Genomic DNA, 72,089 nt, shown 5'->3' on the forward strand with positions numbered 1-72,089 from the left:
AGTTCTCACTGCTGTGTTCTCACTGCTGAGTTCTCACTGCTGTGTTCTCAATGCTGTGTTCTCATTGCTGTGTTCTCATTGCTGTGTTCTCACTGCTGTGTTCTCAATGCTGTGTTCTCATTGCTGGGGTCTCATTGCTGTGTTCTCACTGCTGTGTTCTCACTGCTGTGTTCTCATTGCTGTGTTCTCATTGCTGTGTTCTCACTGCTGAGTTCTCAATGCTGTGTTCTCATTGCTGTGTTCTCATTGCTGTGTTCTCACTGCTGTGTTCTCACTGCTGTGTTCTCATTGCTGTGTTCTCATTGCTGTGTTCTCATTGCTGGGGTCTCACTGCTGTGTTCTCATTGCTGTGTTCTCACTGCTGAGTTCTCACTGCTGTGTTCTCATTGCTGTGTTCTCACTGCTGAGTTCTCACTGCTGTGTTCTCATTGCTGGGGTCTCACTGCTGTGTTCTCATTGCTGTGTTCTCATTGCTGGGGTCTCACTGCTGTGTTCTCATTGCTGTGTTCTCATTGCTGGGGTCTCACTGCTGGGGTCTCACTGCTGTGTTCTCATTGCTGTGTTCTCACTGCTGTGTTCTCACTGCTGTGTTCTCACTGCTGTGTTCTCACTGCTGTGTTCTCATTGCTGGGGTCTCACTGCTGTGTTCTCATTGCTGTGTTCTCACTGCTGAGTTCTCACTGCTGTGTTCTCATTGCTGTGTTCTCACTGCTGAGTTCTCATTGCTGTGTTCTCACTGCTGAGTTCTCATTGCTGTGTTCTCATTGCTGGGGTCTCACTGCTGTGTTCTCATTGCTGTGTTCTCACTGCTGTGTTCTCATTGCTGTGTTCTCATTGCTGTGTTCTCATTGCTGGGGTCTCACTGCTGGGGTCTCACTGCTGTGTTCTCATTGCTGTGTTCTCACTGCTGTGTTCTCACTGCTGTGTTCCCACTGCTGTGTTCTCACTGCTGTGTTCTCATTGCTGGGGTCTCACTGCTGTGTTCTCATTGCTGTGTTCTCACTGCTGAGTTCTCACTGCTGTGTTCTCATTACTGTGTTCTCACTGCTGAGTTCTCATTGCTGTGTTCTCACTGCTGAGTTCTCACTGCTGTGTTCTCATTGCTGTGTTCTCACTGCTGTGTTCTCATTGCTGGGGTCTCACTGCTGTGTTCTCACTGCTGTGTTCTCATTGCTGTGTTCTCATTGCTGTGTTCTCACTGCTGAGTTCTCACTGCTGTGTTCTCATTGCTGGGGTCTCACTGCTGTGTTCTCACTGCTGAGTTCTCATTGCTGTGTTCTCATTGCTGTGTTCTCACTGCTGAGTTCTCACTGCTGTGTTCTCATTGCTGTGTTCTCACTGCTGTGTTCTCATTGCTGGGGTCTCACTGCTGTGTTCTCACTGCTGAGTTCTCATTGCTGTGTTCTCATTGCTGTGTTCTCACTGCTGAGTTCTCACTGCTGTGTTCTCATTGCTGTGTTCTCATTGCTGTGTTCTCACTGCTGTGTTCTCATTGCTGTGTTCTCACTGCTGTGTTCTCATTGCTGTGTTCTCATTGCTGTGTTCTCATTGCTGTGTTCTCACTGCTGAGTTCTCACTGCTGTGTTCTCATTGCTGTGTTCTCATCGCTGTGTTCTCACTGCTGAGTTCTCACTGCTGTGTTCTCATTGCTGTGTTCTCACTGCTGAGTTCTCACTGCTGTGTTCTCATTGCTGTGTTCTCATTGCTGGGGTCTCATTGCTGTGTTCTCATTGCTGTGTTCTCACTGCTGTGTTCTCATTGCTGTGTTCTCATTGCTGTGTTCTCACTGCTGTGTTCTCATTGCTGTGTTCTCATTGCTGTGTTCTCACTGCTGTGTTCTCACTGCTGTGTTCTCATTGCTGGGGTCTCATTGCTGTGTTCTCATTGCTGTGTTCTCACTGCTGTGTTCTCATTGCTGTGTTCTCATTGCTGGGGTCTCATTGCTGTGTTCTCACTGCTGTGTTCTCATTGCTGTGTTCTCACAGCTGGGGTCTCACTGCTGTGTTCTCATTGCTGTGTTCTCATTGCTGTGTTCTCATTGCTGTGTTCTCATTGCTGTGTTCTCACTGCTGTGTTCTCACAGCTGGGGTCTCATTGCTGTGTTCTCATTGCTGTGTTCTCATTGCTGTGTTCTCATTGCTGTGTTCTCACTGCTGTGTTCTCACTGCTGTGTTCTCATTGCTGTGTTCTCATTGCTGTGTTCTCATTGCTGTGTTCTCACTGCTGTGTTCTCACAGCTGGGGTCTCACTGCTGTGTTCTCATTGCTGTGTTCTCATTGCTGTGTTCTCACTGCTGGGGTCTCATTGCTGTGTTCTCACAGCTGGGGTCTCATTGCTGTGTTCTCACAGCTGGGGTCTCATTGCTGTGTTCTCACTGCTGTGTTCTCATTGCTGTGTTCTCACAGCTGGGGTCTCATTGCTGTGTTCTCATTGCTGTGTTCTCATTGCTGTGTTCTCATTGCTGTGTTCTCACTGCTGTGTTCTCACAGCTGGGGTCTCACTGCTGGGGTCTCACTGCTGGGGTCTCACTGCTGGGGTCTCACTGCTGTGTTCTCATTGCTGTGTTCTCACTGCTGTGTTCTCATTGCTGTGTTCTCACTGCTGTGTTCTCATTGCTGTGTTCTCACAGCTGGGGTCTCACTGCTGGGGTCTCACTGCTGGGGTCTCATTGCTGTGTTCTCACTGCTGTGTTCTCATTGCTGTGTTCTCATTGCTGTGTTCTCATTGCTGTGTTCTCATTGCTGTGTTCTCACTGCTGTGTTCTCATTGCTGTGTTCTCATTGCTGTGTTCTCATTGCTGTGTTCTCACAGCTGGGGTCTCATTGCTGTGTTCTCACAGCTGGGGTCTCATTGCTGTGTTCTCATTGCTGTGTTCTCATTGCTGTGTTCTCATTGCTGTGTTCTCACTGCTGTGTTCTCATTGCTGTGTTCTCATTGCTGTGTTCTCATTGCTGTGTTCTCATTGCTGTGTTCTCATTGCTGTGTTCTCACTGCTGTGTTCTCACAGCTGGGGTCTCACTGCTGTGTTCTCATTGCTGTGTTCTCACTGCTGGGGTCTCATTGCTGTGTTCTCATTGCTGTGTTCTCATTGCTGTGTTCTCACTGCTGTGTTCTCACAGCTGGGGTCTCACTGCTGTGTTCTCATTGCTGTGTTCTCACAGCTGGGGTCTCATTGCTGTGTTCTCATTGCTGTGTTCTCATTGCTGTGTTCTCATTGCTGTGTTCTCACTGCTGTGTTCTCATTGCTGTGTTCTCATTGCTGTGTTCTCATTGCTGTGTTCTCATTGCTGTGTTCTCATTTCTGTGTTCTCACTGCTGTGTTCTCATTGCTGTGTTTTCATTGCTGTGTTCTCATTGCTGTGTTCTCATTGCTGTGTTCTCATTGCTGTGTTCTCACTGCTGTGTTCTCATTTCTGTGTTCTCACTGCTGTGTTCTCATTGCTGTGTTCTCACTGCTGTGTTCTCACTGCTGGGGTCTCATTGCTGTGTTCTCATTGCTGTGTTCTCATTTCTGTGTTCTCACTGCTGTGTTCTCATTGCTGTGTTCTCATTGCTGTGTTCTCACTGCTGTGTTCTCATTGCTGTGTTCTCATTGCTGTGTTCTCATTGCTGTGTTCTCACTGCTGTGTTCTCACTGCTGTGTTTTCATTGCTGTGTTCTCACTGCTGTGTTCTCACTGCTGGGGTCTCATTGCTGTGTTCTCATTGCTGTGTTCTCACTGCTGTGTTCTCACTGCTGGGGTCTCATTGCTGTGTTCTCATTGCTGTGTTCTCACTGCTGGGTTCCGCTTTTGGGGTCTCTTTGCTGAGGTCTCTGTACAGAGATCTCACTGCTGTGGTCTTCGTTTTCGCACGCAACACGTGCACTGCAATCTTGATTTGAAGCTTTCGTGACTGCACTGCACTTTGAGTCGAGAGAGGAGCATTCTGAATGCCATTCCCTTTCGGCGACAAACACACGGTTGTTTACACAGTCACCACCTGGGTTTATTTCATTTCCTGCTGAACCGTTTTGAAACGTTTACATCACAGTCAGTCGACATGCATTTGCACAAAATAACAGCATCGGCCGTGTAGTGCTGTTGCGCACGAAACGAGTGTCAGCCTTCGCTCGTGGCCACATCCAGCACAAAGACAGCGACAAACAACAGCCGCAACAACAGCAACAATGACAGCAACAACAACAACAACAGCAACAAGATGATGTTTGAGCGGACCCACAGACACGGAATTCCGTGCACTTTTCTGCCTTAACCTGCTGTGCCCATGTCTACGAGTACGCCAGCTCTGTGTGTCTGCTGCGTCTCTTCATCTAGGCACGGATTTCCCCTCCACATTTAGAAACATGCGTTTAGATGCGTATTTTGCTGTTATACATTTCCACATGATAAGCCACTTTGTTTAGATATCTTTTGTGGCCAGGTCGCTTATGAAGAAGAAGTGAATAGCCAAGTGGGCCTTGCCTGGTAATAGCACAAATATAGTTTACTTTATTGGTATATATTTTTAAAAATGATGTGTTTACCTTCCCTATACTTCACTCCTATCGTGTGATTGTACTGTTTGTTGTTGTAACGTTCTGACCTGCCTCGATTGGACATCTGTGAAAAAGAGCTTTATATTGTTCATCGGATTCATCCATTATAAATATTATGGTTCTGATTAAAACGAATCTGCAAAATGTAACTATTGATCATCTCCTTATTCGTATAAAGGTGTGTGTGTCTGTGTGTATGTAAAACTAAGCACCTACCCGGGTATTTTGTACCATCGGACACTCCACCCCCACAACTCCCAATTGGTGATAGGGCAGTTGTGGATAGAGTGGAGAGTTTCCCATACCTGGACAGTGTGCTCATGACCTGCTCCGGTTTAACAGCAGAGGTCTCACTCCGAATCAGTCGAGCGGCATTATATTTTCCTCGGTTGCGTAACGCTGTGTGGAAGCTACCTGGTCTGTCGCTCCACACGAAGCTTCAGGTCTTCTCGGCCACAGTCATTCCCTCCCTTCTCTACGTTTGCAAAACGTGGCTCCCCTAATGGAACATCTTCGCCGGTTATAAACATTTAGGCTGGCCTGCCTACGATCAATCATGGATTTAACCAGGCTGGAATGTGTGAGGAGCTCACAAATCCTTGAAATATCTGGACAAAGTCTCATCGGTGAGCTCCTCCGGCAGGCAAGGCTGCCTTGGCTGGGCCATGTAGTTCGCATGCCCAGCCACCGCATGCCTAAACAGCTTTTGTTCGGCCGGATCGAGGGGGCAAAACAGGCGCGGCACGAGCTAGAGAAGAGATGGAGTGATGTGGTACAGGAGGATGTGGAGCTGAGTGGACTTGCCGATGACTGGTACCAGCGGTGTCAAGAGCGGCCTCTGTGGAGGAGGCTCGTGAAGGACGCTACTGGGCAGTTGGAGGCAGTCGCCCTCCAACAACAATGGAGGGCGGAGGAGCGACGCTCACAACAACGAGCGGATCGCCGGGTGGCTAAAGCACAGCAAGTTGGCACAGTAGGGGGCACAGGTGGTGCATCAGCCAGTCGTCTCAATCAGTCGACCCGTGGCTTCTGGGTCTGCCCCGTGACCTCCTGCCAGCGGGCGTTCGACACTTCACGTGGCCTCAAGGTGCACATAGCCTTGCACAAGCGTCGTGGTGACGTCACCGCCACTTAGTGGCGAATGGTGGTTGTTGTTGTAAGTGTGGAGGGCTAATGCAATGGGAAATGCGCCGCGCTACGAAGCCGGCGACCCGAGTTCGATTCCAGCTCACGACCAACACCAGCGACGATTATCTGAACCAGTCCTGGGCCCTGCCCTAGGTCGACTCGGCCTAAAATGAATACCTGGTGCGGTGTGTAAACATCAACTCTGCGAATACAAAGGCGGCCCGGCGTGGTGCTGGCCATCCATCCCTCGCGCGCCGTGCCGGCCTTCATAGGTGCTACTCGCTTACAACACTTTCCCCAATAGTCTGTTAGGCTATCGGGGTATCTTCGTACTTTTACGTTTGTGTAATGTGCATTTGTTCATGTTTTTCGTTCATCTCAAGTCATTACATTCGAAAAAGAATCTGTATTTTCTGTCAAAATATTTGTGTTTTATTTTCCAAACGTAAATTTATGAGCGAGAGGTTATTCAAAGTGGAGATGGAGCAATGAAATGAGTCCGTCTGCCGCTACTGGGTGGATCATTACATCGCACGGCCAGGGAAGGCCGTTATCCAGCAGTGGACTGACCATGGCTGATGGTGATGCTGAATACGAATGGGCGGCTGCAAAGTAATCGTTTTTCGTGAAATATTTGAGTCATTGATTTTATTTTGCTCATGTCCGGATTTTTCCTTTCTTTTCAATTATAAACAAATTTCAGTAATTAAAACATTTCACCTGGAAAACCCCTTGAGATGGGACATGTCTCCCTTGCAGCTGACACACGCATAGCAAAGACAAAGATCCCCCGTGTTGCCTTAACATACTCTTGGGGCAAGTGCTGCTAGCGAGTACCGATGAAGGCCGGATTGGCAAACGCGGGGGTGCGTGGCCACCCACACGCACGGCTGTCTTTGTCTCCCTAATGGCGATAACCACATACAGACACACACATGCACACGTTAATGTATAGCTTATGCAGTTTGCATTGATATGAATTTATCCGAGTAAATAACCCAGCTTAATTACTGGTTAATTTGCATAGCCGTGAATTATTAATGTTGTTTTGATTATGAGAATCTCATTATTTTTTTACAAACCGGCGGAGGTGACGAGTGCGTTGCTTCTAGGAAGAAACCAGTCGAGCGAGAGAGAGAGCGATGTGGACCTTGGGTGAAGGATGCACAGAGTCACAGAGACAGAGGCGCTCTGTGGGGATGTCTTGAGCGTGAGTCGATTCCGTGAATATTCGCTGAAAATGTACGAACCCGCGTTCACATTGTTTCACTTTGTCGATAATAGCCAAGCATGTTTTCCAATTCAATATCACGTGGAAATGCCGTGGTATTGTTTAGCGATGCGTTTTTTACTGGATTTTCTCACGACATTGATGTAATTGTTTTATTTTAATTTTTAACTCCACATTTTTTTTGTAATGGCATTGAAGTTGCATTTCCCTTCCCCACTCAACGTTCAAGGCTGAACGTGTTCAGTTTTTAAACAAAAATCCCGGTCGGTAAATATCGCCTTAAATGTTGATGTTTATTAGCGTACACTTTCCGATCAGACAAGTTTGCACCCATAACCATTGTCTGCTTCTTTCATGAAGCAATCCATCACCGTGAAAGTCCCATCTCGAGTGCGTGGCATCATCACGCACGCCCGATGCACCACAGATGCCTTGCGTTAGACTCCGCGTCACGCGGTGGAGCCAAGGTGGTGAGGCTTAATGACACTGGGGGACAGGGATGCACGGATGCGTCGTGTATCGATGAACACTCACAACACATCCAATTCTATCGCGTGGGTGAGAATCGATCATTTTAATGTCTGCAAAGCGTATGCTAATTATATTCGAAAAGTTACGTTCCGGTTTAAAGTGTGGGAAAAATAAAATAACGGAACCAGAAATGCTGTTAAGCAGAGGTGTGGACTCGAGTCATGTGACTTGGACTCGAGTCAGACTCGAGTCATGAATTTGATGACTTGCGACTCGACTTGGACTTGCATAACAATGACTTTGTCCCACCTCTGCTGTTAAGCGAGACAACAAAGAATCGATTCTTAAATCTAATCGAGACATTGCATCGTGATAATTAATCAAATCGCCGGGAGGGTGAATTAAACTTTTTTTTTTTTACCAAGTAAGACCCACTGAACGATACACCTCTTTTTCAGAAGCGACCTGGCCACAAATGACAGCTCGACGAAGTGGCTCGTCACGTGGATATTTAGAGCAGCCAAACACTTGAAGTGCATGTTTCTAAACGTGGAGGCAAAAACACAGAGGAGCCGGAAAAAAATCCACGCGACCACGGGAAGATCGACATGCACATTCCAAATACACAGGCGCAAGGCTCGGGATCGATCCCCACGACCTCCTGTAGACCAGGGGAAGTAGTTCACATCTCGTCACCATGGCGCCCTAATTATTACTCCGTCACCAATTCACCGCATCGCCTGCACCGTCTCCATCCAATACGGCGGTCCAGGGTTCATTGTGACATCTGCGGCGTCGCCTCCATGCCCCCCCCTCCACCCCCCTCCCCTCCCCCGCCCCCCAACACCATTAGCCACCCGACTGGGATGTTGGTGACGGGTCCCATGCATTCCGACTGGTGTCACCTGCCTGCGGGTGTGGGGGGTAGTGCTCGCTGCCTCTCGCTGCAGGCGGCTCGTTCCTGCTGCTACTGCTGCAGATGGTGTCGCCTCCTGCCGGATGGTGTTGGCTGCTGCTGTCTGCATTGTGTCAGTTGGTGCCAGGCTGGGTCCATGTGCAGCAGTTTGTGGCAGTCGCTGGGATCATCTCGGTTCCAGCATGATGTTGTGAAGGATAGAATGACACAAACCGTGACCCTAACCCTGACCATAACCCTGACCCTAATCCTGACCCTGACCCCTTGTTAGTTTCGCCTCAATGAGGCTCGTGTGAGTATTTCTGACAATGATTGAGTATCAGGTATGCAAAACGCCTTTGCTTGAGAAGGCCTTAAACCAGCAGTGGATGAGAGGTATGCATTTTTGACACTTTATTGTTTAAATTAGCGTTCACAATGAGTGCAATGCGTGACTAATGCACGGATGTGCACACATCGGATTGGACAAAGCGCTTTGAAAAAAATCACCGCAAAAAAAAACGTAAAGTTTACAAGATGCAAAGCACAATCAGTTAAGTGAGACGATGTTGAGACATTCCCCATGACTATATATGGGTACAGGAAGGCGTTGGCTGCATCGAGCAACGCGTGCACAGAAATCCACAAGCGCGCGTACAGACAGACTCGCACCAAGACGACAATTCACGGCATAGCCTTGAACAGACTGCTGGGGCGAGTGCTGTTAGCAAGCACCTGTGGAGGCCGGGGTCAGAGCCACGGGGTCAGAGCCACGGGGTCAGCGCCACGGGGTCAGAGCCACGGGGTCAGCGCCACGGGGTCAGCGCCACGGGGTCAGCGTCACGGGGTCAGCGTCACGGGGTCAGCGTCACGGGGACACGCGGCGCGCGGCGCGCGCCACGCGGATCGCGAGGGCGTCAGCTGCGGACGGCGCCTCTCCCTCCGCGTACCCCGTGTGCACGCGCGCGTTCTCGATCCTGAATATAAAAAACTATAATTTAAAATATTCCGATTTCTTTTTGTCCAGAAAAGTGGGAAATGATTGACATTGGTCACTGTGTGTCTGTGTTTGTGTCTGGTGGTACCAGTGCCGGCCCGAGCCTCTTGGGGGCCCTAAGCAGAATTTGATTTGGGGGCCCCCCTCCCACCACGCAGACTCATCTGTGCTAGAAGATTACTCGCTCTTTTTTCTCCTCCTCGGTCCTTTTCTTTTTTCTTTTTTCGGCACCAGAGGGATACGTCCTTTTTTGTGACATGGCTTAGGCGTATTTATTATCGTGACGTACAATTGCGCGCACCTGCCCGCGCCCGCGCCCGCGCCCACGCGAATTGTCAATGAGCCGTGACATCCGTGAGCCGTGACAAAGCAGCAGTTGTCGACAGAATTTTCTTGTCTTGAATCATTTATTCATTCATTCATTAATTCATTTATATCACTTGTTTAAGTTATTTAATTGTAAAAAAAAAACGATTCGGGGGCCCCCTGGTGGCCAGGGGGCCCCAAGCAGCCGCTTAGTTCGCTTATGCCTCGGGCCGGCCCTGGGTGGTACCGTGTGGTTGTTTTACTAAACGAGAAATATTTAACCACGGCGGGGTTTTGTTGTTGTTGTTGTTGGTCAAACCTTTGTGTGGGTGTGGTTTTTTTCTCTCCCCCCCCCCCCCGCTTTTCTTTTTTTGCTAGAGCAGTGGGGGGAGGATGCGTTGTGGTAGAGAGAGAGATGGTGGGAGCCGGAAGATGGGAGGGTGTGAGTTCGTGGTGGGAGCCGGGAAAAGAGGGGGGGGGGCGTCGGTGGCGAGGGGAGGAGCGAAGGGGGAGTGGCGCGGGGGAGGGGGAGGTGGGAGCCGCCGAGATGAGAGGGAGCGGCGGCTCCGGCGCTCTGAGCGCAGACTCGGCGCACAAAGCGGCCGGTGACAATGTCCGTAATTAGCGTTAACTTTCCGCGAGCCCGCCGGGCCCCGCCTTTTAGCTGAAGGTCAAAATAATAAATGTGTTCCCTAATGGGAGCGTGGAGGAGCAACAAAGCGCTGAGAACACTTTGACACGGCGCCGAAGGGGGGCGGGGCGCCCTGGACCAGAATGAAAAGGCGCCTCCTCCGGCGTGACGAAAGCGCGGCCCCGGCCAGAGCGCCTCATCTCGCCGCTCGGCTCCCAAGAAAGGAGGGAAGGAGAGGCAGGAGGGAACAGGGCGGGAGAGGAGGAAGGAGCAGAGGCAGGAGGGAGCAGGGAAGGGGGAGCGGAGAAGGGGGGGGTAGCTGCATGCCCCGTAATGAATGCACGGCGTTCTTTGAGCCCGGAATGCGATTAAGTGTCCGCGCGCTCATTACGCGATTTGTCGCTCCGAGACTCAGCCCGGAGGGACCACTGTGTGCTCCTCCGCATCATCATCAGCAGCTTCACCTTCATCTCTGCATCCTCTCCATACGCCTCTTCACCTCCCCCACCACCCTCCGTCCTCTCTTCAGTGATCCTCCAATTGCCCTCCCCTCCTCCCCCTCCCGTGGCGCCGCTCGCCTCTCCCGGACGCTCCTGAACCCGCATCGTGAGAACCTGCAGATTCTGCCTCGGGTTTTATTATCTCATTGGGGGGAGGTGGGTATGGGGAGGGTGGCAAGGAGGGGGTTTGCGGGAGGGAGCGAGCGTGCGGGAGTCAGCAGGGGTGTGGAGGGGGGGGGAGCCGTGCGGAGTAAATGTTTCATTAGACTCGTGGACGCCGAGCGGCGCTGCTCCCCGGCGCGCAGAAACTTTATTAAAACAACGTCCCCCGCGCAACACGCGGCGCGGCACAGCCCCACTCGCGCTCAATGCGATTATGCAGATTCCTGGGAAACACTCGTGGGCCGAGGGGCGGGGCGGGCGGAGGCGGGGTAAGGGGGCGACGGGGGGAGGCCTCGCAGGGATTGGCCAGCACCCCGTGCAGCTCTCGGCCTCCTCTGGACTCGTCGCCAGTCGCGGCTAGGAGGGGGAGGAGCTCTGGGGTGGAGGGGTTGGGGGGGGGGCTTCAGAAGGACCCCTTTAATATTTGCAGCACGGCCCCGGCTCATATTGCATTGAAAGGAGCGCAGCGGGGCTCCCTCTGCACGGGGGAGAGGAGGGGGAGGGGGTGAGGAGGAGGAGGAGCGGGTGCGGAGGCGAAGATGAAAGCCGCCGCCAGGGCCCCAGGGCCCCTTTCTCTCGAGTCCGCGGCCGGGCCGCTCCTCCTCGCGATCGCCTTTGTTTTGGAAGAGTCCCCCCCCCACCCCCTCTAAACTTGTATTATTTTTGCACAGAGAAGCGTAATTGAGCCGTAAAGGAGCGCGCGAGAGTTGGTCCAGAAAGCCGCTGTTTACACGCTCTTTAAAATGTTATCGTGATTGATGGCCGAGAGGGAATCGGTTTTTTTCTTTCATTATTTTTTTTTCTCTGAGTCTGCGGGTCTCGAGTGAAGGTGGCGGCAAGGAGAGTGGCGTCGTTCCCCGTTTCTAACCACCCCCCTCGACTCCCCGACTCTCCGCACCCCTCCCATCGCTCTCGGCAATCGCTAGGTAATGGTGGGGGGGAGGGGGGGGGCTCGGTGTGAGACGGGTCGAATCCGGCCGGGTCGATATAGGTCGACGTGGGCCTGCTAAGGTCAAATGGGTCGCGCCGAGCTGCAGGGGCAGTGCCTTCGATACATGAGTTTGGTCGGCTCGAGTCTGGTGGAATGGGATCAAATCGGGTCGGGATGGTTTCACACCGGATCTCGTCTTGTTAAATAGTCGGATCGGGTCACTCCCCGTGGCCGCCCGCGCGTGACACGGAGTACGCGCGTGCGCTCTGCGCGAGCGCACAAGCGTGCACACACACGAGGCAGGGTGCACGTGTCTGGTGTTTGTACAGCCCTTAAAGTGGGCAACGCGCGCGCACACTTTACGAATGCACAGCAGTGCAAAGTGTAAATACTGCGCCGTATCACGTGCACACGCATGCGTACACTTCACAGAGCCGTGGGAACTGCCAGAGAGAGTGGACTCGTGTTCTATACAACGACGACCACCTACCTCATCATCAAGCAAGACCTCGACAATGTTCCTCGCCCCGCCGACTCGAGTCCCGAACGCCCTTATGGGATCGCGCTGATGGTCACCACCCTAACAATGTCACCGCAGATCGGGAATGATCGCCGCTGCTGTGTGAACAGAGTGGAACAACGAAGACGTCCAGAAATAACCCCCTCGATCGCACCTCCGATTAGCACGGTTGGCTTCGTATGGTGCGAAAGAAGTGCAACATGCATACGCGCATTCGAGACACACACATCGCACCTCCTGGCTTTGACATTCCTCCTCTACCAACAGCATCAGAATATTACAAAAACCAACGTCCACATCACCTTAACAAATGAAAATTAAAGACACCAGCCACAGTAAAGCGACTGTGGCCATGCAGCCCAAACTGTGGAACATTCTAGCAAACACACTGAGATACACAGATAGAGACCGCATCGGAGACCACTGCGCTCCTTTAACGGAGGAGGAGGAGCAGGAACTTGACGCGAACTCTGTCTCTGCTGAAGGCCTCGCGTCGTGGCGAGCGGCAGACCTCGACGTGGGAATCGAGTTCCTGAACATATCACTGCCACATGCAACAACAGCATCGTCTATATGTAGCGAATCTGAGCTTGGCTCCGCGCCTCTGAGTTGCGACCACTACGTCTGCAAATTTGCGCGCGTTACAAATTGAACTATTATTATTATATGCGTACAACCTGTATATTCAAACATATCCTTTCATGGGCACGTATATGAAACAAACTGTAAACTAATTGTCATTCTGATTTGTATTTTTTTTAAATGGTTGGAGTAATTTCACACGCGTGTATGCACGCCACTGTATACTGTATAGTAAATATCACTCTTGTAAGAGATACACAATGTACTCTCCAACACTCAGAGAGTTCACAGAGCAGTCGCCTTACACTCATCAGGGTGCGCGTTCAATTCCCATTCCCAGTCATCATCCACTGAGTCATCTCTCCTCCGTAGGCAACACAATGAGCACACATTTTCTTTAAAAATAACAACAGTGTCTGAAAGCCCCCGCCATAATAACGTGGAATGACCGCGTTGTATTGGTTACGGATCAGCAAATTGAAAGCGGCAGTCGGGTCGGGTTTCGCTGCGTTGGACCACGAGGGGTCGCTCAAGCCGGTGGCCGCGAACCCCTTTCCGCCTGCGCGACGTTGGGTACCCCTGCCAAAAGGGGTCCCCAGTGCCAAGAGAGAAGGGAACCTCTGGTCCCCACCGATCCCCTCGCACTCCCTCGCCACGAGGCGTATGCGCGGACCCCCCCTACCGCGTGCCAGGAACGGGGTCCGCACCCGCCACGCCACCTACGGCACTCCACTCCACTCCGCTCCACTCCGCTCCACTCCACTCCGCCCGCGGATTCAAGCCACGCGATCCACCCCCCCCCCCCTTACGGCGCCGCGGGTTAATCATGTTGCCGATGGGCATCTGAACGTCCCGGCTTGCCGGAATGGTGACGCGCACGCTGGAGCGAAACGTGCACAGACGCGCAGCGCTCCCCGTGCCAAAACCGGCGCCCCGTGCATCCGCGGAGCGCCTACGTGACGCGCGTCCAATTAAGCCTCGCGCACAGCGGCACGAACCCCCGACCCGCTAATTGGCGCGAGGCGATTCCATCGCCTATTAAGCGGCTTGAGAACGCGAGCGGGCGGAATACAATGGTCGTCACCCCCCACCCTCTACCGCCATCCCTCCCAAAAATATAATGATAAAATGTACAAAATAAAAATCACAATGAGTGTAACACGAGAGAAATCCTCGCGCGTTCGCCAAACGGGGACTGAAGAGGAGGGCGCGCTGGCTGTGTTTGTGTCGAGTGCGCTGCGCGGCGGCGAACTCCCGCGACGCGGAGCGAGGAGCGATCGTGCGCTGAATACGGAGCGAGGCGCGCTCACGAACACACACGCGCACGCGCACACGTGTACACACGCGCACGCGCGCAAGCGCACGTCCCACTCTCCACCTGCGTGTGCCGCGCTCCCCCAGTCCCCTTCGCCGCGCCGCGCAGCTCGCTTCGCCATTTTTGCCGAACTGAGCCAGCGGCGGCTCCGAGCCGCGCTTGCTGCTGCTGCAACCAGAGACCTCGGTCCCGCTTCATCCAGGTACGGGGTAGATGTCGGGCGGGCGGGTGGGTGGAAGGTCGGGAGGCAAGGAGCGGGGAGGGGGGAGAAAGGTCGGACGGTGCCCCGGGCGTTAGCCCTGGCGGGCCCGTGATGGAGCGAGCGGCCGCCGTCGTTCATCCCGGAGCGCTCCGCGTATCCCGGTCCCTGTCCCCTCGCTCATCCGCGGGCGAGGCTGCAGGCAGTTGGATGCGCAAGGTGACGCGCGGTTTGGGGTTTCGCGAGAGGTTGTTTTTATTGTCTCTCCTTCTGCGGCTAAAGACGCTCGGTGACATAGCGAGCGTCCTGTCATCGTGGTGCGTGCGGGCGCGTGTGTGTGTGCGTGTGCGCGTGTGCGTGCGTGTGTGTGTGTGTGCGTGTGTGCGTGTGTGTGTGCGTGTGTGTGTGTGCGTGTGTGTGTGTGTGCTGGCGTTTATTTACGCTGTGTATGCGCCTACATAACCAACCACATATGCACGACGCGCGTGACACGCCACAGACGCGGCACATGCACATCACGGACACAATAGATGTGTCCGTGATGTGCATCGCCCGCACGACAACATGGACCCACGCGCATGTGACGCGCCTCTATTGTGTGGGTGATGGACGACGGAGGCACACACAGCCCGCCTAATTAGATACCGCATGCCACAACCGCAGCCACATTCTGTACGGATGCATCTCTCGTGCGTCGCTATATGCAGGCAGCAGCCTGCGCATCGTCTGCCGTCCACAGCGTGGGTGCCTCGTGTATGCTGCCCTATGGCCATTGTCATCAACGTAACCTGTGCATCAAAATGGTTGACGCACGCGTAGCGCTTGCCCGTCTCGTTCCCCGGTATCGGTTCAGGGTCAACGATTGTTTCACCCCCTTGGCGGGTCGCCGGGCGTGCGACTCGTGAACGGATTTCAGGAGCGAGGCTGCGTCGCGCAGCTGCGAGCTGTGAAGGCGAAACAAAGGCGGGCGGGAGGAGGCGCTGCCGTCTTTACGGACGCCCTGCGCGCGTGCGCTCGCGACAAATGATGATGATGGTGATGATGAGGATGATGATGATAATGTGGAGCTCGCGGTGTCGAAAACTCGATCGAGAACATGGCATCACCGGCACGGGCCATCATCATCGATGGCCATCACGAACACCGACCATTACCATTGTGTTCCATCGACAATGGGAATCATCATCATCATCAATAATCATAACTACCGTCAATCAATGACAACCACCATCATCATCTCCACCGCCATTATAAATCATAATCGTTATAATCAATCCTCATTGATCGTCAATCACAACAACAAGCCTCATTGGCGTCGTCATGATCATCAAAAAATAATCGTCACCGATAATCGGTCATAATCATCGATCATCCATCAACGACGGACCATCATGACGAGTGCACGGCATTGTTCCGCCACCGCCGTGGCTGCCGCTCCAAGCGATGATATCACCACCCACCTCGCACCTCCACGATGACATCACCACCCACCACTCACCTCCACGATGACATCACCACTCACCTTCACGATGACATCACCACTCACCTCGCACCTTCACGATGACATCACCACCCACCACTCACCTCCACGATGACATCACCACTCACCTTCACGATGACATCCCCACTCACCTCGCACCTCAACGATGACATCACCACTCACCTCGCACCTCCACGATGACATTACCACCCACCTCGCACCCCCACGATGACATCACCACGCACCTCCACGATGACATCACCACTCACCTCGCACCTCCACGATGACATCACCACTCACCTCCACGATGACATCACCACTCACCTCGCACCTCCACGGTGATATCACCACTCACCTCGCACCTCCACGATGACATCACCACGCACCTCCACGATGACATCACCACTCACCTCGCACCCCCACGATGACATCACCACGCACCTCCACGATGACATCACCCACCTCGCACCTCCACGATGACATCACCACGCACCTCCACGATGACATCACCACTCACCTCGCACCTCCACGGTGATATCACCACTCACCTCGCACCTCCACGATGACATCACCACGCACCTCCACGATGACATCACCACTCACCTCGCACCCCCACGATGACATCACCACGCACCTCCACGATGACATCACCCACCTCGCACCTCCACGATGACATCACCTCGCACCTCCACGATGACATCACCACCCACCTCGCACCCCCACGATGACATCACCACGCACCTCCACGATGACATCACCACTCACCTCGCACCTCCACGATGACATCACCACTCACCTCCACGATGACATCACCACTCACCTCGCACCTCCACGGTGATATCACCACTCACCTCGCACCTCCACGATGACATCACCACCCACCTCGCACCTCCACGATGACATCACCACTCACCACTCACCTCCACGATGACATCACCACCCACCTCGCACCTCCACGATGACATCACCACTCACCTCCACGATGACATCACCACTCACCTCGCACCTCCACGATGACATCACCACTCACCACTCACCTCCACGATGACATCACCACCCACCTCGCACCTCCACGATGACATCACCACTCACCTCCACGATGACATCACCCACCTCGCACCTCCACGCCCGCTGCCCCAACACGCGCTCCTCGTGGACACATCAGGGATAACCATCAGGGGTAACCATCAGTGGTAACCATCAGGGGTCACCATCAGGGGTCACCATCACGTGAAACCATCAGGGGTCACCATCACGTGAAACCATCAGGGGTAACCATCAGTGGTAACCATCAGAGGTTGCCATCAGGGGTAACCATCACGTGTAACCATCACGTGTACCCATCAGGGGTAACCATCAGGGGTAACCATCACGTGTAACCATCAGAGGTCACCATCAGGGGTAACCATCAGGGGTAACCAACAGGGTGATCACCAACGTGTTGTTGCTGTTGCTGCTGTTGTCAGTGCTGGGGTGGAAATTGCTGTCAGCGGCACGGGAGCGCGGAGCGGGGAGGGGCTCGGGAGGGTGGGGGGTGGGCGCCAGCCCCTCCCCGCAACTTCCAGACAGAGCGGGGGGGGGCAAGCTACACACTGCGGGACTGCGTGGGTCCCATTGGCTGGTCGGTATCGGCCCCATTGGCTATTCCATACTGACCCCAATGGAATTTTTGGCATCGGATCCAATGGCTATTCCATATTGACCCCAATGATAATTAACATCGGCCCCATTGGCTCTTCCATCTAGTCTCCAATGGCTACTTTACATCGGCCTTATTGGCTCTTCCATATAGACCCCAATGGCTATTTGGCATCGGCTCCTCTGGCTTCCATATTGATCCCAATGGCTACTTGACATCGGCCCCTATAGCTATTGGAGATGGCTTCTAATGCCTCTATTTTCCCCCAAAATATTCAAAACCCATCCCTCGCGCCTGACCTTTGTTGTTGTTGCTGCTGCTGCTGTTGTTGTTGCAGACTGTAGGCCCCGCAAGCACTACCACCACAGTGCAGCATGGTGAAGGTGGGAGCCGGGCTGGGCGGGAAGCCCTGTGGAGATGGCGGGGTCCCTCCCGGGACCCCGGAGGGACCCCCGTCGTGGGAAGGGGAGGGCTCGCCGGCCCTCATGTCCCCGCTGGACGTGACGCAGCTGCATTACCCGGTGCCGGACAAGGTGAGAGGGCAGCTCGCCACCACCACAGCCACCACTATCACCACAGCCACCAACACAACCACCACTATCATCACCATCACAACCACCACCATCTCCATCACAACCACCACCATCACCATCAACATTTCCATCAACATCTCCATCACCATCAACATTTCCATCAACATCTCCATCACCATTACCACCACAACCACCAAAGACAACGACCCCCCGCATAGCCGATCACAGACTGTTGGGGCATGTTCGTGAGTTGCACCTATGAAGGCCAGCAAGGCACACGAGTGCACGAGCCTGACCGCCTTTGTCTCCCCCATTGGCGATGTTTACACATCGCACCAGGTACTCATGTTTGAGGCTGAGTCGACGTAGATGAGTCCAGGGGACCGGTCCAGATAATCGTCACTGGTGTTGGCCGTCAGCGGGAATCGAACTCGGGTTGCCGGGTTCGTATTGCAGTTTGCTAACCCCCCATCACCACAACCATCACCACAACCACCAAAACCACCACCACCTCCACAACCAACTCCATCCCGACCACCACCTCCACTACAACCACAACCACCCCCACCAAATCCACCCCCAACACCACCCCCATCACCACCACCACTGTCACTGCCGCCAACACCACCCATTCGCAATGTCCATTATTTAGGCGACAACTCGTGGCTCGTGTACGCGAGAGTCTCGCTCACAGCAATTCCTAAATTCGTCTCGGGCATCTCCTGGATGATGTGCACAGCGCTCCCTCCTCGGCTGCAGTGCTCAATTAAATATTCAGCAGCGTCTGGTCACGTGCTGCCCAGAGAAGAAGACCACGTAGATCTGTGCCCCCCTGCCTCTGTGCACGCGACGCCGTCCATCCGCCTCCCGCATCTCTACCCCAGCGCTCGCACGCACGCAACCCGGGCATCGGTACAGTCAAGGGGTGGGGGGCGGTCCGTTCCACACACAGAACTGCAATAAAATACAATTTTGATTCATCAGCCTTTGCGCCCTGTGGGAACATTTTTCGCAGATCCCATGTCTCCAATAAAACAAAAAATCGAAGCTTAAGTCTCACTGGGTTCTCCTCCTGGTTATAATTAACGACTTGCCGCTGGGTGAAGCGGGCGATGTGCATGTAATTCCGTGGGATTTACTCTGCTTGCTAGGAGTGTTTCCGGGCGAAGGCCCCACCCGTCTCTGAACGGTTGGATGCTTTCCCATTAAGAAAGTGTCCCAACTCGTGAGAACGAAGGGGGGAAGTTCCTGCCAGGTTTGAAATGCAGTTCCATTTTCAGATTTGCGCCATCCTTCCACTGGTGAGTTCGCAGAGCGTCGATTTCACCGTCGCAGATACAGAGTTGCCAGGGGCCAATACGATATCGTAAGCGAGCGAGGTGTCGTCTGTGAGCCACTGCTCTGGAGGCAAGGTGTGTGTGGTGGATCATGCAGAGATTTGTGAAATTCTGAAACCCACGCGGGTTCCAAGTGGCTAGGACATGGCAGCACAGCGAAGTGGGATCGTCAGCCCGTTTGTGTGAACCTTTCGTGTTACTACCCTCGTAATGTGGAATGGTTTTCTCTGCTTCCTCCGGTTTCCCCTACTGGACATGTGAAAAAAAGAGCTTCATAGCTCATCGGATTTCTCCAGGAAAACTCAATTTCCCAAATACCCCAAAGCGGGACCAACCTGAAACAGGTGCCTTGAGATTCCATGAGGATTTCTGTGATAAAATAACGTAACAAAAATTACATTATTACAGTCCGTAATGCTGTACATATATACGTGACATTTTCACTTCGCTTACTAATTACACTGTGATCACATTTGGTCTAAACATGAGCAAACAAATAGCAAAGAGGCACCCGGGGGCGATATTGAGAGACTGCGAGCCATGGGGGACCCATGTGGAGTGGCCGGGGGGGGACCCTTGAAGGATATTAATTAAAGAGGCAGAGCATATGGCTTGCTCCCTGTCCAACCGTTATGCCCGGGATGGGTGGGTGGTTGGGGGGAGGGGTTCCTTAGATGGCAGTGCTATTGACGAATGTGCCGAGTGCTTGGCGCTGGTGGCTGCAGAGTTGTTACTCGCTGGCTCTGCTCAGCACGAGTTCGACACCGGCCCCGGGGGCTGCGCACCAAATTACACTCGGAGATTATAGCGGGACGGCGCCAATCAGTTCGTCACTGGCAATTAGCGAATTCGTTTCGCCTGGATGTTTGCGAATGTGTCTGTTTTGTGGGGGGTGGTGGTGTCGGGCTGGGGCTTAGCTGGTGGGTTCGGGGGTATGGGTCACGACACGTGGCGATCAGCGCATGCGCACGTCGCGATGGGATCGCACGTACCAAACGTTGATTTATGTTACGATTTCAACTTCGTGTTTATATTATTCGAGCGCGTCAGTGGAACCCCGGTGGAGAGATGTTCATCCAGCAGTGGATTGATCATGGCTGATGATCATGATTATATTATTGCAGTATATCATCATCCACACGCGCGGCTGCAGCACTCTCTCTCAACATGAAAGTTGCTCTCACATCACTGGGGCACTAATCCCCCCCCCCTACCCACTGCCATCGCCATAAATAATACACGCTCGATAATTTACCACAAATGCATTGAAAAGGTCACGGCCCAAGAAAGATCCCGTCGCGACCGTAAGAGAGGAGATGCCGCTGCCAGACGGAGGCGGGCGGCGCGAGGGCGCTTGAACGAGTGAGCGTTAGAACGGTGTTAGCGCAACAAACCAGCGCCAGAGAGCGCGGCGTGCGCCCCACGGCCACGGCCGCGCCCGTCTGCCCCCGGGGCACAATTTGCCTGGTGCGGATAAATGTAACATTATCCGTAGTCCTACCCACTCATGAAATATTAATCCATTAATAACCAATGTAAATGACTGTCACCGGGAGTTATTAATGCGGCACGGGCGCGTCCGTCGAGGGTTCAGCCGGGTTATTGGCCGATCCATCTCATTTAGCGCCAATGCACTTTTCGCCCACGCGCGCGGGGTACAGATGAGAGGAGAGAGAGGCGCGCGCGGTGGCGGTGCATTCCAATTGGTGCTGCTGTGGATTCAAGGAGAATCGATTCGCGGGCGAGGAGGCTTGGCCTCCGGTTCGGAGGGACCTGGCGACAAGCTGCCTCTGCCACGGCGTTGTCGCGAGGCACGGGGGTGACCTTTTGAAATGATAATTGCCAGCTTCGCTCTGTGCTCCTCGCACATCCCCCCCAGCCCTCCGATGCCCCTTCCGATTCTCGAGGCGTCTTTAAGCCCCATTCCCTCCCCCCCACCTCTTTTGCACCTAGGGGTGGTGCAATGCAGAACATATACTGTCGAGCGTTTTTGTGATCACGGTTGCTGAGCACAGTTGCCCTCCAAAGAAAGGCGAAGTGGCCAGTGACAAACAGCGCGAGTGATGGTGGAATTGACTGCAGAGTGTTTGGTGTGCAGACATCGGCTGGACAGGACAGGCGAGAAACCCAGCAGACAGGAACGTGAGCGTAGGCTCCAATAAAAGACTCGTACAGGTCGTGATAATAATAATAATATTCCACGCCACGCGTGGGATTTCTCGAGAGCAGAAGGCGTGATTGTGACCACGTGGTCGGTCATTCCATGAATCAAGCCTGCCGGATGACACGCTGTGTGCATAATTCACACAGCCTCGTTCCAGATCACATACCGACCCAAGAAGAGCCAATGTTATGGCCGTATTGCTTTTCGAATCTGCAACGACCAGGAATCCCAACCACAATACAACTATCAGTGCCGGCTGGAAACAGAATAGATTTGACAGCACACAGAGCTCCAGGTGCATGTATGTGCAAGCCTCTCAGCCTCATGCAGACCAGCCTTGCAACGAGAAAATGGTCACACATGCAGTTCTTTGGAGCTGGTGCTCTGCATAAGCCTGAAAGTGTTTGCAAATGCAATGCACCATTCTGTGCGTCGTTAAATCCATATGAAATAACCACTGCATCACCACGAACCATGCCACCTGAGTTCGAATCCCAGCGACGGCTAACATCAGTGGCGAGTGATATCAGCACGTGTCCTGGGCCTCGAGGTCGATGAAGCCCGACATGAGTACCTGGTACGGTATTCAGAACTGGGGTGGTACTCACCAATGCACCCCTTAGTGCCCGGTGCAGGTTTTCATAGGCGTTCGCTAGCAGCTCTTGCCTCCGCAATCTGTCTGCAGGCTATACTGGGGGTCTCTGTTCTTTGTCCGTCTATATGTATGTACGTGATGGCAGAGGCTGCGTTCCAGACGCATGCGTGAGCTGTCAGATCGTTACATCGTTAGGCGTGAACAAGTGTTCAATTAATTACGTTTTGAATGGGGCTGGCAAAGCAGCTGTCACAACAGCGAAGAGGATCGGTTTCACTGGCGAAACCGACGCCGCAAGCTGCCTCCTCACTCTCCTTGCAAAATCGATGCCTGTTGCCGCGTGGTGTCCCATCCTCGCTTTCTCTCTCTCTGCACCAACCCCCCGCTCCTCCCGTTGCCTCCTCTTCCCAAGATTATCATTAAGACCAGGACAAACTTCCAACCGCAGCCAAAGAGGAGAGGCAAACTCGGGATTCCAAACGTCACGGAGTTCACGGTGAACTTCAACGACAGCGCGTCCGAGAAGTTCAAGGTAAGACATTGAGTCGCCGTGGGTCTGGAACAGACTGCCCCCCCCCCCCGTCTATCCCGTGAACAGAATTTATGAACCGACCATGTCCAGCTGCAGGAGATGCTGGCACCTTTTCGACGATTAAACGCAAAAGCACCCTCTCCACGTGAAATAAGAGAAATTTGTTCCATACAGCAGCATTTGGACATATTGGCGGTGTACACCGGTGCCACATAACACACCGGTCCCCATCAAACAGTTTAAAATCATCATTTGAACCGACATTCGTCTTCCGACTGCTTCGACATCACGAGCACTGATTTTGATGCACCCTGCAAGATTTTCTGACTGGGGTTGCAAATCGCAGGGAAAAATCAATCATTATTGCGGATTTTTTTTTATATTGTGCACCGGTGTACCGCCAATAAGTTTATTTGTTTAATCAGGCAAACGCTGTGCCTGTTTCGACCTTCGCAGTCTCGTCAGCAGAGTCAGCGCTGTTAATTCTCCCAGATGTTATTGGCATGCGCCGTCCACATTCACGGTGCGGCTCATTCAGTGTACATACAACATAAAAAACAGTTTAGAACTCGTACACTCTAAATAAGCAATAATTGCCACAGAGACTGTATTAGAAAGCAGGGCTGTTACTAATACACACACCCTAGTAAACAGGCAAAACAATTCCTATAGTTGCATGACGTTCAATGTCAAACAATTTTGCCACAACGTCGTATGTATTTGGTGACTAGAACGTGGGTTCAGATAACATCTTGACAAAATGGCCGAAACGCATCGCCAAGAGCCTGTGCCTGGGTGATGTTGCCGACTTTTTGCTGACTGGCAGTGACATTTGCGCGTTTTTGACCAAAAACAAATCTTAATGAAAGTGGGCCGGCGTCGCATACACGAGGGTTTAACCACCCGTGTCGACAACCAGGTGACAAAATGGTGGCTGCAGCCCTACATGGTTGTCAGGGGCAACTAGGCCTGAGGCGTCACCACGTGGCTTCTCAGCGCATGACTCGTGCACGATGGTTACGATTGGGACACGGTCACATCGACAAAGGGAGAACGCCAGCGATTGTTCGCGTTCATGGTGGTTTTCGGGAATGAGCGAAAACCACATTTTTGCACGTGACGCGCGCGGTAATGGCGGATGAGTAAGTGGCTCCATTGGGCAGGCAATTACATGGGCATTGTTGTGGGGTGGATGTTCGCTGGGTTGGTTCACAATGAAGGGTGGTGGTGGGGGGGGTGGCTGAGCTGCACAGATAATGCAGACAAGAAGAACATCCATTAGCAAGCAACTGGGCAAGCATTGTAATACACTGGCACGCGAGCGAGTAGACAACTGACACAGCTCACCCGCCGTGGTAATTATCGCCGCACTACAGCCGGACGTCTTCCTCATTCGGCATGTGACGCTTCCGCATGCGTTCGTAGATTCAAATAGAGCATTATCGGGTCACGTTGCGCTTATACGAATATATTATTTACGTTTGTGCACTAAATAATTATATTATGTGCTTCTTTTACATTTATGCTTGTGGTTCGGCCACTGTGCATCGGGACAAATTTCGCGATATTAAAGAGACTGACAATGAGGTTTAGAGTAATAGATGACTTCATCAAGTATTGACATAATTTCGTGATCATCATTCATAGAATCGCTGGGGGAGGGGGGAATGTTGCACAATACTGTCTTGTAAGCTAACGTTTCTGACTACGTTGCTTCTGAAAGAGCTGCGTTTTTATGCTTGTACATCATTGCTAGCACGGCTCCCTTTTTGTTTTAATTTCATTCCAATACAAGTATGCTCCTGAAAACGAATCTTGAGACTCACTCAGGTATGCCACGGTGGCGAGATGTTATCTCCCTCGCCTGGTATGCAGGAGGTCGTGGGTTCCATCCCGACTCTGATGCCTGCTGTATATTTGGTGTTTGCATGTTCTCCCTTCACATTTAGAATCATGCGCTTAGATTATTTGGCTGCTATAAAATTCCACAAAAGCCACTTTCTTGGGCTATCATTTGTGGCCAGGTCACTTCTGAGAAAGAGCTATATAGCTCAGTGAGCCTTACCTGGTAAAATAAAACATTGTTTAATAGTTTAGTGCCTGTGTACATTGTGAAGGATGTGAGATTATTGCGATTATTTTCAGCCGCTGCCATCCACGGGCACGAGAGTGCATTGGGTGCTCACTCTGCGTCTGCTATTCTCTAATCCTCTTATGTCATTAAATGTTGGAAATTGTAATGTAGTCTCATGCATCCACTGAATTTCTCATTAGTACAATGGAAATGTGTACTTAATTATTAAAATGCTCCGAATAAGCTCGGAAGCATGTTTGGGCTTGATTCCGAGCTTCTGGCAGGCCTGATTGCAAAATGGTGATGTTTGAATAAAAGCCAAGAACTTAGCACAAAGTCCAAACAATGTTTGATTTTGAACACGACTGGAATGGCTCATCTCGACAGTTGTTCGTTATGGAGGTGCCTTTTCCACCATCGCAACGCCTCCCCATCCCCACTCCACACACCAGCAGCAACAACAACCGCCATTCGCCACTAAGTGGCTGTGATGTCACCACGGTGCTTGTGCCAGGCTATGTGCACGTTAAGGCCAAGTGATGTGTCGAACGCCCGCTGGCAGGAGGTCACGAGACAGACCCAGGTGACATGGGTCGACTGAGATGACTGGCCGATCCACCACCTGTATCAACACACCTGCACGCCTACTCACACAACCATGACTCGCACACACACCCACGATCATACACACATGAACTCATACATATTTCCACACACACACATTAACTTATACATACACTCTGCAACATACACACGAACTCCTACACACACGTTCATGAACTCACGCACTCACTGAACTGACACACACACAAACTCATACATACACACACATTCTTGAACTTACACCCATCAGCTCATAAATAAAATGCAAATGAATTCGCTCACAAACATACGAACTCTCACACACACACGAGCTTCACAAACATAACGCACGACGTTCAATACAGCACGCAACAACAACCGCTGCCGTTCACCACTCAGTGGCGGTGACGTGACCACGGCGCTTGTGCCAGACTAGGTGCACTTTGAGGCCACGTGAAGTGTCGAAGGCTCTCTGGCAGGAGGTCACGGGACAGATCCAGGTGCCATGGGTCACCTCACTGAGATGACTGACAGATGCAGCAACTGCGCTCCCCACTGTGGCAACTTGCTGCGATGCAGCACAAACGCACACTCACTCTGCAACCCACGTGTGCATCCGCAGCTCACTCTGCTGGTGATGTTCGGCCTCGCGTTCCTGGCCTGCGTCGTCTTTCTAGTCGTCTACAAGGTGTACAAGTACGAACAGAGCTGCCCCGAGGGATCCTACCTGCAGGTACGTGCCTAGCCATACATTCAGCGGTGCGCATTCCACATTGCTATGGCGAGAGCTATGCGATCAATACAACGATTACAGAGCATTGCAACTGTAGATAAAATAAGGAATGGATTTAGCTTTGAATGTAAATATGAGCAGGGAGTTAACAGCGCGGATGGAAGGAGCTTCCAGAGTATTGAGGCAGCACAGAGAAGGAACGATCTCCACTAAGCGAAGGGTGACTGTGGGGTTCGACAGGAAGGGTTGGTTGCTGGGGCGCAGCGGGGAGTAGAGTGAGATGAGAGGAGAGAGGTAGGAGAGTGCGTGGAAGAAACTAGAGTGAGGTGAGAAGGCAAGATGCAAGTAGGTAGGGACAAGTCCATGGGGTATCTTGAAGACGGCGAGTGCGATCTTGACGTTGATCGTGGGTCCATTTGGGGACTGGTGCGGGTGCTGAGTCTGGCAGTTGCATATTCGATCAGCTGGAGTTGGAGTTGGGGGCTTTAGGGGAGGGGGGGGCGTAGAGTGATAACAAATATTGATCGACCACGGAGGCACGAGCGGCTGAGTCGACTTCCACACATCACCTCGCCACGTGGCGCGATGTGCACCACGAGGCCCCGGCGCCCAGCATCGCGGAGCGGGCTGCAGTTCTTGCGGTGTGCCGATATCACCGCCTCGTCTCTGCCATTTCCATGTCCTGTGGCACTTGTAATCCGTAAATATCTGTATGAACCCACGAGTAAAGTTTACGTACCACATACACAGTACATAATAGATGTTTACATTCACGACATTCCGAGTTCATCTCGGTGGTTTATTTTCGTTAAGCAGAACTTAAGCAACAATCATCACATATTCTCGCCCTCTGCGCTTCTCGTCGTCTTCTTACTGTCGCGGACACTCGCACGGATTCCTGTGATGCCATGAATGTTCTCGCTCGGTGCTGATGCACCACGGATCTACCTTGCGCATCTCGCTAGGTAACTGGCTAGACGGGATTTTCTGTGAAGCAAATACACATTGGATTGACTCCGTATCCTTTCCTCGTCCACCTCCTCCTCTTCCCATCTTATTCTGTTTCCCTGTCTGTGTCTCCGGCTCTTTCCATCTCCCACCACTTTGCCTCCCTGCTGTATATCCACGTGCATCCCAACGCCCCCCATCGTCTCGTGTCCCCCTTTCCCTACCTTGCACATTCTCTCAATCCGTCTCCCCCTCTCCTGTTTCCTGCTCCATCCCTCTCGACCCACGACCCCCCCCCCCCCCGCTCTCATCTCCCCGTATGCCCCCCCAACCCCAGCACAAACGCTGCGTGCCCGTGGGCCTCATGGAGTCGTACTACGCGGGGGAGGGGGTGGAGCCCCCCGGCCGCTTCCTGACGCTCGTCAACCGCTACACCGTGGTGAGGCAGTCCCTGTCGCACACCGCCTCCCACCAGCCCGCGGCCCGGGACAACAACAATAACAACGATGACGGCGGTGACGACAGCGACGACGCAGGAGCCTCGCCCTGGGGGGGCGGCGCCGGGACTGAGATCGGGGCCGAGGGCAAGGGCGTCGCGGGGGGCACGGGGGGCACGCCCCCCCCAGCCAGGCTGGAGGAACCCAGCGCCTCCGTGTGACGCGGCTGTGGCGGCGGCGGCGCGTGTTTCGATTCGGCGCACGCACACGCACGCTGGGGCGCAAAGACACGGGTGCACGCACGAGATCGCGATCCATGCACACGCACACACACAGCGCATGCACACGTGCGCACGCTCACACGCACGCACGCTCACACACACAGCGCATGCACGCGTGCGCACGCTCACACGCACGCACGCTCACACACAGCGCATGCACCCGCACGCGTGCGCACACTCACACATGCACGCATGCGCACATACGGACACACGCCGTGCGCGCGGGGGTGAGGCCACGCGCGGTGATCTACGGGACACGCACGCAGCTGCCGCTGACACGTGCGCAGATTTGGGGAATTTGAGTCAGATTTGTCTCCTCCTCCTTCTGCTCGTTCCGCTTCGCCTCGTCCCGTTTATTCGCGGTCGGCAGCTCTGCGTCGGATCCTCCAATTCTGCTCGTATCTCACTCTCACCACTCTCCATTTTTTCTTTTCTTCCGGAAGGATCCCCTTAACGCCCTTGGTGCCGCTGCTTCTTGGCAGCTCCCAGCGTTCAGACCCACCTACGGTGGCCGTTTAACCGCGTCCTCGTAGATCTTACTTTTCTACCTGCCAGGAATCCGCAATGTCACGGAGAATGTTCCTGTCACCTTCTCCCCACGTGCAGCAGCCACTCTGAATCCGATTCCCCACATCTGCACGAGTCTCATTGTTCTGTATTATTCATTGCTAGCGACACGACAAGACTGTAAGGAGCCTTGCTGCTACGCCGTGAGCATTAATTTATTGACGTGTGTGTGTGTTCAACTGGTATTTATGTATTTCTTTGATTAGCTAGTAGCATATTTATTTATTGGCTTACCTGATTGCTGCGGTTATGAAACAAAAGCGCGCCCTAAGCCGAGAGGTTTGCTTGAGAATGACGGGGGGTGCCGGGGACGAGGGTTCGTCGATCAGAAGCCACGAGGTTAGGACGCGTTGCGGACGTGCGGTCAGAGACACCGGCCCGTCACGTGGTACCCTGGCGACCCCGGGGGGAGGGGGCGATGGTGGGAACGCGTGGCGGTCACCAACCCCGCACATCCCTCCAGCGGCCAACACCCCACAGACACCACGTCACCTCCTCCTCCTTTGCGTTGTGTTTAACTCTTTTATGGTACTGACTTGTCGCGGCTTGGAGTTGTTTAGTGGCATCCGGCTCAACACTTATGTATTAATGATGACAAGTGTGCTTTGGTGTGGTAGGCGACGCTGTGTATAGCTCCAGTGTGTGCTGACGGGACAGAGGGGGCAGGGGCGAAGGTAAGAGCGAGACTGCAAGGTTTGATCCCCGTTGCAGAGAAATTAAGAGGTGGGGGTGGGTGGAGGCAGTAGGGGTAGTGGAGGGGGTGGAGTTGTTTGTTTTAGAGGCAGTGTCGGCTCGTGGCTCCAGGTTGAGGAGGCTACACACATCACCCCGAGTCTTCCAGTCTCGGGTGACAAGTGCCAATAGATTTTCTGAGTGACTGGAATGCGAAGGTGACGTGTGAAGATGCTGATGATGGCCCAATGCTGACCAACTCTGCTGGCAAGAATAGGTTCATGTTATTTTGAACCCGGTCTCCTCGTGGCAAGCCCTCCAAGCGAGCCCTCTTCCTAGAGGTCCTCACCGGCAAAGCCCCCACGCTCAGCTGTATCCTCAAGTCTCAAAAGTAGCGGTGGAGGCTGTGGCCGAATCCCTGCACCTCCTCCACCCACGAGGTTCTCTCCAGCTCAGAGGACCTGGTGGGCAGCGTCAACCAAGAGGAAGTGAGGAGGAGCCACGTGCTCGAGGTGCCTGGGTTGGTGTTAGCGTATCGAGCAGATAGTAAATCTCATCTTGGTCAACTGCAGTAGCCGATGGTTAGACACAAAGTCATAAAAGGCCGTCTACTGATCTTCCCAGGAGAACTGGCCTGCGGAGAGCCCAGCACTGGTGCATCAACACCATCGTCATTACCCGTTGCCTTCGCGTTTCGATCATCATCACCCGAGACTGGAAATCCCGCGGGGGATTATCGCCTCTTGAACCTGGAGTCCCGAACTCGCCGCTGCCTGCAGTTGTGTTTCAGGGGGGTGCAGGCGCGTGTACTCGGCGCGGCTCCCAAGTGCGAATACCCTCATCCTTTGTGTACTTTGTGAGTTTCCCCTAAGTCTGGGCACTACCTCCGGCGCAGCCTAGAAGGAGGATGGCTCATTCCGCAGCTCGCAAGCCTCGCTGTGACCACAGCGCCTCGGCCACTTAATCCCGACAACAATGCGACTCAGTTGCCGACAAAGCGTTGTTCAGTGGCTATTCTAGGCCAAGTAAAACAGGGGGCACCACCTAATATCGGGGGGAGGGGGGCATTCACACCCACAGTGTAAACCTCCATGAGTGAAAGAGTAGAACCTCTGGCGTGGGTCAGCTGTCGACTGTGCAGCAGCTGCGGGATCTTGGAGAGGGGGGGAAATGTGAGCGGCATTGTCCGTGATGGCGTCTTTAATTCGAATGCCTCCCCAAGCCACCTCGACAAAGGTCCTGTCTCTGAATGGAGGGGGGGGGGGTCGTTGCTGTTCGTCAGGGGGGGCCGGGTACTTCAGAGACCCACTGATTATAATCGCCACGGACTCTGTAGCCGTAACCATCAAGGGAGCTACCGGAAGAGCAATAAAACGGAGGGAATTAAGAATTAAAGCAACTTGCGACTGCGGGGCTTGGTAAAAAAAAACAAAATGCAGCCGCCACCAATAATCAGAGTTGGCTGTGGGGCTCAGAGAGAGAGGGTGCTAACGGGCGCGCCGTGTCGCCGAGCGTGTGTGCACGTACGTTGAACTTCTTTCGCACCGCACGTAGCCAACCGTGCTCATCGGAGTGTCGGGGGAGGGGAGGGACAACGAACTGTCGTGAGTACGAGGGGTGAAGGTTTCTGATTGGCCGCTGCAGTTTATTTGAAAGAAGACGTTTTTTCCCCCACTTCAGCCCCCGGGCGAGTCACTGCCCGCGTCTCAGACGATGATGTTTGTGGAATGGCGCAGGCAAGACTCTTTAGGGGGTCTATCGAGGTGACGCTGCGAATTGTTGATCACCACGGCAAACTCCCCCAACCCCCACCGGTACAACGACTCCCCCTAAACACCCAGATACACCTGTGGGATCTAACGGCGAGCTGGGCGTGGGGGTACCTGTGCGCCACGGTGGCGAGATGTTAACTACCTCGCCGGGTATGCAAGAGGTCGTGGGTTCGAACCCAACCCTGACGCCTGCTGTATATTTGGAGTTTGCGGTGTCACTCTCCCCGCGGTCGCGTGGATTTATCTCCGGGTTTTCCCCTCCACATTTAGAATCAACGTCACGCGATCAGAGGATTTGGCTTCCGTAAATGTCCACACGATGAAGCCACGTCGTGGCTTCAGGTCGCTTCTGGGAGAGAAAAAAAAGGAGCCCACATAGCTCAGTGGGCCTTACCTGGTTAACATTTGAAGAGTAAAGTTGTAATCGTTTAGTTGAACCTGGGTGCGAACAGGGGAACCCCGCAATGATGAGACCTCTTGTCGTGTTGGTCGCAGGGCCCCCCTCCTCCTCGCCCGCGTGAATTCGTGGGGGTGGTGGGGGCAGTGGGGGTGTTGGGGGTGGCGCCTGTGTGTGTGTGTCGGGAGACGCGTCGAGTCGTGGCGTTTATTTAACTTTTAGCTTCTTCAGGCTCACGCACACCAATCGTGAACGTAGATCTCAGTGCAAAGCAATTGTTGGCTCGTTTGAAGTAGTGTGTGACGTTTAAATGTACCCCCCCCATCCGTAATAAATAAATAAATAAACACACCACTCAACAAACACCCCGCTCGCGTTTAGGCGGCGTCTGTGAACCCCGCGTGCGTTGTTCTTGCGCGGGCGGGCGGCCGCTCGCCCACCTACGACACCGCGAGTGAAGAGTGAGCGAAGAATGAATGGGAATGCTTCGTAATTGGAGAGGGAAGTGTGACCACGTGCCCCCCACCCTGATCCCGTGCCCCGTATCCCCGTAATCGTGTGTCCCCCTATCAATGTGACCCCATGTCCACGTGTTCCAATGACCCCGTATCCCCTCGTCCGCGTGACCGTGTGACCCCGTATCCCCTCGTCCCCGTGACCACGTGACCCCATATCCCCGTGTCCACGTGTTTCTGCCGGCGCTGGAGAACACGAAGATATCGCGTGCTGCCCATCAGAGCCGCTCTCGGATAGTGGCCTTTTGGCTCAGCGATTCACTCCGCTTGGTGATCCGCGATTCGATTCCTTCGCTCGCCCGAGCAGTGAATGCAAAAAGTCAAGAGTGTTGTTGATGAGAATAGGTTTTCCACCTTTTTTGGCAACAAAACAGGTCTTAAGATGTTAAAACACCAAACTGAAATCAGTTTCAAAGACTGATTGGTCCAGCCAGTTTCAAAGACAATGCATATATTATCAGAGTACGTTTTTTGTTTGCATTCTGACCACAAGTATTGTGGTTAATGCAGACACGAGCCCATGTAAAAGGTTTCAGTTTGGTGTTTTAACATCTTAACACCTGTTTTGTTGCCAGAAAAAACGGGGAAACCCTATTCTCATATTTTGGTACTGGCAAAGGAGGTCACATGAAGTGTTGTTAATTTTGTATCGCAATTATAATTACGAAATGTTAATTATTGAGATGAATTCATCAACGTAGCAAAAAGTTGTTAATTATGAAAGGGTTTTGCCACTCAATAGCTACTATGAGTGTAACTATTCATATGGCTATTCAAACATTGCTCATCAGGAAAACATTGTAAATGTAATTCTCATCTGGCCCCATGGTGTAAACACGGGCAGTCTGCAACCCTTATTATCAATTCGATCTCTAAATTCTCTCTTTATGTGCTATGAAGACGGCCCATCGCCCAAAACGTCACCTATTATACTTAAGGCCAAATACTGATACTTCCATGCGAATATAAGAAGAAAAGGGAATGTGGAATTTCCACCACTGGCTCAGAGCCGTGAACAGGGAACAAGCAACGCCTCAGTGGGCATCGTTCGAGCAGAAAATCACTCGGCGGGTACCGACGCGTCGATTAAAATCTATCACTCCGCGAACGACACAACCGTGGAATCGTACGCGTGAGAAGATGACAAGTCGATGATGATCGGTACGTTTAATCGACGGAGGAAACGGAACTTTACAAGCGAGTCGGTGAAACGGGACGAATGAAATTGGGAACCGAAGTCGTGAGATGAATATTAAACTACTAAAACTATTAACTAAACTATTTATATTTGACCAGGTAAGGCTCACTGAGCTATGACGCTCTTTGTCAGAAGCGAACTGACCGCAAATGATGGCTCAACAAAGTGGCTTATCATGTGGACATTTATAGCAGCACAAATACTCTAAACGCGTGCTTCTAAATCCGGAGGGAAAACTCGGAGGACTCGGAGAAAAATCCACGCGGCCGCGGGGTAGAAAGACGCAGATGTATAGGCTCAGGGTCGCGATCAAAACCCAGGACCTCCTGCATACCAGGCGAGGCATTTAACATCTCGCCACCAAGGCGCCCATAATCGCTGTGGAAGGGGAGTGTGGGTGAAGATGGGAACTCAAATATGGACCGTCGCTCATCTCCTGTTTAATGCCCAAACCGACTGGTCGTAGCTCCATATTTATATGGCAGGGACGAGTCCATCCATAATAATAATAATAAAATAATCTATAGCGTTACGATTCAAAATAGCTTTCTCCCAAGCGCTTATTTCACAGCATGAATGCATCGTGGGCGTAAAAAATAATTTCATGGGTGAATAGTTACTTTGTTAATTGTCACTGTTTATTAATGTTGGGCGGGGCGCGCGGGGGGGGGGGTATCGAGCCATGGGAGCCCTTGACTACCACAGCGCCCCCACCCGCTCCACCGCATCCACTCAGCGCTTCCACGAATTATTTCAGTTGCCACAGCACAGGACCCCCCCTCCCTGCCCTATGCGCCCCGTCAGGCTCAGTCACCACGACCCACGGCTCAGTCACCGCGGCTCAGTCACCGCGTCCAACGGCTCAATCACCACGTCCCACGGCTCAGTCACTGTGTCCCACGGCTCCCGCGCGCATCGCCTCTCACTCCATTCCCCATCATCACAACACCTCCTGCCGAATTCATTACAAACATCACGCCTTATTTCTGATGTATCTTCAACCCCACATATATACATTGATCCGTGCTTAATCCACCCTGCGGGTGATTTCATCCGTGCGACAATTTGACAATAATTACATTTACAATCGGCGCTTAACAATCAATAACACCAACAACACCCCCCCTCGCGGTCCATGAATCGGTTAATCAATGCAACCACCACCACGTGGTGTGGAACACTCGTACCCCACGTGGAGTGAGAGGGAGAGAGCGCCGTGTGTTTATCGTGAAGCGAGCCGCGACTGCCGCTGAGAATGCTGATTTCCTTTTTTTCTCCTCTGACCGCCAACGCCGCCTCGTCTCGTCCCCCGGAGCCCGGCTCGCCATGGCAACGCCTTCTTTATTTAATTGCGGTGGGAACGCGGCTCGGAGTCAGCACGCGGCTCCCGCGGCCGTGCACGCGCGCAGAGAGACACAGAGAGAGAGATGAGCGGCGTGGAGAGCGGACGGAGACCATCGGTGAGAGAGCCAAGCGTGGAGATGGTGTTTGAGAGGGCAGGGGGGGGGTGTTGGTGGGGAGCGGCAGTGTAGTGGTTAGCGCGCTGCGCTATGAACCCGGCCGCCCGAGTTCGATTCCCGCTCACGGCCTCCACCGGTGACGATTATTTGAACTGATCCTGGGTCTCCCCTAGGTCCACTCAGCCTCAAATGAGTACCTAGTGCGGTGTATAGTAAATATCGCCACTAGGGAAACAAAGGCGGTCGGGAGTGGTGCTGGCCACCCACCCCCTCGTTGACCATTCCGGCCTTCATAGGTGCTCGCTAACAGCACTTTCCCAACAGTCTGTTTATGTTATTTGTCTTTGTTGGTGAACGAGCCAACCTGCATTTTTCCCTCGCAACAAGTCTCGCCAAAAAGCCTATCCCTAGCCCAACACCAAGCCCCAATGACACCAGCCAACCACACGCTCGCATTACCCCACCCTCACCACCGTTGTGAACCAGGCACTACTTGTCAGACTCTTCACCATAGCCAATTAACCTGAGCCCCCGGCACGAGCTTTAGCCACACCGACCATCCAGACTCTCGCCCAACCCTTAAACCAGACACCCAGACTCGAGTTGAAGCCTTAAACCAGCCAAACAGAGACACCCAGACTCGAGTCGAACCCTTAAACCAGCCAAACAGAGACACCCAGACTCGAGTCGAAGTCTTAAACCAGCCAAACAGAGACACCCAGACTCGAGTCGAAGCCTTAAACCAGCCAAAGAGAGACACCCAGACTCGAGTCGAAGTCTTAAACCAGCCAAACAGAGACACCCAGACTCGAGTCGAAGCCTTAAACCAGCCAAAGAGAGACACCCAGACTCGAGTCGAAGCCTTAAACCAGCCAAAGAGAGACACCCAGACTCGAGTCGAAGTCTTAAACCAGCCAAACAGAGACACCCAGACTCGAGTCGAACCCTTAAACCAGCCAAACAGAGACACCCAGACTCGAGTCGAACCCTTAAACCAGCCAAACAGAGACACCCAGACTCGAGTCGAAGCCTTAAACCAGCCAAAGAGAGACACCCAGACTCGAGTCGAAGTCTTAAACCAGCCAAACAGAGACACCCAGACTCGAGTCGAAGTCTTAAACCAGCCAAACAGAGACACCCAGACTCGAGTCGAAGCCTTAAACCAGCCAAAGAGAGACACCCAGACTCGAGTCGAAGCCTTAAACCAGCCAAAGAGAGACACCCAGACTCGAGTCGAAGCCTTAAACCAGCCAAAGAGAGACACCCAGACTCGAGTCGAACCCTTAAACCAGCCAAAGAGAGACACCCAGACTCGAGTCGAAGCCTTAAACCAGCCAAAGAGAGACACCCAGACTCGAGTCGAAGCCTTAAACCAGCCAAAGAGAGACACCCAGACTCGAGTCGAAGCCTTAAACCAGCCAAAGAGAGACACCCAGACTCGAGTCGAACCCTTAAACCAGCCAAACAGAGACACCCAGACTCGAGTCGAACCCTTAAACCAGCCAAACAGAGACACCCAGACTCGAGTCGAACCCTTAAACCAGCCAAAGAGAGACACCCAGACTCGAGTCGAACCCTTAAACCAGCCAAACAGAGACACCCAGACTCGAGTCGAAGTCTTAAACCAGCCAAACAGAGACACCCAGACTCGAGTCGAACCCTTAAACCAGCCAAACAGAGACACCCAGACTCGAGTCGAACCCTTAAACCAGCCAAACAGAGACACCCAGACTCGAGTCGAAGTCTTAAACCAGCCAAACAGAGACACCCAGACTCGAGTCGAACCCTTAAACCAGCCAAAGAGAGACACCCAGACTCGAGTCGAACCCTTAAACCAGCCAAACAGAGACACCCAGACTCGAGTCGAACCCTTAAACCAGCCAAACAGAGACACCCAGACTCGAGTCGAACCCTTAAACCAGCCAAAGAGAGACACCCAGACTCGAGTCGAACCCTTAAACCAGCCAAACAGAGACACCCAGACTCGAGTCGAACCCTTAAACCAGCCAAAGAGAGACACCCAGACTCTAGTCGAAGCCTTAAACCAGCCAAACAGAGACACCCAGACTCGAGTCGAACCCTTAAACCAGCCAAACAGAGACACCCAGACTCGAGTCGAACCCTTAAACCAGCCAAACAGAGACACCCAGACTCGAGTCGAACCCTTAAACCAGCCAAAGAGAGACACCCAGACTCTAGTCGAAGCCTTAAACCAGCCAAACAGAGACACCCAGACTCGAGTCGAACCCTTAAACCAGCCAAACAGAGACACCCAGACTCGAGTCGAACCCTTAAACCAGCCAAAGAGAGACACCCAGACTCGAGTCGAAGCCTTAAACCAGCCAAAGAGAGACACCCAGACTCGAGTCGAACCCTTAAACCAGCCAAACAGAGACACCCAGACTCGAGTCGAACCCTTAAACCAGCCAAACAGAGACACCCAGACTCGAGTCGAACCCTTAAACCAGCCAAAGAGAGACACCCAGACTCGAGTCGAACCCTTAAACCAGCCAAACAGAGACACCCAGACTCGAGTCGAAGTCTTAAACCAGCCAAACAGAGACACCCAGACTCGAGTCGAACCCTTAAACCAGCCAAACAGAGACACCCAGACTCGAGTCGAACCCTTAAACCAGCCAAACAGAGACACCCAGACTCGAGTCGAAGTCTTAAACCAGCCAAACAGAGACACCCAGACTCGAGTCGAACCCTTAAACCAGCCAAAGAGAGACACCCAGACTCGAGTCGAACCCTTAAACCAGCCAAACAGAGACACCCAGACTCGAGTCGAACCCTTAAACCAGCCAAACAGAGACACCCAGACTCGAGTCGAACCCTTAAACCAGCCAAAGAGAGACACCCAGACTCGAGTCGAACCCTTTAACCAGCCAAACAGAGACACCCAGACTCGAGTCGAACCCTTAAACCAGCCAAAGAGAGACACCCAGACTCTAGTCGAAGCCTTAAACCAGCAAAACAGAGACACCCAGACTCGAGTCGAACCCTTAAACCAGCCAAACAGAGACACCCAGACTCGAGTCGAACCCTTAAACCAGCCAAAGAGAGACACCCAGACTCTAGTCGAAGTCTTAAACCAGCCAAACAGAGACACCCAGACTCGAGTCGAACCCTTAAACCAGCCAAACAGAGACACCCAGACTCGAGTCGAACCCTTAAACCAGCCAAACAGAGACACCCAGACTCGAGTCGAACCCTTAAACCAGCCAAAGAGAGACACCCAGACTCTAGTCGAAGCCTTAAACCAGCCAAACAGAGACACCCAGACTCGAGTCGAACCCTTAAACCAGCCAAACAGAGACACCCAGACTCGAGTCGAACCCTTAAACCAGCCAAACAGAGACACCCAGACTCGAGTCGAAGCCTTAAACCAGCCAAACAGAGACACCCAGACTCGAGTCGAACCCTTAAACCAGCCAAACAGAGACACCCAGACTCGAGTCGAACCCTTAAACCAGCCAAACAGAGACACCCAGACTCGAGTCGAAGCCTTAAACCAGCCAAACAGAGACACCCAGACTCTAGTCGAAGTCTTAAACCAGCCAAACAGAGACACCCAGACTCTAGTCGAAGCCTTAAACCAGCCAAACAGAGACACCCAGACTCTAGTCGAAGTCTTAAACCAGCCAAACAGAGACACCCAGACTCGAGTCGAACCCTTAAACCAGCCAAACAGAGACACCCAGACTCGAGTCGAACCCTTAAACCAGCCAAACAGAGACACCCAGACTCGAGTCGAAGTCTTAAACCAGCCAAACAGAGACACCCAGACTCGAGTCGAACCCTTAAACCAGCCAAACAGAGACACCCAGACTCGAGTCGAACCCTTAAACCAGCCAAACAGAGACACCCAGACTCGAGTCGAAGTCTTAAACCAGCCAAACAGAGACACCCAGACTCGAGTCGAAGTCTTAAACCAGCCAAACAGAGACACCCAGACTCGAGTCGAAGTCTTAAACCAGCCAAACAGAGACACCCAGACTCGAGTCGAAGTCTTAAACCAGCCAAACAGAGACACCCAGACTCGAGTCGAAGTCTTAAACCAGCCAAACAGAGAAACCCAGACTCGAGTCGAAGTCTTAAACCAGCCAAACAGAGACACCCAGACTCGAGTCGAACCCTTAAACCAGCCAAACAGAGACACCCAGACTCGAGTCGAACCCTTAAACCAGCCAAACAGAGACACCCAGACTCGAGTCGAACCCTTAAACCAGCCAAACAGAGACACCCAGACTCGAGTCGAACCCTTAAACCAGCCAAACAGAGACACCCAGACTTGAGTCGAAGTCTTAAACCAGCCAAACAGAGACACCCAGACTCGAGTCGAAGCCTTAAACCAGCCAAACAGAGACACCCAGACTCGAGTCGAAGTCTTAAACCAGCCAAACAGAGACACCCAGACTCGAGTCGAAGCATTAAACCAGCCAAACAGAGACACCCAGACTCGAGTCGAACCCTTAAACCAGCCAAACAGAGACACCCAGACTCGAGTCGAAGCCTTAAACCAGCCAAACAGAGACACCCAGACTCGAGTCGAAGCCTTAAACCAGCCAAACAGAGACACCCAGACTCTAGTCGAAGCCTTAAACCAGCCAAAGAGAGACACCCAGACTCGAGTCGAAGCCTTAAACCAGCCAAAGAGAGACACCCAGACTCGAGTCGAAGCCTTAAACCAGCCAAACAGAGACACCCAGACTCGAGTCGAAGCCTTAAACCAGCCAAAGAGAGACACCCAGACTCGAGTCGAACCCTTAAACCAGCCAAACAGAGACACCCAGACTCTAGTCGAAGCCTTAAACCAGCCAAACAGAGACACCCAGACTCGAGTCGAACCCTTAAACCAGCCAAACAGAGACACCCAGACTCGAGTCGAACCCTTAAACCAGCCAAACAGAGACACCCAGACTCGAGTCGAACCCTTAAACCAGCCAAACAGAGACACCCAGACTTGAGTCGAAGTCTTAAACCAGCCAAACAGAGACACCCAGACTCGAGTCGAAGTCTTAAACCAGCCAAACAGAGACACCCAGACTCGAGTCGAAGCCTTAAACCAGCCAAACAGAGACACCCAGACTCGAGTCGAACCCTTAAACCAGCCAAACAGAGACACCCAGACTCGAGTAGAAGCCTTAAACCAGCCAAACAGAGACACCCAGACTCGAGTCGAACCCTTAAACCAGCCAAACAGAGACACCCAGACTCGAGTCGAAGCCTTAAACCAGCCAAACAGAGACACCCAGACTCGAGTCGAAGTCTTAAACCAGCCAAACAGAGACACCCAGACTCGAGTCGAACCCTTAAACCAGCCAAACAGAGACACCCAGACTCTAGTCGAAGTCTTAAACCAGCCAAAGAGAGACACCCAGACTCGAGTCGAAGCCTTAAACCAGCCAAACAGAGACACCCAGACTCTAGTCGAAGTCTTAAACCAGCCAAACAGAGACACCCAGACTCTAGTCGAACCCTTAAACCAGCCAAACAGAGACACCCAGACTCGAGTCGAACCCTTAAACCAGCCAAACAGAGACACCCAGACTCGAGTCGAAGCCTTAAACCAGCCAAACAGAGACACCCAGACTCGAGTCGAACCCTTAAACCAGCCAAACAGAGACACCCAGACTCGAGTCGAAGCCTTAAACCAGCCAAACAGAGACACCCAGACTCGAGTCGAAGCCTTAAACCAGCCAAACAGAGACACCCAGACTCGAGTCGAAGCCTTAAACCAGCCAAACAGACACCCAGACTCGAGTCGAACCCTTAAACCAGCCAAACAGAGACACCCAGACTCGAGTCGAAGCCTTAAACCAGCCAAACAGAGACACCCAGACTCGAGTCGAACCCTTAAACCAGCCAAACAGAGACACCCAGACTCGAGTCGAAGCCTTAAACCAGCCAAACAGACACCCAGACTCGAGTCGAACCCTTAAACCAGCCAAACAGAGACACCCAGACTCGAGTCGAAGCCTTAAACCAGCCAAACAGAGACACCCAGACTCGAGTCGAAGCCTTAAACCAGCCAAACAGAGACACCCAGACTCGAGTCGAACCCTTAAACCAGCCAAACAGAGACACCCAGACTCGAGTCGAACCCTTAAACCAGCCAAACAGAGACACCCAGACTCGAGTCGAAGCCTTAAACCAGCCAAACAGAGACACCCAGACTCGAGTCGAACCCTTAAACCAGCCAAACAGAGACACCCAGACTCGAGTCGAACCCTTAAACCAGCCAAACAGAGACACCCAGACTCGAGTCGAAGCCTTAAACCAGCCAAACAGAGACACCCAGACTCTAGTCGAAGTCTTAAACCAGCCAAACAGAGACACCCAGACTCTAGTCGAAGCCTTAAACCAGCCAAACAGAGACACCCAGACTCTAGTCGAAGTCTTAAACCAGCCAAACAGAGACACCCAGACTCGAGTCGAACCCTTAAACCAGCCAAACAGAGACACCCAGACTCGAGTCGAACCCTTAAACCAGCCAAACAGAGACACCCAGACTCGAGTCGAAGTCTTAAACCAGCCAAACAGAGACACCCAGACTCGAGTCGAACCCTTAAACCAGCCAAACAGAGACACCCAGACTCGAGTCGAACCCTTAAACCAGCCAAACAGAGACACCCAGACTCGAGTCGAAGTCTTAAACCAGCCAAACAGAGACACCCAGACTCGAGTCGAAGTCTTAAACCAGCCAAACAGAGACACCCAGACTCGAGTCGAAGTCTTAAACCAGCCAAACAGAGACACCCAGACTCGAGTCGAAGTCTTAAACCAGCCAAACAGAGACACCCAGACTCGAGTCGAAGTCTTAAACCAGCCAAACAGAGAAACCCAGACTCGAGTCGAAGTCTTAAACCAGCCAAACAGAGACACCCAGACTCGAGTCGAACCCTTAAACCAGCCAAACAGAGACACCCAGACTCGAGTCGAACCCTTAAACCAGCCAAACAGAGACACCCAGACTCGAGTCGAACCCTTAAACCAGCCAAACAGAGACACCCAGACTCGAGTCGAACCCTTAAACCAGCCAAACAGAGACACCCAGACTTGAGTCGAAGTCTTAAACCAGCCAAACAGAGACACCCAGACTCGAGTCGAAGCCTTAAACCAGCCAAACAGAGACACCCAGACTCGAGTCGAAGTCTTAAACCAGCCAAACAGAGACACCCAGACTCGAGTCGAAGCATTAAACCAGCCAAACAGAGACACCCAGACTCGAGTCGAACCCTTAAACCAGCCAAACAGAGACACCCAGACTCGAGTCGAAGCCTTAAACCAGCCAAACAGAGACACCCAGACTCGAGTCGAAGCCTTAAACCAGCCAAACAGAGACACCCAGACTCTAGTCGAAGCCTTAAACCAGCCAAAGAGAGACACCCAGACTCGAGTCGAAGCCTTAAACCAGCCAAAGAGAGACACCCAGACTCGAGTCGAAGCCTTAAACCAGCCAAACAGAGACACCCAGACTCGAGTCGAAGCCTTAAACCAGCCAAAGAGAGACACCCAGACTCGAGTCGAACCCTTAAACCAGCCAAACAGAGACACCCAGACTCTAGTCGAAGCCTTAAACCAGCCAAACAGAGACACCCAGACTCGAGTCGAACCCTTAAACCAGCCAAACAGAGACACCCAGACTCGAGTCGAACCCTTAAACCAGCCAAACAGAGACACCCAGACTCGAGTCGAACCCTTAAACCAGCCAAACAGAGACACCCAGACTTGAGTCGAAGTCTTAAACCAGCCAAACAGAGACACCCAGACTCGAGTCGAAGTCTTAAACCAGCCAAACAGAGACACCCAGACTCGAGTCGAAGCCTTAAACCAGCCAAACAGAGACACCCAGACTCGAGTCGAACCCTTAAACCAGCCAAACAGAGACACCCAGACTCGAGTAGAAGCCTTAAACCAGCCAAACAGAGACACCCAGACTCGAGTCGAACCCTTAAACCAGCCAAACAGAGACACCCAGACTCGAGTCGAAGCCTTAAACCAGCCAAACAGAGACACCCAGACTCGAGTCGAAGTCTTAAACCAGCCAAACAGAGACACCCAGACTCGAGTCGAACCCTTAAACCAGCCAAACAGAGACACCCAGACTCTAGTCGAAGTCTTAAACCAGCCAAAGAGAGACACCCAGACTCGAGTCGAAGCCTTAAACCAGCCAAACAGAGACACCCAGACTCTAGTCGAAGTCTTAAACCAGCCAAACAGAGACACCCAGACTCTAGTCGAACCCTTAAACCAGCCAAACAGAGACACCCAGACTCGAGTCGAACCCTTAAACCAGCCAAACAGAGACACCCAGACTCGAGTCGAAGCCTTAAACCAGCCAAACAGAGACACCCAGACTCGAGTCGAACCCTTAAACCAGCCAAACAGAGACACCCAGACTCGAGTCGAAGCCTTAAACCAGCCAAACAGAGACACCCAGACTCGAGTCGAAGCCTTAAACCAGCCAAACAGAGACACCCAGACTCGAGTCGAAGCCTTAAACCAGCCAAACAGACACCCAGACTCGAGTCGAACCCTTAAACCAGCCAAACAGAGACACCCAGACTCGAGTCGAAGCCTTAAACCAGCCAAACAGAGACACCCAGACTCGAGTCGAACCCTTAAACCAGCCAAACAGAGACACCCAGACTCGAGTCGAAGCCTTAAACCAGCCAAACAGACACCCAGACTCGAGTCGAACCCTTAAACCAGCCAAACAGAGACACCCAGACTCGAGTCGAAGCCTTAAACCAGCCAAACAGAGACACCCAGACTCGAGTCGAAGTCTTAAACCAGCCAAAGAGAGACACCCAGACTCGAGTCGAAGCCTTAAACCAGCCAAACAGAGACACCCAGACTCGAGTCGAAGCCTTAAACCAGCCAAAGAGAGACACCCAGACTCTAATCGAAGCCTTAAACCAGCCAAACAGAGACACCCAGACTCGAGTCGAACCCTTAAGCCAGCCAAACAGAGACACCCAGACTCTAGTCGAACCCTTAAACCAGCCAAACAGAGACACCCAGACTCTAGTCGAACCCTTAAACCAGCCAAACAGAGACACCCAGACTCGAGTCGAACCCTTAAACCAGCCAAACAGAGACACCCAGACTCGAGTCGAAGCCTTAAACCAGCCAAACAGAGACACCCAGACTCTAGTCGAACCCTTAAACCAGCCAAACAGACACCCAGACTCGAGTCGAAGCCTTAAACCAGCCAAACAGACACCCAGACTCGAGTCGAACCCTTAAACCAGCCAAACAGAGACACCCAGACTCGAGTCGAACCCTTAAACCAGCCAAACAGACACCCAGACTCGAGTCGAACCCTTAAACCAGCCAAACAGAGACACCCAGACTCGAGTCGAAGCCTTAAACCAGCCAAACAGAGACACCCAGACTCGAGTCGAACCCTTAAACCAGCCAAACAGAGACACCCAGACTCTAGTCGAAGTCTTAAACCAGCCAAAGAGAGACACCCAGACTCGAGTCGAACCCTTAAACCAGCCAAACAGAGACACCCAGACTCGAGTCGAACCCTTAAACCAGCCAAACAGACACCCAGACTCGAGTCGAACCCTTAAACCAGCCAAACAGAGACACCCAGACTCGAGTCGAAGCCTTAAACCAGCCAAACAGACACCCAGACTCTAGTCGAAGCCTTAAACCAGCCAAACAGAGACACCCAGACTCGAGTCGAACCCTTAAACCAGCCAAACAGAGACACCCAGACTCGAGTCGAACCCTTAAACCAGCCAAACAGAGACACCCAGACTCGAGTCGAACCCTTAAACCAGCCAAACAGAGACACCCAGACTTGAGTCGAAGTCTTAAACCAGCCAAACAGAGACACCCAGACTCGAGTCGAAGCCTTAAACCAGCCAAACAGAGACACCCAGACTCGAGTCGAAGTCTTAAACCAGCCAAACAGAGACACCCAGACTCGAGTCGAAGCATTAAACCAGCCAAACAGAGACACCCAGACTCGAGTCGAACCCTTAAACCAGCCAAACAGAGACACCCAGACTCGAGTCGAAGCCTTAAACCAGCCAAACAGAGACACCCAGACTCGAGTCGAAGCCTTAAACCAGCCAAACAGAGACACCCAGACTCTAGTCGAAGCCTTAAACCAGCCAAAGAGAGACACCCAGACTCGAGTCGAAGCCTTAAACCAGCCAAAGAGAGACACCCAGACTCGAGTCGAAGCCTTAAACCAGCCAAACAGAGACACCCAGACTCGAGTCGAAGCCTTAAACCAGCCAAAGAGAGACACCCAGACTCGAGTCGAACCCTTAAACCAGCCAAACAGAGACACCCAGACTCGAGTCGAAGCCTTAAACCAGCCAAACAGAGACACCCAGACTCGAGTCGAAGCCTTAAACCAGCCAAACAGAGACACCCAGACTCGAGTCGAAGCCTTAAACCAGCCAAACAGACACCCAGACTCGAGTCGAACCCTTAAACCAGCCAAACAGAGACACCCAGACTCGAGTCGAAGCCTTAAACCAGCCAAACAGAGACACCCAGACTCGAGTCGAACCCTTAAACCAGCCAAACAGAGACACCCAGACTCGAGTCGAAGCCTTAAACCAGCCAAACAGACACCCAGACTCGAGTCGAACCCTTAAACCAGCCAAACAGAGACACCCAGACTCGAGTCGAAGCCTTAAACCAGCCAAACAGAGACACCCAGACTCGAGTCGAAGCCTTAAACCAGCCAAACAGAGACACCCAGACTCGAGTCGAAGTCTTAAACCAGCCAAAGAGAGACACCCAGACTCGAGTCGAAGCCTTAAACCAGCCAAACAGAGACACCCAGACTCGAGTCGAAGCCTTAAACCAGCCAAAGAGAGACACCCAGACTCTAGTCGAAGCCTTAAACCAGCCAAACAGAGACACCCAGACTCGAGTCGAACCCTTAAACCAGCCAAACAGAGACACCCAGACTCTAGTCGAACCCTTAAACCAGCCAAACAGAGACACCCAGACTCTAGTCGAACCCTTAAACCAGCCAAACAGAGACACCCAGACTCGAGTCGAACCCTTAAACCAGCCAAACAGAGACACCCAGACTCGAGTCGAAGCCTTAAACCAGCCAAACAGAGACACCCAGACTCTAGTCGAACCCTTAAACCAGCCAAACAGACACCCAGACTCGAGTCGAAGCCTTAAACCAGCCAAACAGACACCCAGACTCGAGTCGAACCCTTAAACCAGCCAAACAGAGACACCCAGACTCGAGTCGAACCCTTAAACCAGCCAAACAGACACCCAGACTCGAGTCGAACCCTTAAACCAGCCAAACAGAGACACCCAGACTCGAGTCGAAGCCTTAAACCAGCCAAACAGAGACACCCAGACTCGAGTCGAACCCTTAAACCAGCCAAACAGAGACACCCAGACTCTAGTCGAAGTCTTAAACCAGCCAAAGAGAGACACCCAGACTCGAGTCGAACCCTTAAACCAGCCAAACAGAGACACCCAGACTCGAGTCGAACCCTTAAACCAGCCAAACAGACACCCAGACTCGAGTCGAACCCTTAAACCAGCCAAACAGAGACACCCAGACTCGAGTCGAAGCCTTAAACCAGCCAAACAGACACCCAGACTCTAGTCGAAGCCTTAAACCAGCCAAACAGAGACACCCAGACTCGAGTCGAACCCTTAAACCAGCCAAACAGAGACACCCAGACTCGAGTCGAACCCTTAAACCAGCCAAACAGAGACACCCAGACTCGAGTCGAACCCTTAAACCAGCCAAACAGAGACACCCAGACTTGAGTCGAAGTCTTAAACCAGCCAAACAGAGACACCCAGACTCGAGTCGAAGCCTTAAACCAGCCAAACAGAGACACCCAGACTCGAGTCGAAGTCTTAAACCAGCCAAACAGAGACACCCAGACTCGAGTCGAAGCATTAAACCAGCCAAACAGAGACACCCAGACTCGAGTCGAACCCTTAAACCAGCCAAACAGAGACACCCAGACTCGAGTCGAAGCCTTAAACCAGCCAAACAGAGACACCCAGACTCGAGTCGAAGCCTTAAACCAGCCAAACAGAGACACCCAGACTCTAGTCGAAGCCTTAAACCAGCCAAAGAGAGACACCCAGACTCGAGTCGAAGCCTTAAACCAGCCAAAGAGAGACACCCAGACTCGAGTCGAAGCCTTAAACCAGCCAAACAGAGACACCCAGACTCGAGTCGAAGCCTTAAACCAGCCAAAGAGAGACACCCAGACTCGAGTCGAACCCTTAAACCAGCCAAACAGAGACACCCAGACTCTAGTCGAAGCCTTAAACCAGCCAAACAGAGACACCCAGACTCGAGTCGAACCCTTAAACCAGCCAAACAGAGACACCCAGACTCGAGTCGAACCCTTAAACCAGCCAAACAGAGACACCCAGACTCGAGTCGAACCCTTAAACCAGCCAAACAGAGACACCCAGACTTGAGTCGAAGTCTTAAACCAGCCAAACAGAGACACCCAGACTCGAGTCGAAGTCTTAAACCAGCCAAACAGAGACACCCAGACTCGAGTCGAAGCCTTAAACCAGCCAAACAGAGACACCCAGACTCGAGTCGAACCCTTAAACCAGCCAAACAGAGACACCCAGACTCGAGTCGAAGCCTTAAACCAGCCAAACAGAGACACCCAGACTCGAGTCGAACCCTTAAACCAGCCAAACAGAGACACCCAGACTCGAGTCGAAGCCTTAAACCAGCCAAACAGAGACACCCAGACTCGAGTCGAAGTCTTAAACCAGCCAAACAGAGACACCCAGACTCGAGTCGAACCCTTAAACCAGCCAAACAGAGACACCCAGACTCTAGTCGAAGTCTTAAACCAGCCAAAGAGAGACACCCAGACTCGAGTCGAAGCCTTAAACCAGCCAAACAGAGACACCCAGACTCTAGTCGAAGTCTTAAACCAGCCAAACAGAGACACCCAGACTCTAGTCGAACCCTTAAACCAGCCAAACAGAGACACCCAGACTCGAGTCGAACCCTTAAACCAGCCAAACAGAGACACCCAGACTCGAGTCGAAGCCTTAAACCAGCCAAACAGAGACACCCAGACTCGAGTCGAACCCTTAAACCAGCCAAACAGACACCCAGACTCGAGTCGAACCCTTAAACCAGCCAAACAGAGACACCCAGACTCGAGTCGAAGCCTTAAACCAGCCAAACAGAGACACCCAGACTCGAGTCGAAGCCTTAAACCAGCCAAACAGAGACACCCAGACTCGAGTCGAAGCCTTAAACCAGCCAAACAGACACCCAGACTCGAGTCGAACCCTTAAACCAGCCAAACAGAGACACCCAGACTCGAGTCGAAGCCTTAAACCAGCCAAACAGAGACACCCAGACTCGAGTCGAACCCTTAAACCAGCCAAACAGAGACACCCAGACTCGAGTCGAAGCCTTAAACCAGCCAAACAGACACCCAGACTCGAGTCGAACCCTTAAACCAGCCAAACAGAGACACCCAGACTCGAGTCGAAGCCTTAAACCAGCCAAACAGAGACACCCAGACTCGAGTCGAAGCCTTAAACCAGCCAAACAGAGACACCCAGACTCGAGTCGAAGTCTTAAACCAGCCAAAGAGAGACACCCAGACTCGAGTCGAAGCCTTAAACCAGCCAAACAGAGACACCCAGACTCGAGTCGAAGCCTTAAACCAGCCAAAGAGAGACACCCAGACTCTAGTCGAAGCCTTAAACCAGCCAAACAGAGACACCCAGACTCGAGTCGAACCCTTAAGCCAGCCAAACAGAGACACCCAGACTCTAGTCGAACCCTTAAACCAGCCAAACAGAGACACCCAGACTCTAGTCGAACCCTTAAACCAGCCAAACAGAGACACCCAGACTCGAGTCGAACCCTTAAACCAGCCAAACAGAGACACCCAGACTCGAGTCGAAGCCTTAAACCAGCCAAACAGAGACACCCAGACTCTAGTCGAACCCTTAAACCAGCCAAACAGACACCCAGACTCGAGTCGAAGCCTTAAACCAGCCAAACAGACACCCAGACTCGAGTCGAACCCTTAAACCAGCCAAACAGAGACACCCAGACTCGAGTCGAACCCTTAAACCAGCCAAACAGACACCCAGACTCGAGTCGAACCCTTAAACCAGCCAAACAGAGACACCCAGACTCGAGTCGAAGCCTTAAACCAGCCAAACAGAGACACCCAGACTCGAGTCGAACCCTTAAACCAGCCAAACAGAGACACCCAGACTCTAGTCGAAGTCTTAAACCAGCCAAAGAGAGACACCCAGACTCGAGTCGAAGCCTTAAACCAGCCAAACAGAGACACCCAGACTCGAGTCGAACCCTTAAACCAGCCAAAGAGAGACACCCAGACTCGAGTCGAAGCCTTAAACCAGCCAAAGAGAGACACCCAGACTCTAGTCGAAGCCTTAAACCAGCCAAACAGAGACACCCAGACTCGAGTCGAAGCCTTAAACCAGCCAAAGAGAGACACCCAGACTCGAGTCGAAGCCTTAAACCAGCCAAACAGAGACACCCAGACTCTAGTCGAAGCCTTAAACCAGCCAAACAGAGACACCCAGACTCTAGTCGAAGCCTTAAACCAGCCAAACAGAGACACCCAGACTCGAGTCGAAGCCTTAAACCAGCCAAAGAGAGACACCCAGACTCGAGTCGAACCCTTAAACCAGCCAAACAGAGACACCCAGACTCTAGTCGAAGCCTTAAACCAGCCAAACAGAGACACCCAGACTCGAGTCGAACCCTTAAACCAGCCAAACAGAGACACCCAGACTCGAGTCGAACCCTTAAACCAGCCAAACAGAGACACCCAGACTCGAGTCGAACCCTTAAACCAGCCAAACAGAGACACCCAGACTTGAGTCGAAGTCTTAAACCAGCCAAACAGAGACACCCAGACTCGAGTCGAAGTCTTAAACCAGCCAAACAGAGACACCCAGACTCGAGTCGAAGCCTTAAACCAGCCAAACAGAGACACCCAGACTCGAGTCGAACCCTTAAACCAGCCAAACAGAGACACCCAGACTCGAGTAGAAGCCTTAAACCAGCCAAACAGAGACACCCAGACTCGAGTCGAACCCTTAAACCAGCCAAACAGAGACACCCAGACTCGAGTCGAAGCCTTAAACCAGCCAAACAGAGACACCCAGACTCGAGTCGAAGTCTTAAACCAGCCAAACAGAGACACCCAGACTCGAGTCGAACCCTTAAACCAGCCAAACAGAGACACCCAGACTCTAGTCGAAGTCTTAAACCAGCCAAAGAGAGACACCCAGACTCGAGTCGAAGCCTTAAACCAGCCAAACAGAGACACCCAGACTCTAGTCGAAGTCTTAAACCAGCCAAACAGAGACACCCAGACTCTAGTCGAACCCTTAAACCAGCCAAACAGAGACACCCAGACTCGAGTCGAACCCTTAAACCAGCCAAACAGAGACACCCAGACTCGAGTCGAAGCCTTAAACCAGCCAAACAGAGACACCCAGACTCGAGTCGAACCCTTAAACCAGCCAAACAGAGACACCCAGACTCGAGTCGAAGCCTTAAACCAGCCAAACAGAGACACCCAGACTCGAGTCGAAGCCTTAAACCAGCCAAACAGAGACACCCAGACTCGAGTCGAAGCCTTAAACCAGCCAAACAGACACCCAGACTCGAGTCGAACCCTTAAACCAGCCAAACAGAGACACCCAGACTCGAGTCGAAGCCTTAAACCAGCCAAACAGAGACACCCAGACTCGAGTCGAACCCTTAAACCAGCCAAACAGAGACACCCAGACTCGAGTCGAAGCCTTAAACCAGCCAAACAGACACCCAGACTCGAGTCGAACCCTTAAACCAGCCAAACAGAGACACCCAGACTCGAGTCGAAGCCTTAAACCAGCCAAACAGAGACACCCAGACTCGAGTCGAAGCCTTAAACCAGCCAAACAGAGACACCCAGACTCGAGTCGAAGTCTTAAACCAGCCAAAGAGAGACACCCAGACTCGAGTCGAAGCCTTAAACCAGCCAAACAGAGACACCCAGACTCGAGTCGAAGCCTTAAACCAGCCAAAGAGAGACACCCAGACTCTAGTCGAAGCCTTAAACCAGCCAAACAGAGACACCCAGACTCGAGTCGAACCCTTAAGCCAGCCAAACAGAGACACCCAGACTCTAGTCGAACCCTTAAACCAGCCAAACAGAGACACCCAGACTCTAGTCGAACCCTTAAACCAGCCAAACAGAGACACCCAGACTCGAGTCGAACCCTTAAACCAGCCAAACAGAGACACCCAGACTCGAGTCGAAGCCTTAAACCAGCCAAACAGAGACACCCAGACTCTAGTCGAACCCTTAAACCAGCCAAACAGACACCCAGACTCGAGTCGAAGCCTTAAACCAGCCAAACAGACACCCAGACTCGAGTCGAACCCTTAAACCAGCCAAACAGAGACACCCAGACTCGAGTCGAACCCTTAAACCAGCCAAACAGACACCCAGACTCGAGTCGAACCCTTAAACCAGCCAAACAGAGACACCCAGACTCGAGTCGAAGCCTTAAACCAGCCAAACAGAGACACCCAGACTCGAGTCGAACCCTTAAACCAGCCAAACAGAGACACCCAGACTCTAGTCGAAGTCTTAAACCAGCCAAAGAGAGACACCCAGACTCGAGTCGAACCCTTAAACCAGCCAAACAGAGACACCCAGACTCGAGTCGAACCCTTAAACCAGCCAAACAGACACCCAGACTCGAGTCGAACCCTTAAACCAGCCAAACAGAGACACCCAGACTCGAGTCGAAGCCTTAAACCAGCCAAACAGACACCCAGACTCTAGTCGAAGCCTTAAACCAGCCAAACAGAGACACCCAGACTCGAGTCGAACCCTTAAACCAGCCAAACAGAGACACCCAGACTCGAGTCGAACCCTTAAACCAGCCAAACAGAGACACCCAGACTCGAGTCGAACCCTTAAACCAGCCAAACAGAGACACCCAGACTTGAGTCGAAGTCTTAAACCAGCCAAACAGAGACACCCAGACTCGAGTCGAAGCCTTAAACCAGCCAAACAGAGACACCCAGACTCGAGTCGAAGTCTTAAACCAGCCAAACAGAGACACCCAGACTCGAGTCGAAGCATTAAACCAGCCAAACAGAGACACCCAGACTCGAGTCGAACCCTTAAACCAGCCAAACAGAGACACCCAGACTCGAGTCGAAGCCTTAAACCAGCCAAACAGAGACACCCAGACTCGAGTCGAAGCCTTAAACCAGCCAAACAGAGACACCCAGACTCTAGTCGAAGCCTTAAACCAGCCAAAGAGAGACACCCAGACTCGAGTCGAAGCCTTAAACCAGACAAAGAGAGACACCCAGACTCGAGTCGAAGCCTTAAACCAGCCAAACAGAGACACCCAGACTCGAGTCGAAGCCTTAAACCAGCCAAAGAGAGACACCCAGACTCGAGTCGAACCCTTAAACCAGCCAAACAGAGACACCCAGACTCGAGTCGAAGCCTTAAACCAGCCAAACAGAGACACCCAGACTCGAGTCGAAGCCTTAAACCAGCCAAACAGAGACACCCAGACTCGAGTCGAAGCCTTAAACCAGCCAAACAGACACCCAGACTCGAGTCGAACCCTTAAACCAGCCAAACAGAGACACCCAGACTCGAGTCGAAGCCTTAAACCAGCCAAACAGAGACACCCAGACTCGAGTCGAACCCTTAAACCAGCCAAACAGAGACACCCAGACTCGAGTCGAAGCCTTAAACCAGCCAAACAGACACCCAGACTCGAGTCGAACCCTTAAACCAGCCAAACAGAGACACCCAGACTCGAGTCGAAGCCTTAAACCAGCCAAACAGAGACACCCAGACTCGAGTCGAAGCCTTAAACCAGCCAAACAGAGACACCCAGACTCGAGTCGAAGTCTTAAACCAGCCAAAGAGAGACACCCAGACTCGAGTCGAAGCCTTAAACCAGCCAAACAGAGACACCCAGACTCGAGTCGAAGCCTTAAACCAGCCAAAGAGAGACACCCAGACTCTAGTCGAAGCCTTAAACCAGCCAAACAGAGACACCCAGACTCGAGTCGAACCCTTAAGCCAGCCAAACAGAGACACCCAGACTCTAGTCGAACCCTTAAACCAGCCAAACAGAGACACCCAGACTCTAGTCGAACCCTTAAACCAGCCAAACAGAGACACCCAGACTCGAGTCGAACCCTTAAACCAGCCAAACAGAGACACCCAGACTCGAGTCGAAGCCTTAAACCAGCCAAACAGAGACACCCAGACTCTAGTCGAACCCTTAAACCAGCCAAACAGACACCCAGACTCGAGTCGAAGCCTTAAACCAGCCAAACAGACACCCAGACTCGAGTCGAACCCTTAAACCAGCCAAACAGAGACACCCAGACTCGAGTCGAACCCTTAAACCAGCCAAACAGACACCCAGACTCGAGTCGAACCCTTAAACCAGCCAAACAGAGACACCCAGACTCGAGTCGAAGCCTTAAACCAGCCAAACAGAGACACCCAGACTCGAGTCGAACCCTTAAACCAGCCAAACAGAGACACCCAGACTCTAGTCGAAGTCTTAAACCAGCCAAAGAGAGACACCCAGACTCGAGTCGAACCCTTAAACCAGCCAAACAGAGACACCCAGACTCGAGTCGAACCCTTAAACCAGCCAAACAGACACCCAGACTCGAGTCGAACCCTTAAACCAGCCAAACAGAGACACCCAGACTCGAGTCGAAGCCTTAAACCAGCCAAACAGACACCCAGACTCTAGTCGAAGCCTTAAACCAGCCAAACAGAGACACCCAGACTCGAGTCGAACCCTTAAACCAGCCAAACAGAGACACCCAGACTCGAGTCGAACCCTTAAACCAGCCAAACAGAGACACCCAGACTCGAGTCGAACCCTTAAACCAGCCAAACAGAGACACCCAGACTTGAGTCGAAGTCTTAAACCAGCCAAACAGAGACACCCAGACTCGAGTCGAAGCCTTAAACCAGCCAAACAGAGACACCCAGACTCGAGTCGAAGTCTTAAACCAGCCAAACAGAGACACCCAGACTCGAGTCGAAGCATTAAACCAGCCAAACAGAGACACCCAGACTCGAGTCGAACCCTTAAACCAGCCAAACAGAGACACCCAGACTCGAGTCGAAGCCTTAAACCAGCCAAACAGAGACACCCAGACTCGAGTCGAAGCCTTAAACCAGCCAAACAGAGACACCCAGACTCTAGTCGAAGCCTTAAACCAGCCAAAGAGAGACACCCAGACTCGAGTCGAAGCCTTAAACCAGCCAAAGAGAGACACCCAGACTCGAGTCGAAGCCTTAAACCAGCCAAACAGAGACACCCAGACTCGAGTCGAAGCCTTAAACCAGCCAAAGAGAGACACCCAGACTCGAGTCGAACCCTTAAACCAGCCAAACAGAGACACCCAGACTCTAGTCGAAGCCTTAAACCAGCCAAACAGAGACACCCAGACTCGAGTCGAACCCTTAAACCAGCCAAACAGAGACACCCAGACTCGAGTCGAACCCTTAAACCAGCCAAACAGAGACACCCAGACTCGAGTCGAACCCTTAAACCAGCCAAACAGAGACACCCAGACTTGAGTCGAAGTCTTAAACCAGCCAAACAGAGACACCCAGACTCGAGTCGAAGTCTTAAACCAGCCAAACAGAGACACCCAGACTCGAGTCGAAGCCTTAAACCAGCCAAACAGAGACACCCAGACTCGAGTCGAACCCTTAAACCAGCCAAACAGAGACACCCAGACTCGAGTCGAAGCCTTAAACCAGCCAAACAGAGACACCCAGACTCGAGTCGAACCCTTAAACCAGCCAAACAGAGACACCCAGACTCGAGTCGAAGCCTTAAACCAGCCAAACAGAGACACCCAGACTCGAGTCGAAGTCTTAAACCAGCCAAACAGAGACACCCAGACTCGAGTCGAACCCTTAAACCAGCCAAACAGAGACACCCAGACTCTAGTCGAAGTCTTAAACCAGCCAAAGAGAGACACCCAGACTCGAGTCGAAGCCTTAAACCAGCCAAACAGAGACACCCAGACTCTAGTCGAAGTCTTAAACCAGCCAAACAGAGACACCCAGACTCTAGTCGAACCCTTAAACCAGCCAAACAGAGACACCCAGACTCGAGTCGAACCCTTAAACCAGCCAAACAGAGACACCCAGACTCGAGTCGAAGCCTTAAACCAGCCAAACAGAGACACCCAGACTCGAGTCGAACCCTTAAACCAGCCAAACAGACACCCAGACTCGAGTCGAACCCTTAAACCAGCCAAACAGAGACACCCAGACTCGAGTCGAAGCCTTAAACCAGCCAAACAGAGACACCCAGACTCGAGTCGAAGCCTTAAACCAGCCAAACAGAGACACCCAGACTCGAGTCGAAGCCTTAAACCAGCCAAACAGACACCCAGACTCGAGTCGAACCCTTAAACCAGCCAAACAGAGACACCCAGACTCGAGTCGAAGCCTTAAACCAGCCAAACAGAGACACCCAGACTCGAGTCGAACCCTTAAACCAGCCAAACAGAGACACCCAGACTCGAGTCGAAGCCTTAAACCAGCCAAACAGACACCCAGACTCGAGTCGAACCCTTAAACCAGCCAAACAGAGACACCCAGACTCGAGTCGAAGCCTTAAACCAGCCAAACAGAGACACCCAGACTCGAGTCGAAGCCTTAAACCAGCCAAACAGAGACACCCAGACTCGAGTCGAAGTCTTAAACCAGCCAAAGAGAGACACCCAGACTCGAGTCGAAGCCTTAAACCAGCCAAACAGAGACACCCAGACTCGAGTCGAAGCCTTAAACCAGCCAAAGAGAGACACCCAGACTCTAGTCGAAGCCTTAAACCAGCCAAACAGAGACACCCAGACTCGAGTCGAACCCTTAAGCCAGCCAAACAGAGACACCCAGACTCTAGTCGAACCCTTAAACCAGCCAAACAGAGACACCCAGACTCTAGTCGAACCCTTAAACCAGCCAAACAGAGACACCCAGACTCGAGTCGAACCCTTAAACCAGCCAAACAGAGACACCCAGACTCGAGTCGAAGCCTTAAACCAGCCAAACAGAGACACCCAGACTCTAGTCGAACCCTTAAACCAGCCAAACAGACACCCAGACTCGAGTCGAAGCCTTAAACCAGCCAAACAGACACCCAGACTCGAGTCGAACCCTTAAACCAGCCAAACAGAGACACCCAGACTCGAGTCGAACCCTTAAACCAGCCAAACAGACACCCAGACTCGAGTCGAACCCTTAAACCAGCCAAACAGAGACACCCAGACTCGAGTCGAAGCCTTAAACCAGCCAAACAGAGACACCCAGACTCGAGTCGAACCCTTAAACCAGCCAAACAGAGACACCCAGACTCTAGTCGAAGTCTTAAACCAGCCAAAGAGAGACACCCAGACTCGAGTCGAAGCCTTAAACCAGCCAAACAGAGACACCCAGACTCGAGTCGAACCCTTAAACCAGCCAAAGAGAGACACCCAGACTCGAGTCGAAGCCTTAAACCAGCCAAAGAGAGACACCCAGACTCTAGTCGAAGCCTTAAACCAGCCAAACAGAGACACCCAGACTCGAGTCGAAGCCTTAAACCAGCCAAAGAGAGACACCCAGACTCGAGTCGAAGCCTTAAACCAGCCAAACAGAGACACCCAGACTCTAGTCGAAGCCTTAAACCAGCCAAACAGAGACACCCAGACTCTAGTCGAAGCCTTAAACCAGCCAAACAGAGACACCCAGACTCGAGTCGAACCCTTAAACCAGCCAAACAGAGACACCCAGACTCGAGTCGAAGCCTTAAACCAGCCAAACAGAGACACCCAGACTCTAGTCGAAGCCTTAAACCAGCCAAACAGAGACACCCAGACTCTAGTCGAAGCCTTAAACCAGCCAAACAGAGACACCCAGACTCGAGTCGAAGCCTTAAACCAGCCAAAGAGAGACACCCAGACTCTAGTCGAAGCCTTAAACCAGCCAAACAGAGACACCCAGACTCGAGTCGAACCCTTAAACCAGCCAAACAGAGACACCCAGACTCGAGTCGAAGCCTTAAACCAGCCAAAGAGAGACACCCAGACTCTAGTCGAACCCTTAAACCAGCCAAACAGAGACACCCAGACTCGAGTCGAACCCTTAAACCAGCCAAACAGAGACACCCAGACTCGAGTCGAAGCCTTAAACCAGCCAAACAGAGACACCCAGACTCGAGTCGAAGCCTTAAACCAGCCAAACAGAGACACCCAGACTCGAGTCGAACCCTTAAACCAGCCAAACAGAGACACCCAGACTCGAGTCGAAGCCTTAAACCAGCCAAACAGACACCCAGACTCGAGTCGAAGCCTTAAACCAGCCAAACAGACACCCAGACTCGAGTCGAACCCTTAAACCAGCCAAACAGAGACACCCAGACTCGAGTCGAAGCCTTAAACCAGCCAAACAGAGACACCCAGACTCGAGTCGAACCCTTAAACCAGCCAAACAGAGACACCCAGACTCGAGTCGAACCCTTAAACCAGCCAAACAGAGACACCCAGACTCGAGTCGAACCCTTAAACCAGCCAAACAGAGACACCCAGACTCGAGTCGAAGCCTTAAACCAGCCAAACAGAGACACCCAGACTCGAGTCGAAGCCTTAAACCAGCCAAACAGAGACACCCAGACTCGAGTCGAAGCCTTAAACCAGCCAAACAGAGACACCCAGACTCGAGTCGAAGCCTTAAACCAGCCAAACAGACACCCAGACTCGAGTCGAACCCTTAAACCAGCCAAACAGAGACACCCAGACTCGAGTCGAACCCTTAAACCAGCCAAACAGAGACACCCAGACTCTAGTCGAAGTCTTAAACCAGCCAAAGAGAGACACCCAGACTCGAGTCGAAGCCTTAAACCAGCCAAACAGAGACACCCAGACTCGAGTCGAACCCTTAAACCAGCCAAACAGAGACACCCAGACTCTAGTCGAAGTCTTAAACCAGCCAAAGAGAGACACCCAGACTCGAGTCGAAGCCTTAAACCAGCCAAACAGAGACACCCAGACTCGAGTCGAAGCCTTAAACCAGCCAAACAGAGACACCCAGACTCGAGTCGAAGCCTTAAACCAGCCAAAGAGAGACACCCAGACTCGAGTCGAACCCTTAAACCAGCCAAACAGAGACACCCAGACTCTAGTCGAAGCCTTAAACCAGCCAAACAGAGACACCCAGACTCGAGTCGAACCCTTAAACCAGCCAAACAGAGACACCCAGACTCTAGTCGAAGCCTTAAACCAGCCAAAGAGAGACACCCAGACTCGAGTCGAAGTCTTAAACCAGCCAAACAGAGACACCCAGACTCTAGTCGAAGCCTTAAACCAGCCAAAGAGAGACACCCAGACTCGAGTCGAACCCTTAAACCAGCCAAACAGAGACACCCAGACTCTAGTCGAAGCCTTAAACCAGCCAAACAGAGACACCCAGACTCGAGTCGAAGCCTTAAACCAGCCAAAGAGAGACACCCAGACTCGAGTCGAACCCTTAAACCAGCCAAAGAGAGACACCCAGACTCGAGTCGAAGCCTTAAACCAGCCAAACAGAGACACCCAGACTCTAGTCGAAGCCTTAAACCAGCCAAAGAGAGACACCCAGACTCGAGTCGAAGCCTTAAACCAGCCAAAGAGAGACACCCAGACTCGAGTCGAAGCCTTAAACCAGCCAAAGAGAGACACCCAGACTCTAGTCGAAGCCTTAAACCAGCCAAACAGAGACACCCAGACTCGAGTCGAAGCCTTAAACCAGCCAAAGAGAGACACCCAGACTCGAGTCGAACCCTTAAACCAGCCAAACAGAGACACTCAGACTCTAGTCGAAGCCTTAAACCAGCCAAACAGAGACACCCAGACTCGAGTCGAACCCTTAAACCAGCCAAACAGAGACACCCAGACTCTAGTCGAAGCCTTAAACCAGCCAAATAGAGACACCCAGACTCGAGTCGAAGTCTTAAACCAGCCAAACAGAGACACCCAGACTCTAGTCGAAGCCTTAAACCAGCCAAAGAGAGACACCCAGACTCGAGTCGAACCCTTAAACCAGCCAAACAGAGACACCCAGACTCGAGTCGAACCCTTAAACCAGCCAAAGAGAGACACCCAGACTCTAGTCGAAGCCTTAAACCAGCCAAACAGAGACACCCAGACTCGAGTCGAAGCCTTAAACCAGCCAAAGAGAGACACCCAGACTCGAGTCGAAGTCTTAAACCAGCCAAACAGAGACACCCAGACTCTAGTCGAAGCCTTAAACCAGCCAAAGAGAGACACCCAGACTCGAGTCGAACCCTTAAACCAGCCAAACAGAGACACCCAGACTCTAGTCGAAGCCTTAAACCAGCCAAAGAGAGACACCCAGACTCTAGTCGAAGCCTTAAACCAGCCAAACAGAGACACCCAGACTCGAGTCGAAGCCTTAAACCAGCCAAAGAGAGACACCCAGACTCGAGTCGAACCCTTAAACCAGCCAAAGAGAGACACCCAGACTCGAGTCGAAGCCTTAAACCAGCCAAACAGAGACACCCAGACTCTAGTCGAAGCCTTAAACCAGCCAAACAGAGACACCCAGACTCGAGTCGAACCCTTAAACCAGCCAAACAGAGACACCCAGACTCGAGTCGAAGCCTTAAACCAGCCAAACAGAGACACCCAGACTCGAGTCGAACCCTTAAACCAGCCAAACAGAGACACCCAGACTCGAGTCGAAGCCTTAAACCAGCCAAACAGAGACACCCAGACTCTAGTCCTACCAGTTCATGAGTCAAGAGCAAATATTTAGTTATTGGTACCACCTGAGATGGCAACACTTGAGTTTTACCAACATGATAATTGGTTTTTTACCCTTCTATCTGGCAACAAAACTGACACCTTTTTTACAAGGAGTCATGTTTACATAGACCACAATACCTGCAGTCATAATGCAAACAAAAAACATAACTCTGATAATGTGCACTGTCCTTGAAGTTGATTGGTCCACACCCGAGACAGCTTTCCTTAGAGCCTAGTCTCACATGGGTTGGACCAGATGACGCCAAAAGGCACACAACTCAAAGACAATGCACCATCAGAGTATGAGAGCTCGGGGTAAGCATTTACACAATTGGAACCTCATTTGCCAGTAAAAATATGATAATTGGTTTTTTACCCTTCTATCTGGCAACAAAACTGACACCTTTTTTTTTAGTCGAAGCCTTTTTTTTGCATTATGACTGCAGGTATTGTGGTCTATGTAAACATGACTCCTTGTAAAAAAAAGTGTCAGTTTTGTTGCCAGATAGAAGGGTAAAACACCAATTATCATATTTTTACTGGCAAATGAGGTTCCAATGGTGTAAATGCTTTTACCAACATCTTTAAATCGCCAAAGAATTATGCAATAACCGTATTCAATAAGCATGTGATTACATAGCCCACTGGTGTTCGCCACATACACAATCACATACACAAGCTTGTATCGCTAAATATGTGTCGCCGGCTATGGTACCGAATTCTGCTCTGGCCCAGGTGATGAGCAGAGGCGTTGATGCCTTCCCTTAACAAACTGACCAACCAGATCGAGAACCATCGTTATCACTCACCCCGACTCTGTTCCTGGCTGGTGTGGGTCGGAGTCGTGGGTTGGAATTACTTAAAGGTGTTTATTAATTTATATGTATGCCATTTGTTTACCCAGGCGACTGCCTTCACTTAGACTCACTCGAGACCCTCTTTTCAGGAGTGTTCGTGCATTTGGGCAGTTTGGTCAAACTCCACGTTGCGGAGCGGTTTGCGTGTGGGAAGACATCGGGAAATCTGTGGGAAACGACGGTCGGTGCAACATTCAATCGTCCGACGGAGTGAGAAGACCAACTTGCTGTACTGCCATCACCTGCAGTGCTTCATGTAGGAGGAGCTCCCGGAGAAAACCTACCACGCATACGTTGCGATGAGACGCACGGGCACAGACAGACGGGTTCACAAGACCCACTTGCTGTACTGCTGTCCTCCAGTTAGCCCATGAGCCAGAGCAGAAGATGGTAACACTAGTGGCGGCACCTCATGAGTGATAGACGTTTCTGTGTATCGTCAACAAATGTAGATATATTTGATAATGTGGCTATTAATTAAGGTTATTGCACAGATCACTTTTATCAGCGATGTAAAGACCTTGGTACAACTTTGGCTATTTTAGGTGGCACCAACAAATATGATCATTGCTTGCTCTGAGTATGGCCCGTGGTCTATGGACTGCGACCTCCCAGGAGTAGCAACAGCACAGGAGGCTTGGGAGCGTCACAAATCTCAACGCGAGTCACCAACCCATTGCCTCGAGAGCGCCGCCTGCTTCTCTCATGTGCGGGGGGGGGGGGCGCGGGTGGGTGTGGAGGCGCGGGCGAGCGAGTGGCGAGAAAGGGGCCCAATTGAACCAAATGGTAAATATTTCGCAGTCCATGTAAACCTTTCGGAGTTTGTTCACAAATCATCCACGTTGTTGAACCGGTCGCGAAATTGCAAAATACATTTAATTATTTGGTCACTCGCCGTTGCTTATTTAAATTGCTCCTTTATTTATTCATTTATTTATTGCCGAGCTGACGTCGAATGTTCGGCAAAGAAACGCGCAATTCGTCCATTCCTTCAACCTTTTGTTTGTGGGCCTGCAGGTGAGGGGTCCCGCTGCGGCTGAACGTCGCCGTGTTGACGAAATCTGCGATTACAAAAACAAGCAAACAAACATCTCAATGTTGCGTAGAAAGCGAATCGTGACGCGAGCACTGGGGAAGTAGACGGGACACGAGAGAGTCCACGTGGCACGAGAGGCGGATCACTAAGCACGTGTTGTTAACCCGCCATTCTGGCAACATTAACATACAAAAGTGAAGAGACGGCTTGACCCCGAACCACCCGTCTTTGGATGCCTCTCCAACCCCACCGCAAAGTTTTTCACAGCAACCCGAGTGCCTCACCAGCCACTCCGCAGAGACGCCTTGCAATGCGAGGTGCTCGTGAGTGTGAACACCGCAACGATGCTCCGTTCGCTTCACCAGCTCCCAATCACATTGTAGATCAATTCCGTCTTCTACATCCCCTACAGACTTGTTCCTTCCTGCCTCTCCCCTCTCGTCTCACTCTACCCCCCCACCCCCCCACCACGCACTCTCCTGCCTCTCCCCTCTCGTCTCACTCTACCCCCCCCCACCACGCACTCTCCTGCCTCTCCCCTCTCGTCTCACTCTACTCCCCTCCACGCACTCTCCTGCCTCTCCCCTCTCGTCTCACTCTACCCCCCCCACCACGCACTCTCCTGCCTCTCCCCTCTCGTCTCACTCTACTCCCCTCCACGCACTCTCCTGCCTCTCCCCTCTCGTCTCACTCTACTCCCCTCCACGCACTCTCCTGCCTCTCCCCTCTCGTCTCACTCTAACCCCCCCCCCACCACGCACTCTCCTGCCTCTCCCCTCTCATCTCACTCTACCCCCCCCCCCACGCACTCTCCTGCCTCTCCCCTCTCATCTCACTCTACCCCCCACCCCCCCACAACGCACTCTCCTGCCTCTCCCCTCTCGTCTCACTCTACCCCCCACCCCCCCACAACGCACTCTCCTGCCTCTCCCCTCTCGTCTCACTCTACTCCCCTCCACGCACTCTCCTGCCTCTCCCCTCTCATCTCACTCTACCCCCCCCCCCCCACGCACTCTCCTGCCTCTCCCCTCTCATCTCACTTTACTCCCCTCCACGCACTCTCCTGCCTCTCCCCTCTCATCTCACTCTACCCCCCCCCCCCACGCACTCTCCTGCCTCTCCCCTCTCATCTCACTCTACTCCCCTCCACGAACTCTCCTACCTCTCCCCTCTCATCTCACTCTACTCCCCTCCACGCACTCTCCTGCCTCTCCCTTCTCATCTCACTCTACTCCCCTCCACGCACTCTCCTGCCTCTCCCCTCTCATCTCACTCTACTCCCCTCCACGCACTCTCCTACCTCTCCCTTCTCATCTCACTCTACTCCCCTCCACGCACTCTCCTGCCTCTCCCTTCTCATCTCACTCTACTCCCCTCCACGCACTATCCTACCTCTCCCTTCTCATCTCACTCTACTCCCCTCCACGCACTCTCCTACCTCTCCCTTCTCATCTCACTCTACTCCCCTCCACGCACTCTCCTACTTCTCCCTTCTCATCTCACTCTACTCCCCTCCACGCACTCTCCTACCTCTCCCTTCTCATCTCACTCTACTCCCCTCCACGCACTCTCCTACCTCTCCCTTCTCATCTCACTCTACTCCCCTCCACGCACTCTCCTGCCTCTCCCCTCTCATCTCACTCTACTCCCCTCCACGCACTCTCCTGCCTCTCCCCTCTCATCTCACTCTACTCCCCTCCACGCACTCTCCTACCTCTCCCTTCTCATCTCACTCTACTCCCCTCCACGCACTCTCCTACCTCTCCCTTCTCATCTCACTCTACTCCCCTCCACGCACTCTCCTGCCTCTCCCCTCTCATCTCACTCTACTCCCCTCCACGCACTCTCCTGCCTCTCCCCTCTCATCTCACTCTACTCCCCTCCACGCACTATCCTACCTCTCCCTTCTCATCTCACTCTACTCCCCTCCACGCACTCTCCTACCTCTCCCTCCTCATCTCACTCTACTCCCCTCCACGCACTATCCTACCTCTCCCTTCTCATCTCACTCTACTCCCCTCCACGCACTCTCCTACCTCTCCCTCCTCATCTCACTCTACTCCCCTCCACGCACTCTCCTGCCTCTCCCCTCTCATCTCACTCAGCTCTCCTCCTCGTGCTCTCCGCTTCAGCAATCAGGCCTCTCTATCGAAGCCCCGAGTTAACCTTCCCTCTGTGGGAAGTCGCTCATTCTCCTTTGCTGCTCTCATAGTCCTTTGTCATATATCTACAAAATAAAGACGTCCGCTGTGTCTGTACTGCGTCTTGAGATGCAGTGTCCCATTTAGACATGGCTATATAATTCCAGAATGTACCCTATTGTACAGCTGCTCATTAGAGGCAATACCGCCCCCCCACCTCCCAAACCCCCCATAAAATCACCACCCGGCAGGATCTCCCAGGGGCTCACACGGCCACGGGCTCCGCGTGGCGCTAGAAGTGCTGCTGCGCGCTGGCAAAAGTCAATCTCGTGTCGCGGCTAATTGGTTTCACTTCCACAAACTCGACGCAATGGCTCAGGCAACCCCCCACCCAACCCACCCCCGCCCACGTCCCCCTCCGCCTCGTGAGTTCAATCACCAAGAACCGTCGGCTCACGTGACCGCGACGCCAAACACGTGCAGAGGTCTTGGAACGTGACCACTCGTCGATTAAATTGATTGAAATCGAATCTACCGTTCGCGTCGCACGCATGGAATCGTTCGAATGACATTGCATTGTTTCCGATGCATGTGCACTGTGTGCCTCGCCATGTGCTCAGCAGGGCGCCGTGCAGCTAAATACACCGATGTGCGGTACTGTGCTCCAACGCCTATTCTACGCGGCACGGTGTGGGGAGGCTCTCATCCAGCGGTGGAGTGACCAATGGGCGGGTCGTGTACACATTGTACCGGACACGTGATATCCAGGAGAGTCAATTTGAGCCCCAGAACTCTTTTCAGGAGGGCCCTGCAGGGGGATGTTTGACCAATTCCACGAATTAGTGCTCGGCGTTTGTGCATGTGAACGTCGCAGAACGCAAGGCTCCGCACAGATGGATTCAAAGGCAGTTGCTATGATGCCTACAGTGGGTACAGAACCAACACATCACATTCTGCGCGACTACTGCCCGAAAGAGGAACCCAAATGTGCCAGGCGACGTTTCGGGCAACGGCCCTTATTCATAGCAAAGACATCATCTCTGATGTTGATGATGGAGAGAGATTATATCTTTCCCATGAAGAAGGGTCATTGTCCGAATCGTCGCCTTTTGTATATAGTTTTGCCACTTTAGGTCAGTATTCAAAGAAAAGAAAATAAAAACTACGACGTTTCGATCGCAACACAAGCGGTCGTTATTCGTGCTGGTGCCCCACTGCCAATCGTAGTATCACACGGTGGCGAAGAGATGTTAACTCCCTTGCCTGGTATACAAGAGGTCGTGGGTTCTATCCCGACCCTGACGCCTGCTCGACATTTGGAGTTTGCGTGTTCTCCCCGTGGTCGCGTGAATTTTTCTCTGGGTCCTCCGGGTTTTCCCTCCACATTTAGTAACGTGCGTTTAGAGCATTTGGCTGCTAGATATGTCCACACGACAAGCCACTTCGTTGAGCAATCATTTGCAGCCAGCTCGCTTCTGAAAAAGAGCTACATAGCTCAGTGGGTAAAATAAAAAAATAGTTGAGTTTTTTGTGTTTTAACTCTGGGGGTCCTGGGCCCCCCAAACAAATCCTCGAACGCCCCCCCCCCCCTCCCATGTCCGCGTGTCACCGACCGCCGTGTGCGCCAGTGCACATCCCCAGGGAAATTAAATCCCGCCACGTGCCGGGGCAATGACTGACTCGGTGAATTGTCTTCACGGACGGCGGCCATGCGTATCGCGTTCACCTCGCCCTCCCTCCACCTCCCCTCCGTAGCCTCCTCCACTCCGAGCTCTGCCCCCCCCCGCCCACCTTCCCTCTGAACAATACAGCTGGGTGGACATCCCTCCGCAGTGCTTCACAGGGCGATCTCGATGCGTGTACGCCATCTCGAGAAGCACTCATCTTCAAACGGATCCGTGAATCGGAAAGCGAACTGCGTTGGAGGTTATCACTGCCTGTGAACGCAAGCATGCAACGTTGACTAACGTTTCGGGGACGAACCCATGTTCAGAGGGGAAATAAACAATGGGTTATTATTAGTCTTCTTCTCTCAAGTAGGGCCGTTGCCTGAAACGTTAGTGAGTGTTGGGAGCGGTCGTGTAGCGGTTAGCACGCTGCGCTACAAACCCGGTCATGCGAGTTCGATTTCCGCTCAGGACCAACACAAGTGGTGATTATCTGAACCAGTCCTGCCCCCCCTAGGTCGACTCAGCCTCAAATGAGTACCGAGCGCAGTGTGTAAACATCGCCACTAGGGAGACAAAGGCGGCCGGGCGTGGTGCTGGCCACCCACCCCCTCGTGTACCGTATCGGCCTTCACAGGTGCTCGCTAACAGCACTTGCCCCAACAGTCCGTTAAGGCTATACGGGGGATCTTTGTCTCTGGCAGTGCTGGTGATGAAGGTGGGAGATTGTGGTTCATGGGTCCCCGGGGCCGCCTTGTCAGTAAGAGTCGTGTCAGAGGGGAGGAGGTGAGAGAGGGCCGGGGCTGGGGGGCGGGGCTGGGGGGCGGGGAATGGGGGGGGGGGTAACAGGATGCGCGCTGTTGCCTGGCGACCGGGATGAGACGCCGCTGCCGCCACGTGCACTGCGGTTTGTGCGATGACGTCAGTGGTAGCGCAAGAACGGCACACAGAGATGATGATGATGGTGGTGGCACTCAAGGATGATGCCAATGACGAAAATGACGCTCGTTAGTAATTAAATTAATTTCATGTGTGTCAAGTTCGAACAATGGGTACAATGCGACGAAACACAACGGTATTGTCTTCACATGTTGACAGCGCGTTGCCAATCCACTGCTGGATGAAGGTCTCCGCACGCCGTGCCGGATTGACCATACTTCACCACGCTCTAGGTGAGTGGGGGGAGGCGGCGGGAGGGGGGTGGGTAGCGAACCGGTTCATATATCGTTCGTCATTGATGTTAGCCATGGCCGGGAATCGAACTCGGGCCGCATGGTTCACAGGCGTGCGGCCGCGCACCGTGGTTGTGAGGTCTGCAAGGAGGCTGAGCGAGGGGAGCGGTGCGGTTGCACTTGAGGCGATGGCGGTGATGGAGATGAGAATAACTGCAAAAGCAATCGCGTTGATTGGAACGAGAAACGCGATCTGCGCAGAGAGCTCCCCTGAGCGGGGGCGTCAACGAATCACAGAACGCCCCCCAGACCCCCCCAACCCCCTCCTTTCCCTCGCCACTCTCAGTGATCACTCTTCCTCTCGCCTTCTATATTCCTCTCATCACTCGCTCGCTCTCCCTCATCGTGCTTGCTCTCATTCATCTCTCAACACTCCCTCACTCTCCCTCTCATCACTCCCTCACACCCCTCTCACCACTCTCCCTCTCATCACTCCCTCACACTCCTCTCACCACTCTCCCTCTCATCACTCCCTCACTCCCCTCTCATCACTCCCTCACACCCCTCTCACCACTCTCCCTCTCATCACTCCCTCACTCCCCTCTCATCACTCCCTCACACCCCTCTCACCACTCTCCCTCTCATCACTCCCTCACTCCCCTCTCATCACTCCCTCACTCCCCTCTCATCACTCCCTCACTCCCCTCTCATCACTCCCTCACTCCCCTCTCATCACCCCCTCACACCACTCTCACCACTCTCCCTCTAATCACTCCCTCACTCCCCTCTCATCACTCCCTCACTCCCCTCTAACCACTCTCCCTCTCATCACTCCCTCACTCCCCTCTCATCACTCCCTCACTCCCCTCTCATCACTCCCTCACTCCCCTCTCATCACCCCCTCACACCACTCTCACCACTCTCCCTCTAATCACTCCCTCACTCCCCTCTCATCACTCCCTCACTCCCCTCTAACCACTCTCCCTCTCATCACTCCCTCACTCCCCTCTCATCACTCCCTCACTCCCCTCTAACCACTCTCCCTCTCATCACTCCCTCACTCCCCTCTCATCACTCCCTCACTCCCCTCTAACCACTCTCCCTCTCATCACTCCCTCACTCCCCTCTCATCACTCCCTCACTCCCCTCTCATCACTCCCTCACTCCCCTCTCATCACCCCCTCACACCACTCTCACCACTCTCCCTCTAATCACTCCCTCACTCCCCTCTCATCACTCCCTCACTCCCCTCTAACCACTCTCCCTCTCATCACTCCCTCACTCCCCTCTCATCACTCCCTCACTCCCCTCTAACCACTCTCCCTCTCATCACTCCCTCACTCCCCTCTCATCACTCCCTCACTCCCCTCTAACCACTCTCCCTCTCATCACTCCCTCACTCCCCTCTCATCACTCCCTCACTCCCCTCTCATCACTCCCTCACTCCCCTCTCTCGGCACGAGCGCTGCCCCTCTCGCTCGGTACGCGTGGCCGCACTCCCAGTGCCGCCCGTCACGTGACCGTGTTTAATTTAAATGTAAATTCTGCCGGGGTGGGGGCGGGGCCGTGTTGGGGAGTGGGGGCCAGGGGAGGGGGTAGGAGGGGGCGAAGCGCGCGGCCTTCATGCAGCCCCGGTTCGTGAGGTTCGTCACTCGCCAGGCAGAGTCCCGGGGCATTGAGGTGCGACCACAGTGCAGAGAGGGGTGCAGGGAGGGGAGCAAAGCGGGGTGGAGAGAGGGGAGCAGAGAGGAGTGCAGAGAGGGGTGCAGAGAGGGGTGCAGAGCGGGGTGGAGAGAGGGGAGCAGAGCGGTGTGGAGAGAGGGGAGCAGAGAGGAGTGCAGAGAGGGGTGCAGAGAGGGGTGGAGAGAGGGGAGCAGAGCGGTGTGGAGAGAGGGGAGCAGAGAGGGGTGCAGAGAGGGGTGCAGAGAGGGGTGCAGGGAGGGGAGCAAAGCGGGGTGCAGAGAGGGGAGCAGAGAGGGGGAGCAGAGCGGTGTGGAGAGAGGGGAGCAGAGAGGAGTGCAGAGAGGGGTGCAGAGAGGGGAGCAGAGCGGTGTGCAGAGAGCGGTGGAGAGAGCTGCCCCCCCCCCGCACCACGTCTCATCTCACCCTCCTCCTCCTCCTCCCCTCCTCTTGCGCGTGACATTTGGCAGCTGACGGCCACGCCGAGAGAGCAAAACACACAAACCCGAGCGGTGCCTTTGAATTCCAATTGGAAATGTAAATGAGAGGAATTTCTATTTGCAAACAGTTAACAGATTCCACTCACACCAGTGAACAGAATCATTACGTTCCGTCACGTGAAATGGAATGGCGTGTTTCCGTTTAAAGCACTGACGCCCATTAAATATGCAATTCCATCCCGCGGGTCATCCATCATCGTGGCTCCGCTACCGCGTTGTGTAATTAACAAGGCGCTCAGACTCTCGCAGTCAGATTAGAGTCGTGATCGATGGCTACAAAGGAAAACAACTGTCGTACAGGAGACGGTACGGGCACGGACTCATTCAATTACGCCTCGCGTCGGTGGGGTGGGGCGGGGAGCAGTCACGGGGGGGGTGGGGGGTTGCGGGATTGGGGCAGTCACAGGTCACGGGGGTGTCGAAGTGGGTCGGACGGTGGCTGTCACGGGCAGAGAACGGAAGAGTCACGCGTCGAAGCGGGCACAGGAGCGCGCGCAGCAATTAGTCGCGCCGAGAGAAGAGAACGACGGGCCCTCCCTCCCGGAGTAGAGACGAGACGTGCGCGGGTGATACCGGAGTCACGCGGGGCAGAGAGAGCAGTCACGCGGGGAAGAGAGAACAGTCACGCGGGGAAGAGAGAGCAGTCACGCGGGGCAGAGAGAGCAGTCACGCGGGGAAGAGAGAGAGCAGTCACGCGGGGAAGAGAGAGCAGTCACGCGGGAAGAGAGAGCAGTCACGCGGGGAAGAGAGCGCAGTCACGCGGGAAGAGAGAGCAGTCACGCGGGGCAGAGAGAGCAGTCACGCGGGAAGAGAGAGCAGTCACGCGGGAAGAGAGAGCAGTCACGCGGGGAAGAGAGCGCAGTCACGCGGGAAGAGAGAGCAGTCACGCGGGAAGAGAGAGCAGTCACGCGGGGAAGAGAGCGCAGTCACGCGGGAAGAGAGAGCAGTCACGCGGGAAGAGAGAGCAGTCACGCGGGGCAGAGAGAGCAGTCACGCGGGGAAGAGAGAGAGCAGTCACGCGGGGAAGAGAGAGCAGTCACGCGGGAAGAGAGAGCAGTCACGCGGGGAAGAGAGCGCAGTCACGCGGGGCAGAGAGAGCAGTCACTCGGGGAAGAGAGAACCGTCACGCGGGGCAGAGAGAGCAGTCACTCGGGGAAGAGAGAACCGTCACGCGGGGAAGAGAGAGCAGTCACGCGGGGCAGAGAGAACAGTCACGCGGGGAAGAGAGAGAGCAGTCACGCGGGCCAGAGAGAGCAGTCACGCGGGGCAGAGAGAACAGTCACGCGGGGCAGAGAGAGCAGTCACGCGGGGCAGAGAGAGCAGTCACGCGGGGCAGAGAGAGCAGTCACGCGGGGCAGAGAGAGCAGTCACGCGGGGAAGAGAGAGCGGTCACGCGGGGCAGAGAGATCAGTCACGCGGGGCAGAGAGAGCAGTCACGCGGGGAAGAGAGAGCAGTCACGCGGGGAAGAGAGAGAACAGTCACGCGGGGAAGAGAGGGAGCAGTCACGCGGGGAAGAGAGAGCAGTCACGCGGGGAAGAGAGAGCAGTCACGCGGGGAAGAGAGAGAACAGTCACGCGGGGAAGAGAGAGCAGTCACGCGGGGAAGAGAGGGAGCAGTCACGCGGGGAAGAGAGAGCAGTCACGCGGGGAAGAGAGAGAGCAGTCACGCGGGGAAGAGAGGGAGCAGTCACGCGGGGAAGAGAGAGAGCAGTCACGCGGGGAAGAGAGAGCAGTCACGCGGGGAAGAGAGAGAACAGTCACGCGGGGAAGAGAGAGCAGTCACGCGGGGAAGAGAGAGCAGTCACGCGGGGACAGAGAGAGCAGTCACGCGGGACAGAGAGAGCAGTCACGCGGGGAAGAGAGAGCAGTCACGCGGGGAAGAGAGAGCAGTCACGTGGGGCAGAGAGAGCAGTCACGCGGGGAAGAGAGAGCAGTCACGCGGGACAGAGAGAGCAGTCACGCGGGGAAGAGAGAGCAGTCACGCGGGGAAGAGAGAGCAGTCACGCGGGGAAGAGAGAGCAGTCACGCGGGGAAGAGAGAGCAGTCACGCGGGGAAGAGAGAGCAGTCACGCGGGGAAGAGAGAGCAGTCACGCGGGACAGAGAGAGCAGTCACGCGGGGAAGAGAGAGCAGTCACGCGGGGAAGAGAGAGCAGTCACGCGGGACAGAGAGAGCAGTCACGCGGGGAAGAGAGAGCAGTCACGCGGGGAAGAGAGAGCAGTCACGCGGGGAAGAGAGAGCAGTCACGCGGGACAGAGAGAGCAGTCACGCGGGGAAGAGAGAGCAGTCACGCGGGGAAGAGAGAGCAGTCACGCGGGACAGAGAGAGCAGTCACGCGGGGAAGAGAGAGCAGTCACGCGGGACAGAGAGAGCAGTCACGCGGGGGAAGAGAGAGCAGTCACGCGGGGGAAGAGAGAGCAGTCACGCGGGGAAGAGAGAGCAGTCACGCGGGGAAGAGAGAGCAGTCACGCGGGGAAGAGAGAGCAGTCACGCGGGACAGAGAGAGCAGTCACGCGGGGAAGAGAGAGCAGTCACGCGGGACAGAGAGAGCAGTCACGCGGGGAAGAGAGAGCAGTCACGCGGGGAAGAGAGAGCAGTCACGCGGGACAGAGAGAGCAGTCACGCGGGGAAGAGAGAGCAGTCACGCGGGACAGAGAGAGCAGTCACGCGGGGAAGAGAGAGCAGTCACGCGGGACAGAGAGAGCAGTCACGCGGGACAGAGAGAGCAGTCACGCGGGGGAAGAGAGAGCAGTCACGCGGGGAAGAGAGAGCAGTCACGCGGGGAAGAGAGAGCAGTCACGCGGGGAAGAGAGAGCAGTCACGCGGGGAAGAGAGAGCAGTCACGCGGGACAGAGAGAGCAGTCACGCGGGGAAGAGAGAGCAGTCACGCGGGGAAGAGAGAGCAGTCACGCGGGACAGAGAGAGCAGTCACGCGGGGAAGAGAGAGCAGTCACGCGGGACAGAGAGAGCAGTCACGCGGGGAAGAGAGAGCAGTCACGCGGGACAGAGAGAGCAATCACGCGGGGAAGAGAGAGCAGTCACGCGGGACAGAGAGAGCAGTCACGCGGGGAAGAGAGAGCAGTCACGCGGGACAGAGAGAGCAATCACGCGAGGAAGAGAGAGCAGTCACGCGGGGAAGAGAGAGCAGTCACGCGGGACAGAGAGAGCAGTCACGCGGGGAAGAGAGAGCAGTCACGCGGGGAAGAGAGAGCAGTCACGCGGGACAGAGAGAGCAGTCACGCGGGGAAGAGAGAGCAGTCACGCGGGGAAGAGAGAGAGCAGTCACGCGGGGAAGAGAGAGAGCAGTCACGCGGGGAAGAGAGAGCAGTCACGCGGGGAAGAGAGAGCAGTCACGCGGGACAGAGAGAGCAGTCACGCGGGGAAGAGAGAGCAGTCACGCGGGACAGAGAGAGCAGTCACGCGGGGAAGAGAGAGCAGTCACGCGGGACAGAGAGAGCAGTCACGCGGGGAAGAGAGAGCAGTCACGCGGGGAAGAGAGAGCAGTCACGCGGGGAAGAGAGAGCAGTCACGCGGGGAAGAGAGAGCAGTCACGCGGGACAGAGAGAGCAGTCACGCGGGGAAGAGAGAGCAGTCACGCGGGGAAGAGAGAGCAGTCACGCGGGACAGAGAGAGCAGTCACGCGGGGAAGAGAGAGCAGTCACGCGGGACAGAGAGAGCAGTCATGTGGGGCAGTGAGAGCAGTCACGCGGGGAAGAGAGAGCAGTCACGCGGGGAAGCGAGAGCAGTCACGCGGGGCAAAGAGAGCAGTCACGCGGGGAAGAGAGAGCAGTCATTCGGGGGAAGAGAGAGCAGTCACGCGGGGCAGAGAGAGCAGTCACGCGGGGAAGAGAGAGCAGTCAC

General features: G+C 53.4%; 1 protein-coding gene across 2 annotated transcripts; it reads left to right on the forward strand.

The window, feature by feature from the left end:
- The first annotated feature begins 14,089 nt into the window (after positions 1–14,089).
- LOC144935014 (neuronal vesicle trafficking-associated protein 1-like) lies at positions 14,090–31,510 on the forward strand. Of its 2 annotated transcripts, none has more exons than XM_078861303.1 (5): positions 14,090–14,407; positions 17,861–18,056; positions 22,565–22,684; positions 25,963–26,073; positions 27,359–31,510. In XM_078861303.1, exons 2-5 carry the CDS (start codon positions 17,898–17,900, stop codon positions 27,677–27,679), a joined length of 711 nt encoding a protein of 236 aa, XP_078717429.1. In that variant the 5' UTR covers positions 14,090–14,407; positions 17,861–17,897; the 3' UTR covers positions 27,680–31,510. The 2 variants fall into 2 exon arrangements, with proteins under 2 accessions (XP_078717429.1, XP_078717430.1); XM_078861304.1 differs by lacking the exon at positions 14,090–14,407 and adding an exon at positions 14,498–14,623.
- Positions 31,511–72,089: the final 40,579 nt, after the last annotated feature.

This window comes from Lampetra fluviatilis, chromosome 12 (assembly GCF_964198595.1).
Source record: "Lampetra fluviatilis chromosome 12, kcLamFluv1.1, whole genome shotgun sequence".
In the NCBI taxonomy this organism is placed as follows: Eukaryota; Metazoa; Chordata; class Hyperoartia; order Petromyzontiformes; family Petromyzontidae; genus Lampetra; species Lampetra fluviatilis.

Bases quoted from the DNA above. Each gene is read 5' to 3' on its own strand.
- LOC144935014 (XM_078861303.1), top strand. From the start codon at position 17,898: ATGGTGAAGGTGGGAGCCGGGCTGGGCGGGAAGCCCTGTGGAGATGGC. The intron at 22,685-25,962 runs GTAAGACATTGA...GTGCATCCGCAG, and splicing joins GCGCGTCCGAGAAGTTCAAG to CTCACTCTGCTGGTGATGTT. The intron at 26,074-27,358 runs GTACGTGCCTAG...CCCCAACCCCAG, and splicing joins CCGAGGGATCCTACCTGCAG to CACAAACGCTGCGTGCCCGT.